Source organism: Euphorbia lathyris, chromosome 7 (assembly GCF_963576675.1).
Source record: "Euphorbia lathyris chromosome 7, ddEupLath1.1, whole genome shotgun sequence".
NCBI classification, from domain to species: domain Eukaryota; kingdom Viridiplantae; phylum Streptophyta; class Magnoliopsida; order Malpighiales; family Euphorbiaceae; genus Euphorbia; species Euphorbia lathyris.
The window spans coordinates 80,856,918-80,929,006 of NC_088916.1; the positions used below are offsets into that span (position 1 = coordinate 80,856,918).

Here is a 72,089-nt window from a genome sequence, read left to right on the forward strand (position 1 = left end):
CATACAGGTGCTGGGTATTTCACCCTTATGATCCTTGGGCTTACAGAACCCCTTGATCTTCTTAGCCGTGTCTTTTGGCACTTTCTCCTTTGTTGTTCTGAACTCAATTCCTTCGTCTGGTAAATCTAGTAAGGTGGCTAGATAAGCAGGGGTTACGATGATTTTCTGACCTTTAACTGTGCTCTCCAAATAATCAGAGTCATCTTCATCAACATGTAGATTTGTATAGAATTCCCGTACTAACCTAGGATAGGTTGTTCCTGAGAGAGAGAAGAGACCAGTCCACTTGTTCTTCTCGATCCAGTCACAAAATGGTTTCTCCGAGGTGACGAATCCTGGAGAGAACCATCTGCATTTCAGAACCTCCAGATTGTTGACCTTTTTGTGTACTTTGATCATCTTCCTTACAATTTGCGTTGAAGGACCTGCGGAGTCACCCTGAGTGGGTTTGTTTGAGGTTTGAGTTTTAGGGGTTTTGTCTTTGTCGGAAGCCATTTTTGAAGGTTTTGAGGTTTTGGGGAGAGAAGAGTTTGATTTCAGAAAATCGTAGGCGTAAAGAGGAATGAGTGGGGATCCTTCCACTTTTTATACTAGATTTTTGGCGGCCCTATTCAATTAACTAGTCGTTTTTGCCTAGGGACGTTCAACCGACAAGGATTCTGTTATTTATGACATCTTCGGTGCATGGGATATGTCATTAAAGTGCGTCTTTCCAAGGTGCCAGTAGTTACACGTGTAGGCATTTATTTTACGCGAGTGGGTTTCTACGGGATTTCGCTAGAATTCGAAACATCCGCGATGTTGAGTGCCTGGCTTTCATGAATTTCCTATCTCTAAATAACTCAACATACATCAATCACTCAGTATGTTTATCAACTCAACATAGGGTGATTACTCAATATGTTTATCTACTCAACATAGGATGTTTACTCACCATTTGTATCTACTCGGTATAACCATTCAATGTTTATGTCAATTCAGCATGAGGTTATTTTTCTATTTTTAAGCTTAATAAAGAGTAGATATTTATTGTTAATTTACTCAGCATGGCATTTGCGCATTCATTCAAATTTCCACTCAATATGGCAATCAATCAACATTCAATTATACAGAATTATTTAGAGTGGATTTGACATACCAATGGCTTCCCTTAGTATATTGAATTGTTCTCGTGCCAAGGGCTTAGTGAAGATATCTGCAAGCTAATCATTTGTTGGCACATAGGTCAGCTTGATCTCATCTTTTAGTACATGGTCTCTGATGAAGTGATGCCTTATGCTAACATGTTTCATCCTGCTGTGTTGGACTGGATTCTTAAATAGATCAACGACACTTTTGCTGTCACATTTGATCTCTATTGTCTTTGTTTTGACTCCATAATCCTCAAGCTGTTGCTTTATCCATAGGACTTATGCAACACAGCTTCCAGCAGCCACGTACTCAGCTTCAGTTGTAGACAGAGCTACGGATGATTGCTTCTTGCTGAACCAATATACTAGACAGCTTCCGAGGAAATGACATCCTCCCGAAGTACTCTTTCGTTCTAGCTTATCTCGTCCATAGTCAGCATCAGTATATCCAATGAGTGTGAAGTCATTTGAAGTTGGATACCATAGACCTGCATCAATTGAGCTTTGCAAGTATCGAAAAATTATTTTTACAGCAGTTAGATGAGATTCCCTGGGGTCAGCTTGATATCTAGCACAATAGCATACTGAGTACTGAATATCAGGTCGACTAGCAGTGAGATAGAGTAAAGAACCTATCATACCTCGATAGAGTTTACTATCAACTGACTTACTCTTCTCATCCTTGCATAGGACAGTATCAGTACCCATGGGGGTTGATATTGGTTTGCAATCTACCATGCTGAATTTCTTTAACATTTCTTTGGTGTACTTAAACTGACTTATAAAGATGTCATTCTTACCTTGCTTGATTTGAAGTCCAAGGAAGAAGTTGAGTTCACCCATCATGGACATCTCAAACTCAGTTTGCATCTGTTGGCTAAATTCTTTGCACAAAGATTCGTCAGTAGCACCAGATATTATATCATCTACATATATCTGTGCAAGTAGGGTATGCTTACCCTTTTTCTTAATAAACAAGGTTGTGTCAGCTTTTCCCCTGACATAGTTCCTGGTCAGCAGGAAATTGGTCAACCTCTCATACCAAGCTCTTGGAGCTTGTTTTAGGCCGTACAAGGCCTTTTTGAGTTTATAAACGTGGTTTGGAAACTTTGAATCTTCAAACCTAGGAGGTTGATTAACATATACCTATTCGTTTATAAGGCCATTAAGAAATGCACTTTTTACATCCATTTGGTACAGTTTAAAATTCATGAAACTAGCATAGGCACACAATATACGTATAGCTTCTAGCCTAGCAACAGGTGCGAATGTTTCTCCATAGTCTATACCTTCTTGCTGACTATAGCCTTGGGCTACGAGTCGAGCTTTGTTTCTAATCACATTTCCATGCTCATCTAGTTTATTTCTAAAGACCCACTTGGTTCCTATGGGCTTTTGATTCCTAGGTCTAGGTACTAGATCCCATACCTCATTTCTGGTGAATTGGTCAAGTTCTTCTTGCATGGCATTTATCCAATATTCATCTTGCTCAGCATCAGCAAAATTCTTTGGCTCAAGCATTAAGACGAAGGCAACATTGCTAAGGTATTTTCTAAGCTGATCTCTGGTCATCAACTTGTTGTTGGCAGCATCAAGAATGGCCTGTTCTGTATGTCCTCTTGGGATCTTTATTTCCTTGGGCAATGTTGAGTTGTTTGGAAGAGGTGTTTCTACGATCTCTACAGGAACAGATTGGTCAGCAAATGATATTTCAATTTCTTACTTACCTGAGGTCAGCTTCTGTATAGATGACACAGAGGCTTCTGGTTGATCAGCGGAAGCTGAGCTTGGTTCATCTTCTTCAAGCTGAGCTGACTTACCTGTAGGGTCAGTTTCATCGAACTCAATATGTACAGACTCTTCTACAACCTGAGTTCTTTTATTAAATACTCTATATGCTTTACTGTTTGTTGAGTGCCCTAAAAAGATCGCTTCGTCAGCTTTAGCATCAAATTTAGCGAGGTTGTCTTTTGTATTGAGTATAAAGCATTTACACCCAAAGGCACGAAAGTGTCCAATATTGGGCTTTCGTCCTTTCCAAAGCTCATATGGAGTTTTCTTAAGTATAGGTCTAACTAGAGCCTTATTCAGTATATAACATGTCGTGTGAACAGCTTCACCCCAGAAGTACTTTGGAAGCCTATTTTCACTCAACATTGTCCTAGCTATTTCGACGATGGTTCTATTTTTCCTTTCAACAACCCCATTTTGTTGAGGTGTTCTAGGAGTAGAGAAATTGTGGTCAATACCACTGGTTTCACAAAATTCATCAAACTGTTGGTTTTTTAATTCTCCACCATTGTCGCTTCTAATGTGAGCTACTCTTAGATCTTTGTCATTTTCCAGTTTTTTAATCAATGTGGTAAACATCTCAAAGGTTTCATCCTTGCTACTCAGCAAGATGATCCAAGTGTACCGAGAGAAATCATCTACAATAACCAAGGAAAATTTCTTACCTCCCAAGCTGAGTGGCTAGATAGGTCCGAAAAGATCCAAGTGTAGTAATTCCAATGGTCTTTTGGTTGAGACGATATTTTTGCTATGAAATGACTTTTTAGTTTGTTTGCCTTGCTGACAAGCTTTACATAGTTGATCTTTTTCAAACTATAATTTGGGTAATCCCTCAACTAATTGCTTTCTAGCTAATTTGGCAAGAAGGTCCATGCTGACATGTCCAAGTCTTCTATGCCATAGCCAGGAGTTGTCCTCTTTAGACACCAAGCATATGTTTTTAGAAAACTGTTTTTCTAAGTTTAACATGTATACATTTTCTACACGAGGGGCAGTTAAAATCAATTCATTTGTATTTCCCTCGAGTATTTGACACTTAGTATCATCAAATACAACCTTTCTGCCGCTCTTGCAAAGCTGAGCTACACTCAGCAGATTGTATTTGAGACCTTTAACTAAGGAGACAGACTCAATGGTTGGGTTACCTCTGATAGTACCTGAGCTGACTATCTTACCCTTCTTGTTGTCTCCAAAGCTTACACTACCACCTCGTTTAAGCTCTAGTGTGATGAACTGAGTTTCATCACCTGTCATATGCCTTGAGCATGCGCTGTCTATATACCATAGTTTTGACTTCTCCACGCATGTCAAGCTGACCTGCAGTTTAAACTATTCATTTTTAGGTACCCAATTCCTTTTGGGTCCTTTCTTGTTAGTATAAACAGGTGCAAAATCATATTTTAACTTGTGACGGCATACTTTTATGGTGTGACCTGGCTTACCACAGAAATCACAAAAAGATACCCTTTGTGGGTTGAACTGAGTATGGTCAGCATTATTGTGTTGGGCATGCCAACATACTTTTGTGGAATGCCCTTTTCTTCCACAGAAGTCACATTGGACAATCCGCTTGTTATGCCAACACACATCCTTTGTGTGCCCCCTTTTTCCACAACACTCACATTGAGTGAATTGCTTATGCTGACTAGTATTTGCGTACTCAGCATGGGGTTTATTTCTATTTGAGCCCTTCCCTTGACTCTGTAACGTTGTGATATCCTTTCTAAGTTTCTTTGACTCAGATTGAATCTCCGTGACAAACTTATGTAAGATTTGCATGTTGGTATGCAAGTCAGAGTTGTCCTGGAGAAGATATCGGAGGTCACTCAGCTTGACCTCTTCAATCTCATCACAGCGCCTGCTGAGTGATTTAATCTTTTTGTTACACTTCTTAGTTAGTGTATATAAGTCACTCAGGGCATTTACCATTTCATTTCTAAGCAAAAGTAAAGATGTTACCTCATTGTTGTGATCCTCCTGGTCAGTTTCATCAGAAAGGTCAGCTTGCTCAGATTGGGATTGGTCAGCTCCATCATCTGCCATGAAACATATGTTGGCTGTTTCATTTTGCTCAGCTTCAGATGATGTTGACTCATCACTGTCACTCCATGTGGCTACCATAGCCTTTTTGCTTCCCGTCTTTTCTTTCTTGAGGTTGGAACAGCTTGATTTGATGTGCCCAGTTTGATGACACTCAAAACATGTGACAGACTTTGAGCTGTCCTTTTTGTACTTATCACTTGACTCAGCTTTGTATTTGTCCTTTCTTCTAAATAACCTTTTGCCGTTTTTATCATTTCTCCTGAACAGCTTCTTCATCTTTCTGGTGAACATGGCCAGTTCCTCATCATCAGTTGACTCCGCTTCAGTTGAGTCAGCTTTCATGACAAGTGATTTTTGTTTCTTATCTTCTGATTTTTCTTTCTCTTTGGCTTCAAAGTTTTTCATAGAGATTTCATGGGTCAGCGGGGATCCGATCAGCTCATCATATTTATAGGTAGTCAAGTCTTGGGCTTCTTCTACAGCTGTTTTCTTTGCTTGCCAGCTCTTGGGCAGACTTCTCAGAATTTTCTTCACCTGTTCTTCTTCAGTGAAGTTCTTTCCAAGCCTTTTTAGCTCATTTATAATGTTTGTGAATCTTGCATTCATTTCTAAGATGTCTTCATTCTCATTCATCTCAAACAGCTCGTAGAGTCTCATATGTTGATTGACTTTAGACTCCTTAACTTTGCTTGTGCCTTCATAGGTTACTTCAAGCTTCTTCCAAATCTCCTGTGCTGACTCACAACCTGAAATCTTATTGTATTCTGCAGCATCTAACGCACAGTGAAGCATATTTATAGCCGAAGAATTATTTTGTAATTTTTTAAGGTCATCCTCTGTCCATTCAGCCTCACTTTTAACAATTTTCTCATTGTTAACAGTTTTGTATGGCACATGTGGACCTTGAACAATTGCAAGCCATGCACTCATGTTTGTGGCTTGTATAAAGTTCTTCATCCTATTCTTCCAGAATGTATAGTTTGACCCAAAGAATAGGGGAGGTCTGGTGATTGATAATCCCTCTGGGAGTATCTGTGTTGTTTGGTTTCCTGGAAGAAACCGAGTGCTATTCTCACCCATTTTTAGGGATCAGCTCAAGATTGTTAAATCTTTGAGTAGTGAGCTTAGGCTCTGATACCACTTGTTGGTCCCTGGTAATTAGTTCCAAGGGGGGGTTAGGAACTAATATAACTTTTTCGCATTTTAATTAAGCTGACTGGAAGTTATTTTGAGAGTTTATTAACTCAGCTTTTGGTCAGCTTGGTGAGATATGTTTCAAGACAGCTTTAGTTAGATGTTGACTAAAGTTGTTTTCTTGTGAGTTGAGAATTGACACTCTTGGAGGTCAGCTTCTAACTCAGCACCACTTACTTACTCAAGGTCAGCTTAGGCAATTTATATGCTGAGTAAATATAGCAAACAACACATGCAATATAAGAGAGAGTTCAGAGATTACTCAGTATCACTTATCCTGGTTCGGCCTCTCTGCCTACGTCCAGTCCCCAGAGTCCTCCGGGCTTTTTGAATCCAATACTGAGCTCTTTAACGGTAGAGCACAAACCAATTACAAGGCAGTTGAATATGCAAGAGTACCTTCCTCTATTCGTCTACTCAACTCCTACTAAGTGCTACAACCCAGCACCTAGATTTCTCTATCACTGAATGCTTACAACCAAGCACTCAGCTTCATACTCTCAATATTCCTATTGATCACAAACTTGTTCTTTTTATTCTAAAGAACACTTTAGATGATTATACAACAATCAATCTAGCATTTACACAGAGAATGAAAAGTTGGTGTAAGATCTTTTTGTATTTGAGTGCTTTCAAGATTTTCTCTCCTTGTATTTTTCTCTTGATGCTTTAGTGATGATCCAAGGTTCTTCATTGTCCTTTTATAGAAGGAAATTGTAGATTTGGATCGTTTGAATTGTTGTTACCGTTAACACCAAAACGGCTCTTTTGGGGAACAATTTCTGGTCAGCTTCAGACTGTTCCGCCATTCCTTTTCTCTGTTTTCTTCAAGCGTCAGGTTTGTCTTCTTGCGTCAGGCTTGTCTTTTTGTGCCAGTTGTCTTTTACCAATAATCCCATGACCCATGTCTCTTGGAATTAGTCTTTTGTGTGTCTTCGAGGTTCCAATTATTGGTGCAGAAGGTTGGCAGACTTTGTCCTTTAGTGAATGGATCCTTCATGCTGTCCTGACTGTCATTCAGCTTTCTTCGTAATCTTCGGATGTTCAACTTCTAGGCTGAGTTCATTCTTGGTCAGCTCCATTCTGTGTAAACGCTTCTGAGGAAGTCTTCAATTTTAGTCAACTTTGTTTTGCTTCTGAGTCCTACTCCACTCAGCTTACATTCTGTCATGCTGAGTTCCGTTCTACTCAGCTTTGCTTGTGCTGACTTTTGTCCTGTCTTTACTTTATATATATTTTTGCACTCAATATTGAACAAACAAATTAATACAATTAAATCAAAACATTTAAATTTAATTGCCTCTTAATCATTGATGATTTTGTCAAATCAAAATCTTGTGGAAAGGTGTTTCAACAGATTGCACCTAAGCAATCAAACGGAGGGACTACTTTGAGGGTCAATGATATATTTTCAAACAAAGTTGAATTGCAAGATTCACTTGGAAAATATGCAATTGAAAATTCGTTTGAATGGAAGGTTTACAAATCAAACAAGTCTTTGTTTGAGGTGAAATGTAAGGATGTGGACAAATGTAAATGGAGGGCTAGAGGGATCGTCATTCCAGGTTCCAATTTGTTCAGGCTTTCAAGAATGGATGGTATGGACATGCACACTTGTGGGAGAGATCAGATATGTCCGCACCATAGGCAAGCGGGGAAACGTGTTGCATTGATACTACTCCGAAATAGGTTTGATTTGGAAAATCGGGTGCATCAACCAAAGGATATTGTTTTTGATTTCGAACGAGATTTTTCTGTTAATCTCTCTTATATGCAAGCTTGGAGAGCAAGACACTGGGCATTGGAAACGCAGAGTGGTTCGCTGGAAGAATCGTTCATGTTGTTACCGGACTACTGTGAGATGTTGAAGAGTACAAATCCGGGAACCGTGACACATATAGAGACAGATGATGATGATCAATTTAAATTTTTCTTTATGGCTATGGGTGCTTCATTGAGAGGTTTTAAACAACATATTCGACCTGTCTTAGCCGTTGATGGAACTTTTCTAAAAGGTAAATATCCCGGCATATTATACATTGCTTGCCATTAATGGGAACAAAATGATCTTTCCTATTGCATTTGGTGTTGGCCCGAAAGAAAGTAATGAATCATGGCTTTGGTTTATGAATAAATTGAAAGACTGTCTGCACGATGTTGAAGATCTAGCCATTATATCAGATCGAAATCAGAGCATTATACATGCAGTTAATTTGGTTTTTCCTAATGCTGTACATGGGGCATGCGCTCGTCACCTGCAACTAAATGTGAAGGCCAAATTTCGTGGAATTCGTAAGATAGATGAGGCGTTTTGGAAATGTGCAAAATCCTATCGGGTATCTGATTTTGAGGAAAACTTTGCGACACTTCGTTCACTACATTCTGGTGCTGCCGACTATTTACTGCAAGCTGGAAAAGAGAAATGGTCACGTGCATTCTTCTGTGGTCGTCGGTATAACATTATCACCACGAATGTTGCAGAATCATTCAACGCATTAATGGTGGAGGCTAGACGTCTACCAATAACAATGTTGGTTGAGTTCATACGCATGACACTACAGAAATGGTTTTACGAGAGGCGTACAGAAGCAGGTTATAAACGTGTCTTTTATTTTATTTTATTTATCATACATAACTATTTATGAGATTAATATGTTTCTGCAGAAGAACGTGTGGGGTATTTGGCCAAGTTGCCGGAAAAAAATATGATAAAGCGTGTAGGGGCAGCAGTACGTTGTTCGTATTTCCCTGTGGATAATGCAGGAACATGTACGTGCAGGAAATGGCAACTAGCAAAATTTCCATGTGAACACGTATGCAAAGTTGCTTCCAAACATAGGATGGACAACGCCTATAGGTGGAATACGTGTGCAAATCCGATAAGTTGATATGGAACACGTTTCCTATTTCCCGCTGCATTTGCCTCTAATTGCTTCAGTCTTTTGCTAATGGCCTAGTCCAAGAACCTATATGTCCCCTCCCAAGCCAACGTCCCCCATGGAAACTCATTAAACAGTCTTGGATAATCTGCAAGATCCAAAACCCAATCCTTTGCATGCCTATCGTTAGCATTGTCCAGTATATTGCCATGCACAAAGTACAACATGGCAATCATCACAGCATCTTGGTTAAATCTGTCAGTCGCATCCTTCTTCTTCCATTCTATACTTTGCAAAACTTCCAAGAAGTTAATTGTTGTTATTGTCTCGTATTGCTTGAAGTACTTATTTCGCAACCTATGTGGCATCTCTAATTCATACATTCTTTCCATGAATTCTCTCATGTTTACCACAAACCTTAAACCACTTATCAGGCCAAACTCCCAATCTCCAAACCTCATATCAACTCCCCTCATCCTGAACCACATCTCCCTGTGTTTACTTTCTTTATGTTTAATCTCCCGCGATAGGACATGATGAACTATTCCAGAAGAGAAACTAGCAATCTTCATATCCAAATATTGACCAAAACATGTTTTCCTATACATTTCTAACTGCTTTTCACTCAAGTACTTCTTTATCATGACCCCAGAATCCACATTAAACCTCACTGTTACTTGAGCATCCGAATTAACCGACTTGGGATATTTGAAAATGGAACTATGTCTGCGCTTTTTGGCTTCCCTGGGATCATGCTGTAACAATTTTAAACATACACATATTAAATTCACTAACAAATCTGACATATTCTATGTATAATTCTTTGTCTCACTTACAAACTTGTCGCATTCGTCTGTGAATGCGCTCAAATGCGACAATGTTTAAGGGTGTAGCTTGTCGCATTTGAGCGCATTTAGGTAATAAATGCGACAGTTTAAGGTAATGGCTCGTCACATTTGAGCGCATTTAGGTAACAAATGCGACAGTGTTCACGTATAATTCCTTGTCGCATTTGAGCGCATTTAGGTAACAAATGCGACCATATTTACATACAGTTAAAATATGATCGCATTCGAGCGCATTTAATCTTCATTAATGGCGGTAACACAGGGAAGAAGATGATGCATGCTTACCTTATCACTACTAGAAAATCACTGATTTCTGACGGAAATTTCCGTCAGAGATCAGTCCACTTTCGTCAGAATGGGTTACTGACGGAAATTCTGACGGAATCGAAAACGTCAATGAAACTGTCGACGCTAATTTTGCTCACGTTTTCGACGGAACGCTGACGGTTTTCCGTCAACCAAATCTGACGGAAAGGCTGACGACAGTCTCCGTAACCAGATCATTCCGTCAGAATACACCTTGCTGACGGAACATTCCGTCGAAATATTCTTCCGTGACAATACCTCTTCCGACGAAAAATCCCGTCAGAAATGCATAAGCACAACAACTTATCACTTCGTCAGAATATTTTTCTTGACGAAATTCCGTCAGGATTTATATTTTTTAATTTTTAAAAAAAGTTTTTAATATTTTTAAAAATATATATATTTTCTATAAACAGTAATATATATAAACTTAAATTGTAATCGGAGATCACTAATATAATATAAAACATAAAAAGATCAAAGTAAGGAACAAACCGAATATCACTAGCAGCACACGAGATTCCAAAAAGACAATGCATTCAATTCAAATATCCCTAAATACATTAACTAAGCAGACACAACACAACTACTATCTAAATCTTATACAAAATCTACAGCAAACTATCAACCTCCCAAAGAAATTAAGAGGGATTCAAGGCAACTTGTTCCTAAACCTCGGTGTCCTCATCATATACAACCTTGCTAATGCCACAATGAGCCTTACAGGCACAACATAGAACCCAGTTGCAGCAAACAAACACATTATCACAAACAAAAATGTAGCTCTTGGATCCCTCCAACTTAACAATGCCTGAAACCGTTCGCGTTGTGTCGACATATTACAATTGAACTCTCCTATAAAACTTCTCGACTATGCAACCTAACTCCACAATGGCAGGGACAACTTTTGCTTCCCTGAGAGATGGATATTTATTAGAAAAGGTTACCTGCAACATAGCATTTGTCACATCTCCAACAAATACGAGAGATCAAAAAAAAAATTCTGATTGCATATCTCCCACAAAGCTTGCCCATTTGAGGCCGAAGCGCTGATTCATGTTTGACATTGGAGAGCCATGCCCGCGTTCTTCCTCAGTGTGAATTTCCATCAATATCATCTGAAACGTACCTAGAGAAGTCCACTAAAATTTTGATTTAATCGAACTCTGATCCTTAGTTAACCTGTGAATGACCAGATGAGGATAAATCTTAGTTCGTTTGACACCCATAGTTTGATTACTTAGCTAGTTTGGATTAGTCAATTTGAAGCTGAAATACCATAGTTTCTTTGCCAATTCTGCATCACAGCCAGAGAACTTGGTTTCGTTACGTTACTGTCCTTAAAATACTCACCAGTGACACCCTTAACCTGTGGATGCAATAAACAATAATGGAAAAGTGAATTAGAGGTGCTTGAAGCAAGTAAGAAAAGAACAAAAAAAAAACGGTGATCCACTGTGAAGAGTGATGAAAAGTAGTTATGACACTAGTTAATGAACTGTCGATTTGGTTGAACTTTAGCCTTTAGATTTAGAAGTTATTATAAATTATAAGGATAAGATACCAAAATAGTCTCAAGGCTTTTGGGGGAGAGCTAAATTAGACCTCACATACAAAACAAAATAATTTCAGTCCTAAGGTTTCAAATGTCGCAATTAAAAGTCTTCACTAACAAAAATTAACACACCAAATGCGTGTCATTAACCCTACGGTATTGTAGAGCATAGAAGCATGAGATGGCGCCTAGGTGGTAGTTGAAGGTTCTTTGAAACAAAGACATAATTAAACAGCAGCTAAATTGCAGACACATTTGAAGGAAAAGTTTGGCCACCTCCGTCATAAGTTCAAGTCGTTAAGCCGCTCCTTCAACAAATAATCCCAAATGATTTATCCCCATAATTTTCTAATGCAGCCAGGATGAGAAACTCTCAGATGCATACAATATAAATCATATAGACCTTACAATAACTGCAACTACAATAAATTTGTACCTGAAATGTTTGGTTGCTGAGCCTTATTTTTCTGAACTTCTCCTCGTTAGGATTTTTAGCAACATTTCCTATGTAAGTCAGAAGAGTCTGAAATGCTCTCTTCACTTTTGCATCCTCATCCTAGTCACACAGAAACCAAGTGAAGCAATTGTAACCGAATCAAGAAATGGAGACAGAGAAAGCATTATATTTTACCTTGTGATTCTTCTTAAGAGATTGCAAACAATCTCTCATTTGCTCTGCCTTTGTGGCTGGCCTAATAGGCAAGGAGCTCTGTGCATAGTTCGCAAAGTATGTCCCATCATTATAAATTTCAAACTACAAACATCATTAATAATATAATATGCATAGTAGTGATAATATAAGCGTGTAAAACAATAGCATAGATTACTATCATAATACTCATCCAAAAGTAAAGTTAATCCTGATTGAAGATGTGCTTTTAGATGTCAAATAACATACTAATCCAAAATTAGATGTCAAATAACATACTGATAATAAAAATTAGATAAAAATTGCTCTTGCCTACAAACATTAGGGGTAAAATTGCAGCATTTTAAACGTTAGGGATATTTTTTCACCTTAACCCAAATAAAAAACATCCACTCCTGCCGAATTTTCCATGAGACCTTCTAAAATCTTTTATTCAAGGAAGAATGTACCAAAATAGCTTATGATTTTTGGGGAAATATCAATTTAGATTCCACATATAAAATAACACTAATATAGACTTAACGTTTAAAAAATGGTACAAATTTAGGTCTCAATAACGGAACGAGACACGTCATTGATATTATTCCGTTAAGTTCTGTCAATTGTACGTGGAGGAGTAATCAGAACTTAACGGAGTAATAGGAATGACGTTTCCAATATATTCTCGAGGTCTAAATTGATACTCTTGTTTAAACGTTAAGCCTATATTGATATTATTTTATACGTGGAGTCTAAATTGATACTTTCCTAAAAACCATAGATCTATTTTGATACATTATCCCTTTATTCAAAACCATAATCGAAAAAATTGCTATATGAAATTCAGCCTCGTAAGCATAAGATGAAAAAATGGGGATCACATATGCTTTAAGAAAGAACCCACAATAATTCATAAAAATAGCACCTCATTCGGCTTTTCTCGATGAGCCGATATTACTAAACCGTTTATACTGAAAATATATATTAAACTTTAAAAACATATGATAGAAAAAAATTGGTATAATTTCCTCAAAGAGCTTCTATTTTTCGTTTTTTTTTAATATTTACAATAATTTTGATAAAACATTAAACATTAGAGAATCGAAATAGTTTTTTAAAATAAAACATTAACATCCAAATATTTAACTATAATAGGTATAATAATACAACAAACATTACTAGGTATTTTTGTTGAATTCAAGTTATAAAAAAAACATAGCAATATATGTAATTAAGATTAAAATTTTAGTTCATAGAAACAATTAATTTCTGATGGAATTTCGTCAGTTCCGTCATAATAACAGACGGAAATTCTTTCCGTCAAAATTTCCGTCGAAGAATCTGACGGAATATGTCTCCGTCACAATATCCGTCTGAAAAAGTGGCGGAAATATTCGCGCCAAAATATTTCTGACGGTTATGCAATTCCGTCGGAGATTCCGTCGCACTGCTGACGTTTATGATTTCCGACGTATTTCTGTCAGAAATTTCTGACGGAAATATTTCCGTCAGAAATCAGAGGTTTTCTAGTAGTGAATTGCATATCAATTTGTTCTAAAAAAGGATATAATGTTTTTTTGTAATTTAATAATAAAATTGGAGATTAATATTTATAAATTCGGTGAATTTTTTGATTTTTTTTTCTAATTCGTACAAAAGACATTATATTTTTAATATTTTTTTCTTATTTTTTTCACATCCCAACACATGTTTATGATTTGTTACTGATAAAATAACGCATGTGTGAAGTGTAGATGACAAGATTCATGACCGAGAAGACAATTTGATGAATTATTTCTCAAATTGACCCAATTTATCAACGTTAGGGGTAAAATTGCTATTGGCTTCCAATATTATGGATAAAATTGCACCATTTTAGACGTTAGGGGTAAAATTGCTCCTGAACCAAAACGTTAGGAGTATTTTTGCACCTTAACCCTTCTTTTTATATCAAAAATCCACAAGGCAAAACATCGTCATTTTGAGGGGAACCAAAACGACATCGTTTTGGACTAAAAAAAATTATTCGGGAGGGGGGAATGCCCCTTTTACCCCCCCCCCCCCCCCCCCCCTTACATCCGCCCCTGCCCGTCATCACTCTTGTATATGTTACAAAATATTATTATTTTTAGATGTAAGGCGTGAGATTTGAATCTCAACCTTTTGTTCTTCAACCATTTAGTAATACAACTAAAATACTTTATTCTTATTGATTAAAGTTCAATTTGTTCAATTTTTAGATAGATGATTTATTAAATTTATACTTTATTAAATTTGCAATATTTTTTTGTTTTATTTATTAATTCTTAAAGGATAAGGATACCCGCGAGTACCTGTAAATTAAATGGGACGAGTATGGGATGCAAAAGGTATACCCGTTAGGATAATGTGACGGGTACGGATAATTAAAAAATAAACGGATAAGGTTTGAGATTGGCACTGCCCGTTGTCATCCCTGCCTTCATCCAAGCTGATCCTAAATTGTGAAAAATTGGTGTGTTTTTTTTTTGATAAAAAAATGATTATTTAATAAGGCACAATATAAATTTGGCTCCCTAAATTACGTCTTCAAAATCAATTAAGACCTTAAACTATCAAAATCATCAATCACCTAAACTAACCAAAAATAATCAATTGAGCCTCATTCTAAACAAAAAAAAATCATCAATTGAGATCTTATCGAAAATTATTCGATTGAACAGTTTCAGACCCTCTTTTCCAAATCCATTTTGAACCAACACTGAGATAATTACAGTCTATATTAAATAGTCACAGTTTCTACTTTTAGGATAGAATAAGGGCTCAATTAATTATTTTTCTTAGTTGAGGAGCCTTATTGATGATTTTGATAGTTCAAGACTTTGAATTTTAGTTTGGGAATCCAAATGGGTATAATCCCTATTTAAAAACTAAATAAACTTTAAAACTTTCATCTATTATTTTATTATGTAATTTTTTTCTTCGTAAATTACACCAATGGCCATTGAACTTTGTTTTTTTCAATGGTATGACCACTGAACTTCAAAGCTTAATATAAAAGTTACTCAACCTTATACATTTTAACATCCTCAACGCCTCAAATGACCGTTGTCGGCTTCAAAAAAAAAAAAAATAAGAGTTAATGATATTCTAAGCAACTTTAATTATTGAAAATTTTCGTTTTAAAGTCATTTAGATGTTGTTTGGTTATGAGAGATGGTGAATCTTTAGAGAGATAAAGTTTCAAAAATAGTGATTTTAGAAAGTACGAAAAAGATGTTCGTGGTTTGCCTTATTTGCAAATAGAGGTCCGTGGTTTAAAAGTTTGCAAATAAAAGTATGTGGTATGTTTTTTTTACAAAGTATTTAAAATTAAACTTTTAAGTAATTGATGATAATTAAGAGTATTTTTTAATTTTTTTCAATTATAATTATATATTGACAAAACACATATCCCAAAATCAAATTATAAGTGTAAAATGAACTTGAATATCAATTTAATTCATAAACTGTCAGATTAGTAAAAAAAACGTAAAATTTCACCATATTATTTATTGTTTCGATTTAGGAAGTTGTTTTTTTAGGGTGTTGTGTTTTACTAATATTTAAGAATATCTTTTTTACGATAAAAATGTATTTGTTGTAATCAGAACTTAACTGTATAATTATAATACTTTGTTTTGTAAATAAAACATGTCATAGACCTTTATTTGTAAACTTTTAAACCGCATGCTTCTGTTTACAAATTACACATCATTTTTTTTCGTACTTTTCCTTAAAAAATATGGCTTCATGTTAAAAGTCATTCTGAAAAACTTTAATTCTTGAATATTTTCATTTTAAGGTCGTTAAAGGTCATTTTGAGGAGTTAGTCAAAGTTTAGCGATCATAAATGTTAATCAGTGTAAAATTGAGTGACTTTTATATTAAATTTTGAAGTTTTTAGCAATACTCTTAAAAAAAAATATAAAGTTCAGTGGCCATAGGTATAATTTATCCTAATATATATTTTCAAAAGGTTAACTTTCTTGTTTGTAAAGAAAGTTTATTTCTACCTATTCTTTTAAGAAGTTTATTTTTATATTTGTTCCTATAATACTAATTAATTAATATATTGTTAATATAGTATTTATAATAATCAAACTCCACATCACAAAATATGAATCACATCATAATTACATTAACCTAATGACGAACTATAATTAGGTTCACAGTATAAATACCTTCTGTAGAATTTTCAAATAGAACTCTGATTTGTAATCACAGAAAAGAAATCTGAGAGATGAGAGTAGACATGTTCATGGACCAGATTTGGATCGGACCTAATCAGGCTTTACACTAAATCACTTTGTCCAAACCCAACCTAATACGCACTATATTTTTATCGGGCTCGGACCATACTGGATCAAGGTAAAAGAACTAATTTCTAAACCCGGTCCAACCCAGCCTGTCTAACTATTAAGATTAGTACCTGATTGTTTTGATAGTATTAAGTTGTATGATAATAAAATATTTTTTCATTTAGCAATGAGCAATTTTTGATATACTACTAGATAGCTTCGTAACACATTTGAGGTTAAATTTATCATACATGTTATTTTAACGTTTTATACTTAGAAAGGTACAGTAAATCCTCTATATAGGAATACTCTATATAGGAATAACCGCTATTTTGTTATAACAAAAACTCGGTCCCAACTTGGGCTAGTTATAAATAGGAATAACCTCTCAAATGTTATTTGTTATACACTTTTCAAGTCTCACATTTAGAAACTATGCCTCTATATAGTAATAATTATATATATATATATATATAATTCAGACTAAATCATAACATATTAAAAAAAAACTATTGAAATTATCTATGAGTTGGAAACAAACTACAACTTGAAATTATAAATATTTAGTATTCTCATTGAAAGTTTACATTTTTCCCATAAAACTCTTCCAATTATCTATATATTGAAAACCCAAACTCCAAATTGAAATTCTAAATATTTAATTTGTTCTATTAATATCTATTGTTATACATTATATATAAACCATGTATGCCTGTGATAAAAATTTAAAATTTTATGTGTTGGGGAATTTTATTATACCAAACTCTATTTAGTAATAACCTCCCAATTGTTATACAAATAGTCTGGTCCCAAATGTATTCCTATATAAAGGTTTTACTGTATCATATTTTAATACTTATATATGCTTTTGTTTCTATCATACTCTCTTCATATATTTATATATTTTCTTTCTTTCATTAAGGTGGTAGTTTGGTAACTAGTTAAATACTAAATTGTTTATTTCTTTTTTATTTGATTTTCATTTTATAAATTTCAACTTTAAGGACTTGATTGGATGGAAGGTTGAGGAGGGTAAATAAAGGAAGGGAAGGGAAGGGGGAGGAAGGGGAAGGAAAGCACTAACCTTACCCTTTGTTTGGATGGATGGTAAGGGTTTATAAAGGTTTGTACATTTCCCTTGTTTGGAACAAAGGGTTTGTAAGGGAATGAAACATTATAAAATGACTAAAATGTACATAGCAACCATGAAGAGAGAAAGCACAACATTAACAGCAAAAATAGAAGAAAGCTGACCTAAATCAACGTTGACGGAGTTCGGCCGGTACGAAGTTCGGCCGGTACGGAGTTCCGCCGGTGAGGAAGAGAAATCGGGAAAGAGGGGAGGAGGAAGTGAGCAGCAGATGCAAATAATAAGAACATATATTATAAATAAAGACTGGTTTGGGTATTAGGTAATTTTAATAAGGGCAATATTGGAAATAAAAGTTTCAACCCTTCTAAACCCCCGATTTGGTGGGTTTGAAAATTGAAAGAAAAGTGAAGAAATCTAACCTTTCCAAACCTTTGCCAAACCCCTCAAATCCCTACCCTTCTAAATTTATTTCCCCCAAACAAAGGTTTCCACAAACCCTTCCCTTACCGACCCTTCCAAACCTCTCAACCAATCAAGCCAAAAAAAAAATCCTATATAACAAATAACAGAAAGTCGGGCCGGGTTGGACTGGGCTTAGGCTTTTGAAGTAAATCTCAAACCCAGTCCATTTTATATGAGAGCTTATACAGGTTTAGACCGGTGGTCTAAACCTGTATAAGCTCTCATATAAAATGGACTGGGTTTGAGATTTACTTCAAAAGCCTAAGCCCAGTCCAACCCGGCCCGACTTAGAGAGTGATAGAGAAAGAGCTAAGAGCTCTTCTTCCTAGAGAACTTATGAAAGAAGTAGTAGTTTACGGTTTGCTAACCGAGGTAAAGAGTTAACGGATCTAAACCAGACAACAGGGAAGAGTTAACGGATCTAAAGCCGAATAGGCAGAGAAGTTTCTTACACAGAAGAAGAAGAAGGCACGGGTAAATAAGGCCTAAAGCGGACTTCTCTCCGCCTATTCGGTATGTCTGCCCAGTCGTAAAAGCTTTTCCTTTTTACTGAGAGTAAAAGGCGAATCTTCCTTCGCTTCTTTAGTCATTTCCGGTCTCGCTTTTTATGGTACCCTTTCCTGGAAAAACAGAATCTTCCTTCCATAAGCTTTGCTAAAGCGACTACTTTACCCGAAAGAAGGGAAGGCCAGGAAAGAAGTCTCAGGTATGGGCACTTGAAAGGGAAGAGCTGATGGTTGACTTTCTTTCTTTCGAGAAGTTTACGGAAAGAGGAAAATATGGTATATGTGTCAATCAAGCTTGATCGACAAGCTTTGATCTTGCTTACTTCGGACTAAGTAAAGAAGATGAAAGAAAGACTGTAGAATAAAGTAAAGAATTCCCAGGCAAGTAAGCCAACAAGCAAATAAGCATGCGTTAAACCCTGGAGTCTTTCGTTCTAGTGCATCAGTTGGGGAAGAATAGAATATATATATAGAAAAAAAGGCTAGTTGGATCAATCCCAGACCTAGGAGTGTAGCATTTTGGCTTGAAAACTGCTTTGACTTACTTCAAAGATAGGGAACTCGCCTGGCCGACATAGAGGAAGAAAGCCTATTGAAGCAAGATCTGACTTTTAATCCTTCGGATCAATATCAACCACCTTTGCCTCTATGAGCACTTCTCCTAAGGATATGGACAGTATTGTTCGGGTGGTGTCTAATTTAAAAATGAAATGAAATTGTCAGACCTCATTCCCCGATACTGCCCATGGATCTCAACCCTACCTTTATATCAAGGTTTGGGGTTTGAGCCAACCTGGAAGGCCCTCCCTACACATAAACTTACTCATGCCGTCCTCATTAAGCGGGTGGGCTAAACATAAGATAAGCATGTCTAAGCCCAACCCATGAAGAGTGGGCTTGGACGGGCTAATAGCCATGAACATGTCTAGATGAGAGGATGAGTTTTCTGTTTCTTAGTTTTGCAGTAACTAACCATCATGGTTAGTTACTGCAAAACTAAGAAACAGAAAACTCGTCCTCTCATCCAGACCTGCTCATAGGCCATATATATAAAATGAAAAGTCAGGATGAAAAATCATATCTTTTGTAATGAAAATGTAAGCTGGCAATATCGTAAAGCATTGAATATACAATATTGTAAGTTGCTACCTAATGCTATTGAAAATATTCTAAGCGGAAGTTCTTCACTTGAAACGTTAGAATTAATTAGCCCATAATATTCTGTTCACATATCAAGTTATTACTTCCAAATCTGTGAAAATTTTGGTGTTAAAAGATTTTAGCATATATAAACTTCAAAATTCTTGTTCAAATCTTGTTAGTATCATATTTATTATGGAACCATATTTTTAATTTTTCAAAATCATAATTTTTGGAGTTTTCTCTCTCTAAACATTAACTTTCGGGATAAGTGCAAAAAAAAATGCATGTGGTTTACACTTTTTACAAACGCGAACCTGTGGTTTTTTTTTTTACAAACAGAGGTGCGCCGTTAGCAAACAGAGGCTAAATTGACTAACGGTGTTAAAATTCAAAGAGAAAAAAGTTAATTTGGTCCTTATATTTATTTATTTTATAAATTAACCCCCCTAATTATCTAATTATCATAAATAAACCCCAAAATCAAAAATAAAAATAAAAAATATCATCTTTTCCATCTCTTTTTCATTTTTTATTTTCCTCCTCCTCCTCCTTCTTCTTCTTCTGCTTATTCTTCTTCTTCCTCTCCTCTCTTCTTCTAATTTTTTTAAATTATTCTCGAAATTTCAGAACGTCTGAAATCCAGACTTTCATCACGTCTGGATTTTCCAGATGCAACGTCTGGAAATTCCAGACGTGATGAACGTCTGGATTTCAGACGTTGTCCAGAATTTTTGGAAATTTCCAAAATTCTGGAAAATTTCCAGAATTTCTGGAATCAAAATTTAAAAAAAAAAGAGAAGAAAAGAAGAAGAAGAGGATGAAGAAGAAGAAGAAGAATAAGAAGAAGAGGAGGAAGAGGAGAGTGGAGAGAGAGAAAGAAGAAGGAAAATGAAAAATGAAAAAGAGATGGAGAAGATGGTATTTTTTATTTTTATTTTTGATTTTGGGGTTTATTTGTGATAATTAGATAATTAAGGGAGTTAATTTATAAAATAAATAAATAAAAGGACCAAATTAATTATTTTCTCTTTAAATTTTAACACTGTTAGTCAATTTAGCATCTGTTTGCTAACGGCGTTTAACACATACCTCTGTTTGTAAAAAAAAGGGTAAATTCCAAAAAAAAAACTTGTGGTTTGATGTTGTTCCAAAAAAACTCTTGTGGTTTGTTATTACAAAAAAAAGACTGTGGTTTGCGTCGTTACCCGAAAAACGGAAATTAGCTTAACACCGTTAAAGTGCTGACGTGGCACAGGGGTAAAACAGGAAATTCGAATTTTTTTTATTTTTTTATTTTTTCCCTCTTCTCTCTCCTCCTTCATCTTCTTCCTTCTCCCTTCTTCTTCTTCCTTCTCTCCTCCTCCTTCTTCCTTCTTCCTTCTCTCCTCCTTCTTCTTCTTCCTTCTCCCTTCTTCTTCCTCCTTCTTCTTCTTCTTTTTTTCTATTCTTTTTTTAAAAAAAAATTCCACCGCTCGAAGAAATCTAGAATTTTCCAGAAATCTGAAAAATTTCTAGATTTCTGGAAATCTGGAAATTTTCCAAATTTCAGGAAATCTGGAAATTTTCCAAATTTCAGGAAATCTGGAAATTTTCCAGATTTCTGGAAATCATTTTTGTACAATTCATATCCAGAATTAGTCTTTGCCACCAAATCCAATCCTCAATCTCCTGAACCACCATCGCCGCCGCCACCGGCCGAGCCCATCCCAGACCCTGACCTTGTTCCGAGTAGCGTCGCCAATCTCATTGATGGTAATTTTACAATCACTCCTTTCTCCTTTATTTTAATTTGAGAATGAGAAATTTGAATCTCACCTCTTCATCTGTTTTTTTACTATTGGGGAAATGATTATGTTCATGGAAGGTTGGAGATTTTGATTCAAAGTTCAAAGCCTTCACTTTTGCAGAATTGAGAACTGCAACATCTAATTTTAGAAGGGATAGGGAGCTAGGTAGGGGAGGTTTTGGTGGTGTCTATAAGGGCTGGATTCCAGAAATCTGGAATTTTCCAGAAATTCTGGAATATTTCCAGAAATTCTGGAAAATTCTGGAATTCTGGAATTTTTCAGAATTCTAGAAAATTTCAGAATTCTGGAAATTAAAAAAAAAAGAAAAAAAGATGAAGAAAAAAAGAAGAAGAGAGAGAGAGGAAGAAGAAGAAAAAAGAAGAAGAAGAAGGAAGAAGAAGAAGGAGGAGGAGAGAAGAGATGATGAAGGAGAAGGAAGAAGAAGAGGGAGGAGAGAGAAGAAGAAGGATGAGAGAGAAAAGAGAAAAAAATAAAAAAAAATAAAAAAAAATTTGATTTTCCCGTTTTACCCTTGTGCCACGTCAGCAAATTAACGGTGTTGAGCCCATTTCCGTTTTTCGGGTAACGGCGCAAACCACAGTCCTTTTTTTTTATAATAACAAACCACAATGGTTTTTTTGGAACAACATCAAACCACAGGGGTTTTTTTTTTGAATTTACCCAAAAAAAACCACAAGTTCGCGTTTGTAAAAAGTGTAAACCACATGCATTTTTTTTTTTTTACTTATCCCTTAACTTTCTCTCTCATAAAAAAAAAACAATACATAAATGACATCATACCTAAAACGTTGAAGAATTAAAGTTGCTTAAAATATTTAACTCTTGACAATTTTCATTTCAAGGTCGTTATCGACCAAATTCTGGTAAGTGAACTCAAATGCAAAATTTTACAAACCACAGGATTTCGTTTGCAAAAAAAAAAAAAAAACCCACAAGTACTGGTCTGTAAATCGGCTAAACCACATATAGTTATTTCTAATTAACCCTAAAATATAAAAATATATTTTGCCATTGTAATCTATTATTTTTTTGGGTAAATTTTTCAAATAAAACCTCTGTGGTTTCACTAATTTTCAGATAAATGACTGTGATTTACTTTTTTTTTTCAAAGTAAGGACTGATGTTTTCAACTTTATCAAAATAAAGACATTTTCGATTGATACTATTAAAATCACCCTTCACGACTTTAAAAATGACATGTTTTAAGAACTATTAATATTCTAAGCAACTTTAATTCTTCAACTTTTTTATTTTGAGATTATTTAGATGATGTTTGGTGAAGGGAGAGAAAGTTAATGTTTAGAGAGAGAGTTTCAAAAAAGATGATTTTCAAAAATCGAAAATGTAGTTCCATAACAAATATGACATTGAACAACTTTAATTCTTGAAAATTTTCATTTTCAGGTCGTTAAATATGGTTTTAATAACATTAATTCAAGTGTGAAACCTCAATCCTCGTTTTGACAAAAAGTAAACCACAGTCCTTTATCTGAAAATTAGTGAAACCACATGGGTTTTATTTGAAATTTACCCTTATTTTTTTACATGTTTCTGAAAAAATAATTTTGATAAATATTTTTTGAAAACATTAAATTGAAAAAATAGGATAAAAGCCAAATTTAACCATAACATTTCAAGCGAAGTGCAGATTTAGCTTTAATGTATAAAATAGTTCAAATTTAATCGTAACATTTCCAAGTATGATCAAATTTAGCCATATATTATTAAAATTTTGAAAAAACAGTGTTGACTGTTATTTAACTATCACATTGAGCTTTTGAACAAGTTTGGGACAAATTGAAGTAATTCTATACATTTTTAGTTATTTTTTTGTAACTATAATAATAACACGGTAAATATTTTAGACAGTTTGACAAAAAAAAAAAACTTATGATTAACTTATATGTAGCAGATTTCGCTTTTAGCATTTTAATAGAATTTTTGTAATTTTGTTAGTAATACACTAGACATTTTAAACATAATTGATATTTGAAAGGCCTAAAGTGACAGTTAAACTAGTTTTTTCTAATTTTCAATAATATAGAGATAAAATTCATCTTGCTTAGAAACATTAAAGTTGAATTTGTACTATTTCATATGTTAAGAGTAAATCTGCATGTTTTAAAAACGTTAGATTTAAATTATATCTTTATCCGAAAATAGTTTCTCAAAAGGGTTAAGGTGTAAAAATACCTCTAACATTTTGGGTCAGAAGCAATTTTACCCCTAGTGTTGATAGTTTGGGTCAATTTGAGAAATAATTCATCAAACTGTCTGCTCGGTCATGAATATTGTCATCTACATTTCACACGTACGTCATTTTATCAGTAACAAATCACAAACATATGTTGGGATGTGAAAAAATAAAAAAAATATAGTGTCTTTTGTACGAATTAGACAAAAAAAAATTCAAAAAATTCACCGAATTTATAAATATTAATCTCCAATTCTATTATTAAATTACAAAAAACATGAAATCTTTTTTTTAGAACGAATTGATATGCTATTGTGCAAAATAAGGAATAAGAATATCTGTGAAATTGATCAAAATTATCAACGTTAGGGCTAAAATTGCTATTAGCTACAAACATTAGGATAAAATTACACAATTTTAAACGTTAGGGGTAAAATTGTTAGGCAAAAAGCATCATTAGGCCCCTGATCTTTCATTTTTTGGTTAATTAAGCCCTTGATCTTTTATTTAGATACATTAAGCCCATGATCATTTATTTTTTGTCTCATTAAGCCATTTATGATAAAAAAAAATTAATTTTGAACATAAAATTCGGTTAACAGACTGTTATTCATTGTACCTGCATTCGAAATTTGTATTTTTTCACTGTTTGAATGCAGTTTTAGATGTGTAATGTGACTGTAAAAAAACTGTAAAAATCCTAATTCAAACTGTAAAAAATATATTTTTTAATAATTTCAAATACAGATGAAGTTAATAACGTATTTTTAACAGAATTAAATGTTTAAAACTTACTAATTTGGTCATAAATGGCTTAGTGAAACGAAAAATAAATGATCAGTGGTTTAATGTATCCAAATAAAAGATGAAGGGTTTAATGAATCAAAAAATGAAAGATCATGACCTAATGATGCTTTTTGCCAAATTGTTATTGACCCAAAACGTTAGGTTTTTTTTTTCACCTACCCTTCTCAAAATACATCATCTTAGTCATTATTGGGCTCCAAAAGGGCTAATAATTGGGCTTGGAATGAAAAAGGGTTGAACTTGAACCGAAACACGCTCCTAGGGGTATTATTGGGAAACGTGAAAGTTCCAAGTTTGAATTTCAAATTAGGGTTTCCGTTGAGTAACGGGCGGGAATTCCCCCAAATAGAAACCCCCAATATACATTCGAATCCTAATCACTTTCAATTCATTCAACTGTTGAGAAGAGAGCAAGCGGAAATGGAGAAATCAGCATCAACAATGTCAGTAATGGAGGCTTTTGAAAAACTAGAGAAGGTTGGGGAAGGAACATACGGGAAGGTTTACAGAGCCAGAGAGAGGGCAACCGGTATGGTCGTAGCTCTCAAGAAGACTCGTCTTCATGAAGACGATGAAGGAGTCCCTCCGACCACTCTCCGTGAGATCTCTATCTTGCGTATGCTTTCTAGGGATCCTCATATCGTCAGGTATGGACATTTCTTTCAATTTCATCCTTGATTTGTTACCGCTCTTCAGTGATTCTGGTTTGAAATTAATCAATTGTTTTTCCCGATTTTGATTTCTACGGGATTCGATAATTCTGTCTCATCTATGGCAATTATAGATCTTGTTTCAATTACCAGTTATCTGTTTTGTCTCAATGAAATTGAACTTTTTGGTAATGCAATTGGGAGTGAGTTAAGTTAAGCATTTGCCAATTGATTTCTTCCAGTGTTAATTTTGTTGTTTCTTAATCCGTAGATTGATGGATGTTAAACAAGGCCAGAACAAAGAAGGAAAGACAGTACTGTACCTGGTTTTTGAGTACATGGACACTGATCTGAAGAAATTTATCCGATCTTTCAAACAAACTGGAGAGTTTATTCCTGTTAACATTGTTAAGGTGAATAATCCTTCTTCCTGTGATTCATAAGCAATGATTTTGTTTTTTGATCATTCACAGATTGTATGCATGAATCATTATGCAGACTTTGATGTTCCAACTGTGCAAGGGGGTTGCTTTTTGCCATGGTCATGGCATCTTACACAGGTTCTTTTTCTAATAAAATTTATCATCATCTCACCAAATATTTTACTTTTAACAGAATCAAAAAAAAATTCTCTGTTAATCCTTTTTTTCTTCGGCTGTTTCTACTCAGGGACCTTAAGCCTCACAACCTGTTGATGGACAGAAAGACGATGATGCTTAAGATTGCTGATCTTGGATTAGCTCGAGCATTTACTCTTCCTATAAAGAAGTATACTCATGAGGTAATATATGCTTGTGGTATAGGTGCTTTTCACTTTTGTAAATGTTTTCTAGGCGTTTATTTCATTGCAGAATAATTGGAATTCATTTATGTTTCAGATATTGACCTTGTGGTATAGGGCTCCTGAAGTCCTTTTGGGGGCTACCCATTACTCAACTGCGGTGGATATGTGGTCTGTCGGTTGTATCTTTGGTACAGACTTTCTTCCTTCAATTGACCAATATAGTTGCTAACTGGCTATGTATATGGAAATAGAAATTGATTTTTGTTACAAAAAAAAAACAATATTTGTCAAAAATATAGAAAACGGAAACTTGGTAACATGTAAATAATAAAAATAGGGGTGAAGTACTAAAATGACTTAAGGTTATTGGAGAAGTGTGAATTTGACCCCTACTTACAAAGTACTATCAATTTAATCCTAATATTTATATAATGATGCCAATAAAAACTTAGCCTTTCTGAGGTAATTAGACGAGGCTATAATTAACCATTTCGTAAAAGTTGGAGTTAAATGAGGTTTATTTGATATGTTAGAGTCAAATTGACACTTCCGTTGTTTTGATACCTTGTTTCATAAAAACAAAAACGTATATAGATCTATGAATTTTTAGAATTATAAGAATGCATGCTTAGTTCTTTTATATACGTTTAAAAAAATACAAAATACATACAAGTCACATAATTAAAAAATAAGTGAGGATTTTTTATTTTGAAAGCCTGTGGAATTTAATAATAAACAATATGATTAGTGCTAATTCACTTCTATAAACACATTATATCCTATGAATCAAGTTTCCAATTTATTTAAACTAGAGAAACATGACCTCTTTCATACAAGTTTCAAAGAGTTTCGCTTTATATAGAAACTTGAAACACTTTAAAATTAAAGTTTCCATGAAACATAGCTAACTGGTATCTTTATTATCCAACTTGTAGCTGAACTAGTTACAAAGCAAGCTCTATTCCCTGGGGATTCTGAATTGCAACAGCTTCTGCATATTTTCAGGTCCTTTCTGCAATATTTATAAAATGGAATAACTTTATGGCTTGAAACTTGGCCATTTGTTTATTTGTGTCTTTTTTCATACTTGAATGCAGGTTGCTAGGTACCCCAAATGAGGAAATGTGGCCAGGAGTTAGTAAACTGCTCAACTGGCATGAATATCCCCAATGGAGCCGCAAGGGTCTGTTAACAGTAGTTCCGAATTTGGAAGAAGCCGGATTGGACCTATTAGCGGTAAGTTCTTGTCCGACGAACCCGAGTTCATATTCTTATTGGTTTGGTCACTTTGTAATAACATATACTTGTTTTAAATGTCCTGCAGCAAATGTTACAATATGATCCTTCAAAGCGCATATCTGCCAAAAAGGCTATGGAGCATCCTTACTTTGAGCATCTGAACAAGGCGGTACACATGATCAACGTTATGCCAGCGTAATTAGTAGCCCGAATTCTGTATCGAAATGTATTTGCTTCCCTCAAGCATCTGTGGCTATGTATCCACTGTTTTTTTTTTTTTTTTTTTCTCAGGATTAGTTTAAGTTTGCAACAGAAATTCAAACATGACTTGTTGCTAATTCCGGATCTCGTTTTATCGATATTATTGTTATGACAACGCAACGATTTCTTGTCCGAAACGAATGAATTGATTTGTTGTATGTGTGTTACAAAAGTAGTGTGTGATTGAAAAAAGTTATAGCAGAAACTAAGCTACTAGCCACATGAAGAATGTAGACCAAAGTGTAAGCGAAACTGAAGCCAATGCATAGGCCCAGAGCATGATTACAGAACACTCTGTCTCACCGGCTCCAAACAATTGTGTTATGACTCCTGTCAAACATATAATGTGCGGGTTAAGTCAGCAAATGACGTAATTGCGTTGGTTTTTTTGATTGATATGGCACGTATAATACCTATATTCATAGCAGGTGGAACTGCAAACTGAAGCAGTAGAATGAATTGATACAAGGGATCATCTGGAATAAAGCCTAAATATAATGCTGCTTTGACAATTACAATGCCGATCAGCGGAAGGGCGATATAACGAGTAAGTACGATACCAAATAGCATCGATTTGTGCATTCCGGAACCTTGCAAACCTGAAAGATAATTCAACCAATGTGAACTTTCACCTTTGAACCACAATTAGTATATGCAATAAGGCAGTGGACTTGGCACACCTTTCAGCAGGTTTGCGCCTAATATCAATGTGAGAGTCGGGATGGCTCCGTCTCTGCAATGAAAGATACGAATTAGCTTAAACATTATCGTCAAGTTTCACGAAACATGACAGATCATACATACCCCAACAAGGACGCGGTATCTTGAATTAGATGAAGAGGACCATCTCCAATCATTGCATTCCGAATGAACGGAGTGAGTCCAATTACGAAACCAACAATCTGCGAAATAGATAGAATTCGCATTAGAATATCCGTTTTACAACTATGCGAAATAGACCACAAGCAACTCATTATAGTTCATACCGCTCCAATGGTTGAAGGTGCAAATATTAACTTCCAATTAATATGTCCAAGCTTTGACATAAACGTCTGTTTATTGCTCGAATCTACTATCTGTAACGACACATGAAACATGAAACATCGATCAATCAACGCGAATGTTAGTTGGCTTGAGCAAAAGGTTAAGAGTGAACAACCTCCTCGGGTTTGGCATCTTTAATGCCAAGCCTCGGACTTTGAGAATGCAGCAATGATTTGGTGAAATTTCCCTCTTCAGCGGCGGAGACTTCTCTTGCAGCAGGTTCATCGTCGTTACTGTCAGTAGCCGATGACCGCACGATATTGTACACGTAAGTCCATAGATAAATTGCCCCTACCTAAAAAAAAAACAAACAATATATGAACATTAAGGCAAAATATATGATTGAATTACTACAACTTGATACATGAAAAAAAATTAAGTACCGCCATTGAGAGCGAAATATAAGCCAATCCGTACGATTGGCAAGCATCAGGAGCTCCGAACGGACTTCCTTTTTCTTTACAAACAGCCGGGATCATTATAAGAAACATGTTCCCCATATTTCCTGCAGCGAAACGTGTAAAACTCTCGAAATTCAATCAGCAGCGGAGTGGTGGAAAACTGAAACTGCGAAGGGTACTACTACTTACCAGCAGCGCAACAACCGACAATGAGGCCACGTAAACGGGTGGGAGGTCTCGTGAGGTGGACGAGTATCCAGCCGAGTGCTGAACCAATGATGAATGTGATGAGGATATTCACTGGCATGAACCACCTATCCTACCACAGTTTCCATACATCAGAACATTGATTTGGTAAACTATATAACATTGAACATATACCGAAATCGACTCACATCTTTACAATGCTCTCGTAAGTGACGGTTTCAGCGAGTTTCGAGGCAATAAGAGCCGGATTGAACACGTAAAACACAACCTGATATCAAAATTCAGAAATGGTTTAGCTATCCAGGATTGAAAAACATAACATAATATCTATGTTGCACGGAAACTCTTCTTCACTAGCGTTTCCGCATTTTGTGTCTGTTTATGTTACTGTTTCCTAGCTAGTTTTTGGGTTGGGTTTGAGTTTACTCTTTTCAACATGAACACGAAAATGACACGATACGAACACGACTCGAACACGAAATTGCCAGGTCTAACACAACTTAACATCTATGTTGCACAGAAACTCTTTCTTCACTAGCGTTTCCGCGTTTTGTGTCTGTTTACGTTACTGTTTCCTAGCTATATTTTTTTCAGAATCCTGGTTTCCGTTTCCGTTTCTGCTTCCGTGCAACATAGCTTAACATTATAAATCGAATCGAATTAAAAGGAAACATTACATTATTTACATGCCTCCGAGCATCGTCCTTCAAGATATCGACACGATCAAGCGCGAGAAAAGTCCCGAGTGCAGTTATCAGCAACACTTTCAAGACTGGAATTGTTGCAGCAATCAAGAGATCCAAAAGCCCCATTTTGTTGTTTTATCAAATAAGAAAATGATCTTCACCTCCTGAAACCTCGAAAACCGCGAAAACTGCGAAAACCGAGTTTAAACTGTTACATCAGTTGATCAGAAGAACAAAATTATGTCAAAATCATATCTTTTTTACATGAATATAGTGTTGATCTTTGTGAAGTTGAATTGAAGAGATCTGTCTGAGATTTAGGTGCCATATTTGAGACCAAATTTTGCCACATCAGCAGCAAAGCAACCAATAAAAACATATGGATGTGAATGTGATTTATTTTCTATTTTTAGAAGAAATGTGATCCTTTTTTTTAGTTAGTCAATTTAAGCTTTTTCTTTGTTAATATCATCACATCTAATTAAAATTTCAAGAGCTAAACCAATTTGAATTAAAAGATTAAGCTATGCTTTTAATGTTAGCCGAAGCAAGACAGGCCAACGGGGCCAAAGAAACCTTGATCTGGCGAGAAAAAGACCCGCTGAAACCTTAGGATAGTAAAAAATAAGCTTAATGTAACTTCGGTTTGACCTAGATCCGCCCAGCAGCACCAAAACGTCCCAAGTGTTGACTCGTTACTATGTTGCACGGAAACTCATCTTCGCTAGTGCGCCCATGCCTCCCGAACCTGGGCTAAGGCCCTTTCGTTGCAAAGAGAGACGGAAAGAAGGATATGAATTTCTTCCATGCCATGCTATTTGATGCAAACCCTTCGGTTAGACTGAAGTTACAATAATACTTTTAATTAAATCAGGTTTCAAAATTAATTTTTTGTGGCGGAAAAGTTCAACTTCTCTCTCTAACGTTTTGCGCAGCTTCTTCTCCCGCCAAAAATCACAGCGGCCAAAAACCGCTTCTAATTAATGCTTTTTATTCTCGAAAAAAAAGCTAATTTATATTCGAGAATCGGAATTTGTTATTGAGTGTCTGAAGTTCCTGCCAAGTCTTCTTTTTGTATCAGGCTCGTTCTTCTATTAGGAGTTTGGCTTCGGGGGAAGTCCTCCATGATATGGAGTCTCTGACCTAGCCGTATGGGGTTTCCCTTGATGGGAAGCGTTCCATGGAAGTCTTCGGCAGATCTGAAGGCCCGTTTTTTGACATGGGTGTCGTGGTGTCTGATCTAAGCGTCCTTCTAATGTCACATGTCTTGACTCATTTCTTATGATATCACATGTCCCCCCCTTCTCTTCTGAACTCTCTCAGGATTCAATAGAATGGAAACGAAGAAAGGCCGTCAGTTTCGGTCTTGTTCCTTCGTATGGATTCCAACTTATTTATTAGCACGTGTCATATGGGCTTTCTCGAAAATTGTTTTTTGTTCGTCTGGCACGCGTTATCCAGGCGACATGCATTTTCAGGCCTCTTTCTTCACGTCTGTCTGGCTTCCAAAATGACGACAACGTTTAATGATTATCCACATTAATTACGCCGATTTATGTCTTTTTTCTTCCTTGCCTCTTCCTCTTCCTCTATTATAAAGGTGCTTTTGTCTGCACATAGTTTTGTTTCTGCTATTTTTGCGATCTTCAATCTGCATGTTTCCAGTAAGTTTCCTTTTCCAGCTTCTTCCTTTTTAGTTTTCTATTTTCTTGTAATGAGTTGTAAGAAGCCACGAGTTGAAGAGGTGTCTGATTCTGCAGATATAAAAAAAGGTTATTGTTCCTAAATCCAGAAATTTCAAACAAAGTTCGAACACATATGACCATTCTCTGGTAAATTTCAATAATGGTGTACAACCTTTTGCCTATTTCATACTCTAGTGTACAACTATGAAGCACAGAAACTTCAACATGCCCGCGTATCACGTATCCCATACGTTTCGGATCCGGAAACTTCTAGGATACGTTTCGGGGCCGTATCCGTAATATTCAAAAGTTGAATATCCGTATCTGTCTGGGACACCCGTTCCCAAACAAAAAACGAATGCATTTCATTTCAGAAAAAACAGAGGTAAACAGTGCAATTATGGTCGATCCTTATTTAAAGGGAAAACGAGCAGGAATATCCAACGTGGATCTTTATGTGCAAAAATAAATCTTAGGTAAACCAAAACACAGTGAGGAAAACTTTAGATGAACCAGAGTTAGAATCCCTATTTGTTGGTGAAGATATAAATAAACATTGAAGAAATAGATTTTTAGTATTCAGGAGGAAAGCTTTCATTGTTTTATCTTTTTTTCTCTGAACGTTTTTTTGACATCATTTATATTTCATGTATCTAATAATTATAGTTAGATAAGAGTTTTATAATTTCTTTTATATGTATTTATTTAGTTATATTCAAATATTCAAATATAAAAATATATTTTTAATATTTATAAATATACCCTAAAATTTTTAATATCTACACGTTTCCCCACGTTTCTGTGTCCTATGTTTTATAGAAAAGACGTTTCCTGTGTCGGATACCGTATCCGTATCCGAGTAACATAGGTGTACAACCTTCAATTTGTTTCACTAATATGTACGAACTTATAGATAACCTCCCACTTTAGTATACAGCCAGTAAAAATGACCGGTCAACGCAAAATCAATGCGCCACGTCAGCAGAGTTAAAAAGTCAAAATTTAACCAATTACTTTTATACCCCTTCTTCCTCCTTCCACTTCTTCTTTCCCTTTCCCTTTCTCCCTCTAACTTTTCTCTCCCTTATTTCTCTTCATTTAAATTTTTCTCTTATCTTATTAGATCCAACAATATTGTTGATTGGAATAGATTGTTGGATGCCCCCATTTAATTTTATTTATATCATTCATTTAATCTTTCTCTATCATTCCAAATCTAGCTGATCGTGAAGAAATTACTGTTGTATCTCCAACAATCTCCGATTCTCACATCTCATCCCCTACCTCTTTCACCTTCTCTCGTCGCGGCTTCGGTGGTGGTGGTGGCGTTAACGGTGGCAGAAACTCTCCTTAAACGATTTGATTATAGGACTTTGCGCACATTGAATTCGATTTTGAACTCCACGGATTTCTGCAATTAACTTTCCTATTGTTACATGAAGAAGATCCATGGTTGATGCCTGATGATATAAACAACACTATGAACATGATTAAAGAAGGGAACTTTGACAAGGTGGAGAAAGATTTCACAAAATCCGAATTAGCGAATTGTTGTTAAGCTTCTCATTTGCAGCTTTTGATAAAATCACAGAAGTAAAATCAGAGGGGGAAGATATCTTGAAGGAACAAGAGCATGTGAAAATGGAGATATACTCTATAAATTAATACTCGATAAATTAATAAATTCTTTAAAATAATAATTTCTTCTAGTCCCGGCCAGTTCAAAAAATGTTCAATACCCTTTATAAATACATTGTATTATTACCTCTATAAATTAATAATTTCTCAAATACATATACGAAATATATATATATATACTTAGGATAATTTAGCAAAATATGAATCTATAATATTTTGTTTTTTCTTGAAATTTAAATCTAGTTAAATTTCATCTCTAAATATTCTCAGTGGATTCAAAAGTTCAGGTGTATCCTTGTCAAATTGTAACAAAAAATTGTAAAAAGTGGATGATGCTATAATTGCTTCCTTTCTTGTGATTGGTTTCAAAGGTACCGAATTATCATCAGTTTCATCCTCAATTGAATTTTGCATAACGCTCAACACAATTTCTTCTAAACTTTGAACTTGCGAGCATTCATTGTTTTTACCTGGATAATCCAATATTTGATTGACATCCATTGGATTGCGGTAACCAAGCAGACCAATCATTCCTTCGAGTTCATAAATGTCTTCAGTGGTTGCTTCCTCTAAATTCGTTGTGACAGATTCATGAGAAGCCTATTTTTGGTATGGTTTGAAACAACACTCCATATAAATTGTGGGTTACTAAATCCAGCCACTAATTTATACTTCTAGCCTCGTGAATAGACCGAACTACCTTTTGCACTAAATTTGAAAAAAACCCAAAACCTCTCAAGAACACTATACGATTTTTGCTCAAATCCGGACAAATTAGTGAACCGAATCATGGATGGTGACAGAAACCGTAAAGGAAAAGCTAAAGTGGTAAGATTTACCGTTTTATTTCATTGATTTTTACATCGAAATGAAATCTGTGGGGTTTTTTTTGTTTTCGCCAGAATCGCAGTCAGGCGTATGAGAATCACGCCCGACCTGCGGTTCGGGCGTATGAGCATCACGCCCGACCAGTGGTGCGAGCGTGATAGCCACATGCCCGCACCACTGGTCGGGCGTGATACGCATACGCCCGAACCGCAGGTCGGGCGTGATTCTCATACGCCCGCACCACTGGTTGGGCGTGATGTTCATACGCCCGACCAGTGGTCTGGGCGTGATTCCCTTACGCCCACGGTTTTTTTTTTATAAAAATTTACATTATTTAAAATTTTAGTAATTTAGTGTAATTTTATAATTTTCGTTTAATTTTAGTATAAATTTAGTATAGTATTAGCATAGTTTTTACAATTTTATTAATTTAGGGTAATTTTATAAATTTAGTATAATTTTAGTATAAATTTAGTATAATTTTAGCATAATTTTATAACTTTAGTATAATTTATTATAATTTTATAATTATAGTATAATAACAATTATTTACAATTTTATTAATTTAGTAGTATTTTAGCATAATTTTATAAATTTAGTATAATTTACATGATTTACAATTGGCCTAAACCATATGCAGCCCCCTGAAATTATCAATTTTGGTCATTTTGCCCCCTGAACTTACGAGACAACCTATTCCCCCCCCCCCCCCCAACTATTTAAAAATGGTATTAGTAACCCCCTATTTTCAAAATAACGGAATCAAAATGAAATTCCAACATTAGTAAAAGTATTCATAGAAGTATTGGAACCAGCATGGATATATATAACCTTATTTGCAGCTTGTTTTAGCAGTGCATAACCATATATGCAATTTTTACAAGAGAACTTGTGTACTGTCTATACTAACCTCATTTGCAGTTTATTTTAGTAGTGCGCAACCCTTTTTATTATAACCTTGGTGCTTGCAATGAGAAATGTCATAATTTTTTCCGTTATAATAAAAACAGGGGGTTGCTAATACCACTTTTAAATAGTTGAAGGGGCAAATGGGTCGTCCCATAAGTTCAGGGGGCAAAATGACTAAAAGTGACAAGTTCAGGGGGCTGCGTATGGTTTAGGCCTTTACAATTTTATTAATTTAGTGTAATTTTTTTTTGTAGACGGAGCGGCCTACTAGGGGTGGGAAATCCATCTCGTCATCTGCTCGTCGGCTAGATATGGACGGCGATGATGATACACCACGCCATACGAGATTGCGTGGTATTGATACAGGAGATCACTTGATCCCAGCTGACCATGCCCGTGCACTGAGATGGGAGGTCGAGGTACCAGGCAAGACGACCGCCCGACTAGATACCATACACGAGCAGCTGAACCGTATGACGGCAGCAGAGGTATTTTATAAAATTTTAGAATTAATTTAAGTATTATTTATAGTATATTATTATTTTTTATTGAGTATTATTTTTTTTCAGGTGACGTGGTTGCCTTATGGTCCTGTCCCCGATGATGATCGGCTTCGAGTGTCCTACGCCGGTTGGATACGGTGTAGAGACATCGTCGAGCCGTATATGCCCGATCGAGCGCTGCGACAGGTCGGATATACTCAGCCTATCCCAGCTGAGCGTATTAGACCTGATAAAGCAGTACGACCATGGAGATCTATAGCGTATAAGCTCACGCATTCCTTAGTCACAATTGAGGATACCTGGCGGAGATTTCCATCGGCTCGGGGCATTGATTGGAGGAGATGCCGACCAGTTGGATACGATCCCACTTCCTGTGATCCTGCTTATATGGACTGGTATATGCGATATTCGCATCCTCATCTCCTTCATGCACCACACGCTGTACCGGTACAGCATGCTCGCGCCAACAGCGAATTTGTAAGTTTATTATTATTTAATATTATTATTTAGTATTAGTTTATATGTGTTTAATTTTTAATATTTATTTATTAATTTTTTTTTTGCAGTGGGTTAGCTGGTTGTGGCGTGTCACCCAACTATCGGCTACCCACCGATCTGACGAGGATGCTCCACGCATTAAGAGGGAGATGGATGAGTTTATGGATGCGTGGCGTCGGGCGAGCTGAATTATTGTTGTAGAACTTCATACATTTTAACACTTTTGATATTATATTTACTCTTTTACGTTTATAAATGTTTATGTTTATTAATGTTTATTTTAATTTTTATGTTTTTAAATTTTATTTGTTAAAGGGTAATACGAGTTAAAATGTCATAATTTTATTTGTAAACGGATAATTCGAGTTACCACAATTATGAACCCTTTTTTTGTGATTTATTCATGCGGGCGTGAGGTAATCACGCCTCACCACATGGTGAGGCGTGAGGCTATCACGTCCTCACCTATGGTGAGGCGTGATAGCTTCATGCCTCACCGTGTGGTGAGGCGTGATTACCTCATGCTTCACCACATGGTGAGACGTGATTACCTCATGCCTCACCACAAGGTGAGGCGTGATTACCTCACACCCGTGTGCCGAGAGAGGTTTTTTCCTCCAATTTCCCACTTCAAAGCTTGAAATGGTACTTTCGTCCTTTCACGGGGCTAGAGGTGGGAAATTGGGGCTGGGTTTAACAACACTCTATAAATTTAGGGTAAATAATTATAAGGTCCTTATGTTTTTACTTAACACACTAGTAAGTCCATCATATTATTATAAGGTCCTTAAGTTTTATCGTAATCAATTCTTTAGTCCTTCCATCTGTTTTTGTAAATGAAAGTCCAAAATTGCCCTTAATTATATACATAAAAAAAATTAATCTTTTAGTTTCAAATTTAATCTAATTAATTTTAATGAAGTTTTTGAACTACATATACGCCGAAATTAATATACTTGAAAAAAATATATTATTAATTTTCTTAAATTGTAATTATTTTTTTGATATAATATCTTTAAACTAACATTAAATATTATTATAATTTTTTTATAATGTTTTAAAATTCATATATTTTTTTCTTCATTCGTAAAATTTATTAAAATTGTAAAAACTTTTTATAATGATAGTCTTGCTCCTATTTTAATAATTTTTGAAATATTATTTATTTATTTTTTTAGTCAATAGATTTTATTTTATTAAATTAAAGTTCTATAATTGTATAAAAATTAATAAATCAATTACTTTATATTGGAGTTTATATTGGAGAGATTGCGATTATGTAGGAAAAAAGAGAAAAAAAATATAAAATAGAAAAAATAGATGTTTTATTATTTTATTTTATTTTGATGAAAATACCTACATCTTCATTAAAACATAAAGTAAAGGGTAATTTTGGTATTTTAAAATTTATTTAGTATAGTTTGACCATTGACACAAACATAAGGACTAAGGAGTTAACAAAAACAAAAACTGAGGGACTATATAATTATTTCTAAAAACATAGGGACTAAGTAGTGTATTAGGTGAAAACACAAGCACCTTATAATTATTTACCCATAAATTTATATAGTAATTCATTTTTTTTTGGTAGAAACAGGAAAGAAAAACAAACAAACAAAGAAAACTAACCTGGGATCAGCCTAGGAAGGCTAACCCCAATCCTATCCTCTAAAAGAAGAGACGAAAGAAAGATGGGAGGATCAGAAAGGGTAGAAACACCTAACATCCCCTCATGCCCAGCTGCCGCCAAGCGATCCGCAACCCGGTTCTGTTCCCTGTAAATGTGGCTGAACTTTAAGAACTCAAAGGAAGGATGAAGCCTTAAAATAGCTTTGATAAGATTTTGGCTGTTAAGACAAATAGTCTGGTTATCAGAAATCCTGTTGATTGCCTCCATGTTATCATACTCCACAGATAACCTCTTAACACCCAGGTTAATGGCAAGCTTGATACCCGAGAGAATACCCCAAAGTTCTACCGAAAAGGAAGAACCCATCCCCAGGTTCTGGGTAAACCCAGACAGCCAGGCGCCACCCGCATCACGAAGAACTCCTCCGCCAGCAATCTTGCCATTGCTAAGGCAGGAGCCATCCGTATTCAGCTTCACCACCCCTTCTCTTGGCCTGCTCCATCCAACGAGGTGGACCTCTCTTTTCTGGGTAGACATGGCAAGGGGATCCCCTTTTGAAGCTCTCAGTAATAATAGAGAGTTTTTTCGAGAAGAAATCAAGTAAGTCAGGAATAAAGACAGTTTTATCAGCAAAAATCTCCTCGTTCCTCCACTTCCAAATTTGGTGACAGATGATAGCAAAGAAAATGTCACCATGCTCCATGTTAGCCATTAATTTCCCACTAACACCATCAGAGAACCAGTCATACTCAGAGTGGGCCATGAAGGAAGGAAGAATGTGGTGAGGGAGAATTTTCTTCCACACCTCTTTACTCTTAGAGCAATCCCTCAGAGCATGGCACAAAGTTTCATCATGGCCTCTGCATCTACTGCAAGCTCCTAAATCCGCCAAGTGCCGTCTGTGCCTATCCGAATTAGTAAGCAACCTGTCCTTGACTCCCAGCCACAGGAAACTCCTAATACGGTAAGGGACTTTAAGGGCTCAAATGGATTTCCAAGTATCCGAGAGAGGATCGGCCCTGTTAGGGGTAAAAGCTTCAAAGGCTGACTTGCAAGAATAAGCGCCATTGTTAGTCAGGGCCCAGCAATGCCTATCCTTGTCTTCTTCATGATTACTAATCTTAACTCCCCTAATTCTAAGGAGAGTCTCCAGGCTAAAGAAGGTATCAAACTTTGACCAGATCCAGTCCCCCTCAGAGTCCACCACATCGGCAATTCTCCAGTTACGGATGTTACTAGGCGGGGGGGGGGGGGGGAGCTACACACCTCTAATAGCGGTCTGTCACCAATCCAGGTATCATACCAGAAACTGATGGACTTACCATTACCCACCTCCAGGCCAACCCCCGAGCAGAACTCTGCAAACACAGCGCTAAGCCCTTTCTAGAGGAAGGAACAACTGACAACTCTCTCCTTAGGGCCACCAAAGATTTTGTCTTTCCGATACTTACCACAGAGAAGACGAACCCAAAGAGAGGATGGGCATTGCCACATTCTCCAGAGAAGCATCATTAAAAGGACTTTGTTGTTGTCCTTAGCTTGTCTAATACCAAGACCCCCCCTGCTTTTCGGCTGGCAGACCTCCTTCCAAGGGACCAGGTGAATCTTTTTCCCTTCTCCAGACTCTCCCCAAAGGAAACGCCGATTAATTTTGTCAAGCTCGTTGAGGACCGGATCAGGCAGTCTACAGGCTTGCATGATATGATTAGGAGCCGCGCAATTGACAGACTGGATTAAAGTTAGACGGCCTGCTAGGGAAAGAGAATTAGCTTTCCAACTAGCACACAAACCATTAGTTTTGTCCAAAGTTTCTTTAAAAGAGGCTTTGGAGACTCTGTCGCTGTGGAGAGGGACCCCAAGATACTTACCCAAAGAGTGAGTAAGGGGAATGCCGGAAAGATCACTCAGCCTTCTACAAATGCCTTTGTCCATGTTCTTAGAGCAAAGCATCCAAGATTTTTGGATATTAATCTTCTGGCCAGAAGCAGCACAGAAACAATTAAGGATATCCATCACCACACTAATTTGCTCCTCATTCCCTTCCACGAAGAGCATCACATCATCAGCGAAGAACAAATGGGTAATAGGAGGGCAATATTTGTTGATGGACACAGGGTGGAGAATCCCCTTGCTCACAGCCTCTTGGATCAGGTGCGACAATCTTTCCATAGCAATAACAAAAAGGAAGGGGCTCATAGGATCTTCTTGACGGATTCCCCTGGAAGGAGAGAACTCATCAGACATATCTCCATTGATCATTACCTGGAAAACAGGAGAGGAAATGCAATCCTCAATCAATTTCCTCCAGCTCTCCGGGATACCAGCTCTCTTCAAACTATCCAGAAGAAAACTCCACTTTAATCGGTCATAAGCTTTCTCCAGATCCAGCTTGAGAGCCACGATCCCTTTCCTACCTTTCTTCATCTTCATGGAATGGACCACCTCTTGGGCAATAACCACATTGTCCATCATTTGCCTGCCAGGAACAAAACTCCCTTGATTCTGGCTTATAATCTTCGGAAGGATACGTCGGATTCTATTAGCCACAATCTTAGTGATAGCTTTATATAACACACTGCAAAGACTGATCGGCCTCATCTGAAGAAAGGAGGAAGGTTTTTCAACTTTTGGGATCAGAACCAGGAGGGTTTTATTAACCAGCCTAATATCGTTGGAACCACCAAAAACACCTATAACAAAACTGTAAATGCCCTCCTTCACAGTATCCCAGTGTTTATGGTAGAAACTAGCAAGAATACCATCGATCCCCGGAGCCTTAGTAGCTCCAATACTGGAGAAAGCCAGATCAATTTCTTTCTGGTCAATAGGATGGAAAGCTTCCTTAATAGCATCCTCCCCCAACCTAGGAAAGGATATCCCAGAGTGGGCACTATTCAGGTCCACCTCTTCCTCTTTAAAAAGGTCTTTATAGAAATCAAGGGCAAGGCGACGAATATCTTCATCCTCAAAGGCCCAATCACCATTGGAGTCTTTGATAGCATCGATCCGATTCCTCTGCCTCCTAATAATCATCGAAAGGTGGAAAAACCTGGTATTCCGGTCCCCGTCCTTAATCCAAGCCTTCCTAGATTTCTGGAACCAAATAAGCTCTTCCTGTCTAAGCACTGCTTCCAACTCGTTTTGGAGAGATCTAAGATGACAATTCAGACTGTGATCGAAGCGGATCTCCAAACAACGTTGAATGCCTTCAATTCTTCTTAAAAGTTTATTTTTCCTTCTGATAATGTGGCCAAAGATGTTTTTATTCCATCCCACCACATTCCTCCTGAACCCCTCAGCGTCAAGGAGAACATTAGAGTGAGGTTGCCAATTGTTTTTAACAAAATTTTTAAACTCGGGATGTGAATTCCAATCAACAAGATACCTAAAAGGTCTATTCCCTTTAAGCCGATTACATTTAACCAGCTTAACGAGGATAGGGCAATGGTCAGAATGACGGAAATGGAGATTAAGCACGTTCACCTCGGGAAATCTATAAATCGTAGCAACATTTGCGTAAACTTTGTCCAAACGAACAAACACGCTATTCCTTTTCCAGGTAAACTTGTGACCAGCGGCTCCCAGGTCCGACAGCCCGCATAAATCCATACTCTGCTTGTGATTAAGGCACCGGTTCACATAATGATTACCCCCCCCCCCCCTCTCTGATCACTCATAAGGGCAATGTCATTAAAGTCCCCAGCCACCAACCAAGCATCCACCATGCTAGTACTAATAGAGTACAAGATCTCCCACAGCCTTCTCCGGTTAGTCAAAACAGGATCGACATAAACAAAGGTGACAAAGAAAGGTTTATTACCAGGGTAACACACATTACTATGAATGAATTGATTGTCCATACTAATAATGTCAATATTAACTTGACCTGGCTTCCAAAAAAGCCAAATCCCCCCCGCCCGACCAGTAGCCTCCGATCTGACACAACTCCAATTCTTAAACTTCCTAACCACCTCATCTGCTTTGGAACCACTAACCTTGGTCTCCAGAAGAGCAAAACAAGAAGGATTAAATTGCTTAATAAGATCATTAACATGGATGCGGGTCGCCTTGCTCGCCGCACCTCTAACATTCCAAACAAAAAAGTCCATCAGAAAGGAAGACTATGGACACAAGCCCACACCCTAGATCAGGTATTTATTCAGGGCTCCGGAGAGCCTAGAAGAGGTGCCAGAAGGCCCCCTTTTATCCCAAGAATCCAAAACACTATGGTTCTTTTTAGGGTTAGCTTTGGGTTTCTTCATATTCAACTTATTGACTCCCATAGACTTTCCAATTGGAACATCAACAAGAGGATTCAAATTACTAACCTCATTAGTCATCACTTTTCCTGTTGAGCCAAAGGTCTGGGAACTCCCTTTTGCACCAGCTTTAGAGACAAAAAGAGGATTAATAGATTCACTTAGGATGGAGGCTGGCTCGGCCGATTCAAGGGCTGGCATGCTTAACTCCATATGCTCATTAGAAGGATCCGAGTCCTGTCCCTCCTCAATAGTCAGGACACTGAACCTTGACTCCGAACCGGATGCTGAATCCACACCAGCATCACCACCCCTCTTGATGTCAGGGGGCCTAACCTTGATCTCAGGAGCAATATGGAGAGAGGTCATCTCCTTACTGATATCTGGAGAATGATTCCTAGCAGCATTAGCTCGTGGCTTCCTTCTGACCAACCTTTTGGCAAGCATCCATGGGCCAAAATTCCTTCCTTCACCTTGACTCTCCTCAGCTCTACCTATGATACATTGAATATTTTTAACATAAATACAAGGGAAAAGTACAAAAATAAACCTTGTGGTTACACCTGTTTTCGAACAACACCCATGTGGTTTAAAAGTTTGTAAAATGGTACCTTGAGGTTTATTTCGTTAGCAAACACATGCCAAATTGACTAACGGTGTTAAAAGTCAAAAGAAAAAGAGTTAATTTAGTCCTTATATTTATTTATTTTATAAATTAACCATCTTTATTATCTAATTATCACAAACAATCCTCAAAATAAAAAATAAAAATCAAATAAACCATCTTCTCCATCTCTATTTAATTTTTAATTTTTCTTATTTTTTCTCTCTCCTCTTCGTTAATTTCTCTCTGAAATCTATTGAATTAAACAAAAATAAGCAACAATCAATGAAGAAGAAAAGCATATCAAATTAAAGAATTACAAATCAGATCTTCACAAAGTTAAATTCACCATGATTTTGTGGTTGTTGTTGTAATCCCGATCTTAGAGGAGGAAACTGTGTTATTGATGCCGATTCACGACCATGGTTCCGGCGACCATGGCTGGATCCTTTATTATCTGACAAATCGGAAGGTGAGAGATCGGTGTCGGATCCGTATGATATCGGAGATTGAAGCACACTTTCGGTATCGTTTTGGCTAGATCGGAACTTATGGCCTTGGAGCAAATGCAGCGGCGATGTTCCTCGTCTTGGTGTAGTTTCGACGCTCATGAATCCTGGAGTAGGAGAAGCTGCTCCTGCTTTCCTTGATGACTTGTTCATGTACTTCGCTGCTTTCCATCATTTTCTTAGACCTTTTAATGTTTGTTCTTTGAAGATCCACTTCTTCATGTGCGATCCCAGTTTTTCCATTTTTTAATTCAATTGATTTTGATAGATCACAAAAAAGACGATGAAGAAGTGGTTTCTACAGAGGTCAATGAAGAAAATGTTGGATCCACAGTGTTTTCTTCTCCGGACAACAATGGTCGTTGCCAAGCTGTGCGTCATGCTCGCGGTGGCAGTGGACGAACCGGATCTCGGAGTTCTCCTGTCTAGCAGTTCGATCACTTTCTAATTTTAATGTTGCTGTGATACAAATACGAATTATCAATTTTAATGCTTCTGTTGTTATGAATCTTCATTATCAATTAATAGGAAGAATTGTTGTTATGAATCTTTATTATCATTGTTTAATGTGAAAAAATTATTGGAACTGTGATTTTAGAGAGAGAAAATTGATTTTAGAGAGAGAAAAATTAACAAAGATTAGAGAAAAGAGAGAGAAAGAAAAACAAATTAAAAAGAGATGAAGATGGTGTAATTGATTTTTATTTTTTATTTTGGAGTTTGTTTGTGATAATTAGATAATAAGGGGGGTTAATTTATAAAATTATTAAATTTAAGGATCAAATTAACTATTTTCCCTTTGACTTTTAACACCGTTAGTCAATTTGGTCTGTGTTTGCTAATGGAATGAACCTCAATGTACCATTTTGCAAACTTTTAAACCACATAGGTGTTGTTCGAAAACAGGTGTAACCACAAGGTTTACTTTTATACTTTTCCCTAAATACAATGGACTTCCAAGTTCAATTAACTTATATAATGCACATTTAATTTTATATGTTCATTGATTTTAAACAAAAACTTTATTTAAATTAGTAATTTAAAATTTATTTTTAAAAAAATTTAAAATCACTCTATAAATTAATAATTATTAATTTATCGATTAATTAATAACTTTCTAAATTAATAAAATTTTATGGTCCCAACATTATTAATTTATAGAGGTTTTACTGTACCTAAATTAGCTTTTTAGAGGGCGTTCAGGATACCTCTTGTTTGATAATTAATGATATTGTAAAAAAAATGGATTTTAAATAAGAGAAAAATTATTTGATAATCAACAATATTGTTAGATCTAATTAGATAAGAGAAAAATTTAATGAAGAGAAATAAGGGAGAGAGAAGTTAGAGAGAGAAAGAGAAAGGAAAAGGGGAATGAGGAAGAAGGGGTATAAAAACAATTGGTCAAAATTTTAACTTTTTGACCGGTCAAACTGTTGACATGGCGCATTGATCGGATATTTTTATCGACTGTACACCAAAGTGGGAAGTCACTAATAAGTTCGTACATATTTGTGAAATAAATTGAAGGTTGTACATCAAAGTGTCAAATTGGACAAAGGTTGTACACTATTGATGAAATTTACCCGACCTTTCTCTGATAGCGCTAGTTTCTAATTATCCAGAGTTTGAGCACTTGGGTTTCGAAGTACCTAACTCTAACTCTGACCAAGTAATAACCAAGGCCCCCTAAGGATACCTAGGTTTTTACAATCTATTTCTAGAAAATGAGGTATGCCTTCCCTTTTCCTCAGACATTATTAATGTGCTGAGCGAATTTGATATTTGTCCTGCCCAACTCTCCCTGAATGGTTGGATAGATTTGCTTGGGTTAGTTAAAGTATGTGAGGATCTGGATATCAAGCTGATCAGGCCCTTGTTTCCAGATATATGGACCGCTTCTATGAGGCCGAGTGATGATTCCTTGTGGATATCTAAATTAACTTCGAATAAAAAATCTTTTGTGTGGGATAAGACCTCCAACAACAAAAAATTCAAACCTCATTGGTTATGGATCTTTCTTCTGGAGGACGAAGAGGGGAAGCCTTTAAAGGGGTGTCAATATTCAGATAGGTTTCCTTTTAGGAATTTGGGGCAATGGAAGTATGTTATGTGGCTAAAGGCTAGCCGACTTTAGCTTGAAAGGGTGAAGGACGATCGCCCTTTGTATCTGGAGCGAGGTGCATATTTAGTATTCGATGAGATTAAGGGAAGGATGATCGCCCTTTATGGAGGACGATCATCTTATATAAGAGGCGATCAGACTTCATTTGCAGAGAAGAATGGAAAAGAAAAAGCATTGACATCATCACACAAATAAAGAAAACGTCTATTAAATAACAGAAGTAAAATAGTTCAAAGGATGGGCGTCAAATGGCCCAATCAAACATAAATACAAATGGACCCAAAAGACCACAAATGTAAGTTATCCCGAAGGACCATAATACACTGCGCCTCATAGGGCTTAAAGCAAATGCAAAAAAAAAAAACAAATACATGGTAGCCAACAAATGGCTACATCACATCATCATATCAGGCAAGAGGGTCAGGGGGAGTCGCCATCTTCCTCATGGGTTCTCTCTTCAGCGTTTGAGCTCTCTTCATCAGCATTCATGGTAATGATATGCGTACTTCCGAAAGCACGGGACTGTTATAACAGCTATCGAGTCAACTCAGCATTCCTTCGTCGCTCCTCCCTCACAACAGCCTGCAGAATAAAATGACAAAAGAAAGAAAGATGATAAGCATATCATTCATACATATTCATACATGCATACATCTCATTCATTCCATATCTTACATGAACAAGATCTCACTGATATGTCATGATTGTCGAGATGCTATTGGTGCTTCATAGCATTCATGACTTGTAGCATGTCAGCACCTTGGGAAGTAGGGATTTGTAACAAAAAAAAAGGTGAATAAGTGGAAAAAAAACATAAAAAAACAAGTATCCAAGCAGGTAAAGAGTCAATACTCACGTGAGTGGTCCTAGGAGGACACAAGTCCACACGGTAGGATGGCTCTGCCTCGAAATACCGAGTGTAAGACACCCATGCAGTGTTCATGAGGGAGATGTATCATTCAAAGGTGCTAGTTAGTGAACCTAGTGTAGAACCCTCTGGAGCACTAGCCATACATGTAGAAGGACCCCCGGAATTGTGAAACACACTGCGGCCTCCACTAGATTGGCATATGATTGGCCTTATCTTCCTCTTCTTCCCTTAGGGACACACAAAAAATAATGCACTCAAATGTTCATCAAAAAGGTAAAATATATTATATATATAATTAATGAAGATACCACTCACCGTATCTTCGGCGACAGAAGGACCGACAATAGAAGCATCTGGAACGGGGAGCGTAATCCTCGGTCAAATAAGGAGAAGGGTCTTACGGAAAGTATGATAAACACCCTCCACACTAGAGATTGTTGGTCCCTAGTAATTAGTTCCAAGGGGGGATATGAACTAATGTAACTTTTTCGCTTTTAATTATGCTGACTTAATGTTATTTTAAGAGTTTGATAACTCAGCGTGTTGGTCAGCACGGCCGATTGATTAGTCAGACAGTTTTAGTTCTATGCTGACTAAGACTGCTTGACTTGAGAGTTGGGAATTGACACTTGAAAGGTCAGCTTCCAACTCAGAACTCAGATTTACTCAGTTTCAATTTTAACAATTTATAAGCTGAGTAAATTTCACAAGCAACACATGCATATATATATATATATATTGAGAGAGAGAGTTTAGAAGTTACTCAGCACGACTTATCCTGGTTCGGCCTCTCTGCCTACGTCCAGTCCCCAGTTCCTCCTGAGATTTTCAATCCAATACTGAGCTCTTTCAAGGTAGATCACAAACCCTTTACAAGGCAGTGAGTATGCAAGAGTACGTCCTCTATTTGTCTACTCAGCTCCTACTAAGTACTACAACCCAGCACTTAGATTTTTCTACCACTGAATACTTACAACCAAGTACTCAGCTCAACACTCTCAATATTTCTATTGATCACAGACTTGTTATTTTTCAACTAAAGAACACCTTAGATGATTACAAAACAATCAATCTAGCATTTACACAAAGAATACAAACGTTGGTGTAAGATCTTTTTGTATTTGAGTGCTTTTAAGATTTTCTCTCTTGTATTTTTCTTTTGATACTTCAGCAATGATCCAAGGCTCTTGATTGTCCTTTTATAGATGGAAATCTGCAGATGGATCATTTGAATTGTTTTAGCCGTTAACACCAAAACGGCTCTTTTAGGGAACATCTTCTGGACAGCTTCAGACTGTTCCGCCATTCCCTTCCTCTGTTTTCTTCAGGCGTCGGGTTTTGTCTTCTTGCATCAGACTTGTCTTTTTGTGCCAGTTGTCTTTTACCAATAATCCATTGAACCATGTTTCTTGGAATTAGTCTTCTGTGTATTTTCGAGGCTTCAATTATTGGTGCAGAAGATTGGCAGACTTTGTCCTGTAGTGAACGAATCTTTCATGATGTCCTGACTGTCACTCAGCTTAACTCGTTATCTTCGAATGTTCAACTTCCATGCTGAGTTCCTTCTTAGTCAGCTCCGTTCTGTTTATACGATTCTAAAGGAGTCTTCTAATTTAGTCAGCTTCGTTCTAGCAACTTAGAAGAAGACTTCTGAGACTGAGTTCTACTCTACTCAGCTTCTATTCTTTCATGCTGAGTTCCATTCCACTCAGCTTGGCTTATGCTGACTTTTGTCCTGTCTAACTTTATATATATATTTTTGCACTCAATATTGAACAAACACATTAGTACAATTAAATCAAAGCATTTAAATTTAATTGCCTCTTAATCATGGATGATTTTGTCAAATCAAAATCTTGTGGAAAGGTGTTTCAACAAACTCCCCCATTTTGATGTTGGCAAAATACATAATTATGGAACTCAGTTATAAGTTACCCCATGATTGATATATTTTTAAAATAACTCCCCCGTAAGGGTTGCACATATTGTCTTAACTTAATTCTAAACCTTCCAAGATTTAATTGAATTAACCTTAAGGCATTTGTGTATACTGACTTAGTTTAATGTTAGATTGTTCAAGATCTGAGCTAATTTGATTTAAGTCAGTTTTCAAAAATATTAGAAGTATGTTGCTACTCAGTTTATTACATAAGTATTTTAGTGTCAATGTATACTGAGTATGTTTTACTTCTTAATTTGTTTGTTCAATTTTATCGACCAGATTGAGAAAATGGTACTTGGCATAGATTAAGCAAAAAAAAAAACATATGAAGAAAGATTCTATGCTAAGTTCTAGACATTGCCTAAGCTATATCTAGTTCTTCTTCTTTTCCTTCATATTGACTTGAGCTTGAGGGTCATCTCGAGCTACTCCTTTGCCTTTATCTTTACTTCCTGAGGCATTACCTGCAAGCTGAGTTCCTTCTTGGCTTGTCTCCCCCGTTTTGCCATCATCAGGTTTATAAAGGAAGGTTTCGTTTCGAGCTGCAGTGGAGAGAAAATGTGAGTAACGCTGGAGCCGCTTTGTGCTTTCACCCAAGCCATCAATTACAGGGACACTGTCATCTTGGACATGCCGAGGAACCCGGAGAGAGCTGCTAATCATGCTGAGTAGGCATTCATGTGATTTGCTAAGCCAGGTGAGCGAGCTGGTTATCTGAGCAAAAGATTGGTGGTACATCTTCAGCATGGCAGAGTCAAAAAACATGCACTGGGCATTGTTGATGCACATTGCTTTCATAATTGCTTGGGAAAAGCTCAAGAGTTGACCATTGGAGACTGGATTAACATCCATCTGTGCTTTGTTGACGTTGAGTAGACTTACTGCTTCGCTCAGTTGGTCAATTGTACACTGAGAGGAGGAGGAGACTAACTCACGCGTATAAGTCAGCTCATCATTGAACTTGGTAAAGCATTCTTGGAGTTCAGCAGATGTGGCATACTTAGTATTGCCAGGTGCGCTTGATTTGGACAGTTCTGCAGTTAACTTAGCAAAATAGCCTTGAAGTTCAGTGGAAGTTGCATACCCTGGATTAACTTCCGACGGTTGTTGGATTTTTCCTTCAAGCGAGTTCAGATGGTTTACCATTGTGAGTACCAATTCAGTCAGCTTTGCTATTTGGTCTTGGCTTGGTTGCTGAGTTTGAATGGTGGTTATAATACTTACCAGATCCTTGAGTCCTCTTAGTTTATTGAGAAGCTGATAGATGCCAGATAGGTGGGAGGACTCAGCATGAGACGATCTAGTAGCATCAGCTTGAGAAGGGTGCAAATTTTGAAGCAAGGACTGAGCAGAGGCAATGATTCGTCGTCCTGACTCAGTAGCATTCAAGTAGGTGAATTTAGCAGTATTTGTCTCAGAGGCTGGAATTGAGCTTGATGGTGGAGGAGTTTGTTGTTTGCCAGATTGATCACCTTGATTGGTGACTGGACTTTGATGCAGATTAGCTTCAGGAGCTGAGTTGTCAACATGCTGAGTTGGAGGTGGAGTTTGGTTAGTCATGTTGACCTGCTCAGCTTGAGTGGGTGAAGTTAAAGCAGGATTTGTTCCATCTTGAGCAGTTGGATTTGGATCTTCAAGGGTTTTGGCTTGTTCCTCATCCTGAGTAACAGAGGCTTGTTTTTCCTTTGAAGGAGACTCAGGGTCGTTTGCAAAGTATGTGAACTGTAGCTCAGACAGGCCAGTAAATTGTTCTTGAAGAGGAGAGTCTGCAAGGGGATCAATAACTGGAGTTTTATGGGCTTTCTTCTTAAGCCGCTTGAACCTTTGTTCCTTGGGAGGAGAAGGGTCAGCATGAATGTTCTCCTCATCAGTATCAACTGTCTCTTCTACCATAGTTGGATTCTCATGTTGCTCAATATGATCCTCAACAGCAACATTTTCTTCTTCCTCAACTCTTTGCTCAGCATCACCCTGATGTTGCTCAACATCTGTAGGTTGTTCCTGCACGGTATTGACTTCTTTCTCAACATGAGTTTCTTGCTCAGCATCCTTGACCGGCTCAGCATGAGCTTGGTCTAGGTCAGTTCCATGACCTTTTGGAGGTACAATCCAATCCAAGGGATTTGCTTCAACTGTCTTTGAGGTATGACCCTTCTTCCTTTTCATCAAGGGAGATTCCGGAGTTCCCTCTTCTTCATCCCCAGGCTCTTCTGGCCTCTTTCTTTTCTCTGCCGACTCAGCTTTCTCCTTAGCCTGGTCAGCTTTAACTTTTTCTTGAGACACTAGTCTCACTTTCTTTGGGACAGCATTGATGTCTTTGGAGCATGTTTCAATGGCCTTTCTCTTCTTCTTCTTCTTCTTTTCCTTAGGTGACTCAGCAGGAGCCTCCACTTCTTTCTCAGGCTCATTTTCAGGCTCAACTTCTTGCTCAGCTTCATCATTTTCCTCAGCATCTTCAACTTCTTCATATCCTTTCAATGGTTGATTGTATAATAATCCAACCAGCAGAGCTGCAGTGATTTTGCTTCCCAAACTGTCTGTTTCATTCAACGTCTCAATCTGCTTATCCTCCAGAATTTTTGTGATTAGGGAGCCCAATCGAAGTTTCTTACCTCCTCGTTGAAGAGCTCCAACTAGAAAGACTGGAAGGTTGAGAGGACTGTAGGTCAGCATATGCCATATGAAGCACTGCTCAAAGTTGGAAGCGGATGAGGCTGAGTTGAGTTTGGGGAATATGAAGTTGGTCAGTATGTAGTGTGCCATCTTCTGGTCTTGCCCCATACAGGTGCTGGGTATTTCACCTTTATGATTCTTGGGTTTACAGAACCCCTTGATCTTGTCAAGCTTTTCCTTTGGTACCTTCTCTTTTGTTGTCCTAAATTCTATTCCTTCGTCTGGTAAATTTAGCAAAGTAGCTAGATAGGCAGGGGTTATGGTGATTTTCTGACCTTTGACTGTAGTCTCCAAATAGTCAGCATCCTCTTCATCAACAAACATGTTGGAATAAAATTCTCTGACCAGTCTAGGGTATGTTTTTTCGGCGAGTGAGAAGAGACCGGTCCATTTGTTCTTCTCGATCCAGTCACAGAACGGTTTCTCAGAAGTGACGAATCCTGGAGAGAACCATCTGCATTTCAGAACCTCCAAGTTGTTGACCTTCTTATGGACCTTGATCATGTTCCTTTCTACTAGTTTAGATGAACCGGTGGGGTCAGCTTGAGTGGGTTTGCCAGATGTTTGGCCAAGCTGAGTGGTGACGTTAGGGATTTCGTTTTTACTGGAAGCCATTGTTACAGATGAAGGTTTTAAGGGTTAGGGAGAGAGAAGAATTCGATTTCAGAAGATTTTAAGCGTAAAGAGTGATGAGTGGGGATCCTTCCACTACTTATAGAGTTTTGAGTTATTAATGAACTAGCCGTTTTCATCTTGGGACTTTAATCGACAAAGATTCTGCCATTTATGACAGGTTCGGTGCATGGGTATTCATTATTACTTGCGTTTTTCTAGGTATGATTTGTTACACGTGTCATTGTTTATCGGTGCAAGTGGGCTTTTACTCAGTTTGCCAGAATATGAGTCGTTTATGATACTGAGTATTTAATTCTACGTAGATGGATTTTCTATCTCTTAGTAACTCAACATACGTTAATCACGCAGCATGTACATCTACTCAGCATAAGATGATTACTCAATATGTTTATCTACTCAGCACAGAATATTTTACTCAACATTTGTATCTACTCAGCATAGACTATTAAGCTCAATGTGCAGTAGTTACTAGATTGATATCAGTCAGCATGGTAATCACTCAACATTTATTCAAATATTTAGAATTATTGAAGAGGATTAGACATACCGATTGCTTCCCTTAGTATGTTAAATTGCTCACGAGCCAAAGGCTTGGTGAAGATATCTGCAAGCTGTTCATTTGTTGGCACATAGGTTAGCTTGATCTCACCCTTTAGTACGTGATCTCTGATGAAGTGATGCCTTATGCTGACATGCTTCATCCTGCTGTGTTGGATAGGATTCTTGGATAGATCAATGGCACTCTTGTTGTCACATTTGATCTCTATTGTCTCAGTTCTTACTCCATAATCCTCAAGCGGTTGCTTTATCCATAGGACTTGAGCTACACAGCTTCCAGTAGCAACGTACTCAGCTTCAGTTGTAGACAGAGCAACTGATGACTGCTTCTTGCTGAACCAAGATACTAGATAGCTTCCAAGGAAATGGCATCCTCCTGAAGTACTCTTACGTTCTAGCTTATCCCGTCCATAGTCAGCATCAGTGTATCCTATGAGTGTGAAGTCATTTGAGGCTGGATACCACAAACCTGCATCAACTGAGCTCTGCAAATATCTAAAAATTCTTTTTACAGCAATTAAGTGAGATTCCCTTGGGTCAGCTTGATATCTTGCACAATAACATACTGAGTACTGTATATCAGGTCTACTAGCAGTGAGATAAAGTAAGGAGTCTATCATACCTCGATAAAGTTTACTATCTATTGACTTACTTTTCTCATCTTTGCATAGGACAGTATCAGTACCCATAGGGGTTGCTATGGGCTTACAATCTTCCATATCAAATTTCTTTAACATCTCCTTGGTGTACTTGGACTGACTAATGAAGATGTCGTTCTTACCTTGCTTGATCTGAAGTCCAAGGAAGAAGCTGAGTTCTCCCATCATAGACATTTCGAACTCAGTCTGCATCTGTTTGCTAAACTCTTGACACAAGGATTCGTCAGTAGCACCAAATATTATGTCATCTACATAGATTTGTGCAAGTAGGGTATGTTTACCCTTTTTCTTAATGAACAAGGTTGTGTCAGCTTTTCCTCTGACATAATTCCTGGTCAGCAGGAAGTTGGTCAACCTTTCATACCAAGCTCTTGGAGCTTGCTTCAGGCCATATAAGGCCTTCTTGAGTTTATAAACGTGGTTTGGAAATTTTGGATCTTCAAAACCGGGAGGTTGATTAACATATACCTCTTCGTTTATAAAACCATTAAGAAATGCACTTTTAACATCCATTTGATACAATTTAAAGTTCATGAAACTAGCATATGCACACAATATACGTATAGCTTCTAACCTAGCAACTGGTGCAAAGGTTTCACCATAATCAATGCCCTCTTGCTGACTATAGCCTTGGGCTACAAGTCGAGCTTTGTTCCTGATTACATTTCCATGCTCATCTAGTTTGTTTCTAAAAACCCACTTAGTTCCTATGGATTTTTGATTCCTAGGTTTAGGTACTAAATCCCATACCTCATTTCTCGTGAATTGGTCAAGCTCTTCTTACATAGCATTGATCCAATACTCATCATGCTCAGCATCAGCAAAGTTCTTTGGTTCATGAACTGATACGAAAGCAACGTTGCTAAGGAATTTCCTAAGCTGGTCTCTAGTCATTACTTTGTTGTTGGCATCATCAAGGATGGACTTTTCTGAATGTCCTCTTGGAATTTTTATCTCCTTGGGTAATGTTGAGTTGTTTGGAACAGGTGTTTCTACAATCTCTGCAGGGACAGATTGGTCAGCAAAGGTAATTTCAGTTTCGATTTTACCTTTGGTCAGCTCTTGTGCTGATGACTCAGCACCTCCACTTTGGTCAGTATGAGCTGAGTTCGGCTCGTCCTCCATGGGTTGGGTTGTCTTACCTGCAAGGTCAGTTTCATCGAAATCTACATGGACTGACTCTTCTACAACTTGGGTTCTTTTATTATAAATTCTATATGCTTTGCTGTTTGTTGAGTACCCTAAAAAGATTGCTTCGTCAGCTTTGGCATCAAACTTTGCCAAATTATCCTTAGTGTTGAGTATAAAACATTTACACCCAAAGGCACGAAAGTATCCAATATTGGGCTTTCGTCCTTTCCAAAGTTCATAAGGAGTTTTCTTTAATATAGGTCTTACCAAGGCCCTATTCAATATGTAACATGCTGTATTGACAGCTTCTCCCCAAAAATACTTTGGAAGCCTATTTTCACTCAGCATTGTCCTAGCAATTTCTACTATTGTCCTATTCTTCCTTTCAACAACTCCATTCTGTTGAGGAGTTCTAGGGGCAGAGAAATTGTGGTCAATACCATTAGTTTCACAGAATTCATCAAACATTTGGTTTTTGAATTCTCCACCATTATCACTTCTAATGTGAGCTACTCTTAGGTCTTTGTCATTTTCAAGCTTTTTGACTAAAGAAGTAAACATCTCAAATGTTTCATCTTTGCTACTCAGCAAGATGACCCAAGTATACCTAGAGAAATCATCTACAATAACTAAGGAAAATTTCTTACCTCCCATGCTGAGTGGCTGAATAGGTCCGAAAAGATCCAAATGTAGTATTTCCAATGGTCTTTTGGTTGAGACAACCTTTTTGCTATGAAAAGATTTTTTGGTTTGTTTACCTTGCTGACAAGCATTACAAAGTTGATCTTTTTCATACTTTAATTTGGGTAATCCCTCAACTAATTTCTTTCTAGCTAGTTTGGCAAGGAGGTCCATGCTGACATGCCCAAGTCTCATATGCCATAGCCAGGAGTTGTCCTCTTTAGATACTAAGCATATATTATTTGAAAATTGTTTTTCTAGACTCAACATATAAACATTTTCTACACGAGGGGCTGTTAAAATCAAATCGTTTGTTTTTCCCTCGAGTATTTGACATTGAGTATCATCAAATACAACCTTTCTTCAACTCTTGCAAAGCTGAGCTACACTTAGAAGATTATATTTAAGACCCTTAACTAAGGAGACTGACTCAATTCTGGGGTTACCTCCGATAGTTCCTGAGCCAACTATCTTGCCCTTATTGTTGTCTCCAAAGCTTACACTACCTCATCGTTTAAGCTCTAGTGTGATGAACTGAGTTTCATCACATGCCATGTGTCTTGAGCATGCGCTGTCTATATACCAAAGTTTTGATTTTTCCACGCATGTCAAGCTGACCTGCATTTTAAACTATTCGTTTTTAGGTACCCAATTCTTTTTGGGTCCTTTCTTGTTAGTGTAAACAGGTGCAAAATCATACTTTAATTTGTGACGACATACTTTTATGGTGTGGCCTGGCTTACCACAGAAGTCACAAAATTTTACCCTTTGAGGGTTATACTGAGTACGGTCAGCATTGTTGTGCTGAGCATGCCAGCATATCTTTGTGGAATGTCCTTTTCTTCCGCAGAAGTCACATTGGACAACTCGCTTGTTATGCCAACATACTTCTTTTGTATGCCCCCTTTTTCCACAACATTCACATTGAGTGAATTGCTTATGCTGGCTAGTATTTGTGTACTCAGCATGGGGTTTATTTCCATTTGAGCCTTTTATTTGGCTCTGTAAGGTTGTAACATCCTTTCTAAGTTTCTTTGACTCAGATTGGACCTCCGTGACAAACTTATGCATTATTTGAATATTGTTATGTAAATCTGCATTGTCTTGGAGAAGATATCGGAGGTCACTCAGTTTGACCTCTTCAATCTCGTCACACCGCCTGCTGAGTGATTTGATTTTCTTGTTACACTTTTTAGTTAGTGTGTATAAATCACTCAAGGCATTTACCATTTCGTTTCTAAGCAAAAGTAGGGATGTTACCTCATTGTTGTGATCCTCCTGGTCAGTTTCATCAGAGAGGTCAGCTTGCTCAGATTGAGATTGGTCAGCTCCATCATCCGCCATGAAGCATATATTGGCAGTTTCATTTTGCTCAATTTCGGATGATGTTGATTCGTCACTGTCACTCCACGTTGCTACCATTGCCTTCTTGTTTCCCTTCTTATCTTTCTTAAGGTTGGGACAACTTGACTTGATGTGCCCAGTTTGATGGCACTCAAAACATGTGACAGACTTGGAGCTGTCCTTCTTGTATTTGTCACTCGACTCAGCTTTGTATTTGTCACTTCTTCTGAATGACCTTTTGCCGTTTCTATCATTTCTTCTGAACATCTTCTTCATCTTTCTAGTGAACATAGCCATTTCCTCATCATCAGTTGACTCAGCTTCAGTCGAGTCAGCTTTCATGACAAGTGACTTTTGTTCCTTATCTTCAGACTTTTCTTTCTCTTTAGCTTCAAAGTTTTTTATAGAGATTTCATGGGTCAGCAGAGATCCGATCAGCTCATCATATTTGTAGGTAGTCAAGTCTTGAGCTTCTTCTACAGCTGTTTTCTTTGCTTGCCAGCTCTTAGGCAGACTTCTCAGGATTTTCTTCACCTGTTCCTCTTCAGTGAAGTTCTTTCCAAGCCTTTTGAGCTCGTTTATAATGTTTGTGAACCTTGCGTTCATTTCTGAGATGTCTTCATTCTCATTCATCTCAAACAGCTCGTAGAGTCTCATATGCTGATTGACTTTAGACTCCTTAACTTTGCTTGTGCCTTCATAGGTTACTTCAAGCTTCTTCCAGATCTCCTGTGCTGACTCACAACCTGAAATCTTATTGTATTCTGCAGCATCTAAAGCACAGTGAAGCATATTTATAGCCGAAGCATTATTTTGTAATTTTCTGAGGTCATCCTCTGTCCACTCAGCTTCACTTTTAACAATTTTCTCATTGTTAACAGTTTTGTATGGCACATGTGGACCTTGAACAATTGTAAGCCATGCACTCATGTTTGTGGCTTGAATAAAGTTCTTCATCCTATTCTTCCAGAATGTATAATTTGACCCAAAGAATAGGGGAGGTCTAGTGATTGATAATCCCTCAGGGAGTATCTATGTTGTTTGGTTTCCTGGAAGGAAACGAGTGCTATTCTCACCCATTTTTCGGGATCAGCTCAAGATTGTTAGATCTTTGAGTAGTGAGCTTAGGCTCTGATACCACTTATTGGTCCCTAGTAATTAGTTCCAAGCGGGGATAGGAACTAATGTAACTTTTTCGCTTTTAATTATGCTGACTTAATGTTATTTTAAGAGTTTGATAACTCAACGTGTTAGTCAGCACGTCCGATTGATTAGTCAGACAGTTTTAGTTCTATGCTGACTAAGACTACTTGACTTGAGAGTTGGGAATTGACACTTGAAAGGTCAGCTTCCAACTCAGCACTCAGATTTACTCAGTTTCAGTTTTAAAAATTTATAAGCTGAGTAAATTTCACAAGCAACACATGCATATATATATATATATATATGTATATATATATATATATATATATATATATATATATATATATATATTGAGAGAAAGAGTTTAGAAGTTACTCAGCACGACTTATCCTGGTTCGGCCTCTCTGCCTACGTCCAGTCCCCAGTTCCTCCTAGGATTTTCAATCCAATCCTGAGCTCTTTCAAGGTAGAGCACAAACCCTTTACAAGGCAGTGAGTATGCAAGAGTACGTCCTCTATTCGTCTACTCAGCTCCTACTAAGTACTACAACCCAGCACTTAGATTTTTCTACCACTGAATACTTACAACCAAGTACTCAGCTCAACACTCTCAATATTTCTATTGATCACAGACTTGTTCTTTTTCAACTAAAGAACACCTTAGATGATTACAAAACAATCAATCTAGCATTTACACAGAGAATACAAACGTTGGTGTAAGATCTTTTTGTATTTGAGTGCTTTTAAGATTTTCTCTCTTGTATTTTTCTTTTGATACTTCAGCAATGATCCAAGGCTCTTGATTGTCCTTTTATAGATGGAAATCTGTAGATGGATCATTTGAATTGTTTTAGCCGTTAACACCAAAATGGCTCTTTTAGGGAACATCTTCTGGACAGCTTCAGACTGTTCCGCCATTCCCTTCCTCTGTTTTCTTTAGGCGTCAGGTTTTGTCTTCTTGCATCAGACTTGTCTTTTTGTGCCAGTTGTCTTTTACCAATAATCCATTGACCCATGTTTCTTGGAATTAGTCTTCTGTGTATTTTCGAGGCTTCAATTATTGGTGCAGAATATTGGCAGACTTTGTCCTTTAGTGAACGGATCTTTCATGCTGTCCTGACTGTCATTCAACTTCACTCGTTATCTTCAAATGTTCAACTTCCATGCTGAGTTCTTTCTTAGTCAGCTCCGTTCTGTTTATACGATTCTGAAGGAGTCTTGTAATTTAGTCAGCTTCGTTCTGGCAACTTAGAAGAAGACTTCTGAGACTGAGTTCTACTCCACTCAGCTTCTATTCTTTCATGCTGAGTTCCATTCCACTCAGCTTGGCTTATGCTGACTTTTGTCCTGTCTAACTTTATATATATATTTTTGCACTCAATATTGAACAAACACATTAGTACAATTAAATCAAAGCATTTAAATTTAATTGCCTCTTAATCATGGATGATTTTGTCAAATCAAAATCTTGTGGAAAGGTGTTTCAACAGAGATCTCCACACCAACTCGACAGAGCCCGAGGTCAATCCCCTTCACAAGTCTAGGGATCTAGAGCATGTCTCTAGGAGGCGGCAGCGGCACGAGTTGTGCAATAAGGCCCTTGGTCCAATCTCGGACCCTCTCTCCCAAATACCAGACCCATGAGTAATGACACTCCGTCAAAAACCTCTTGTACATCCAAGATTTGGCACCGATTATCGTCGGGGCCCACTCCTCCTTTTGCCCCACGGGTCAATGCAGATCTTATACAAAACGAACAAGAAAGACATAAAAGTGCATGTATATAGTGAATAATGAATATGGGTATGTATATTTATGTCATCCTAGGTCTGCTGGCAAAGTGCCTCCCTCCAGCCTGTTGTGTGGGGATATGCCAGATTAGACCAGCTGTTGTACCACCACTTTAGACGCAGGAACTCCTTCACCTGATCCAACAAATTGGGAAGAGGAAGGAGACGATTCTTGAAGGCCTAGATCTATGGAAATGAGGAACCAATCAATAAAATAGCAAAGTAGAAAGGAACAAAAATATACATGACAAAGGAGAGAAAGTGGTTGAGAAGCACACGTACCTGGACAACGATGTTGAGCTCCTTCAACAGCTTATGCTTCCTAATGCATAGGTCCAAGTCGTGCATCAGATAGGCAAGGCCAGCAGACCCCCAATTGTAGGAAGGGACCTTTTCCAAATCCGCAAAAGCGGGAAGCAAAGGCAAGCATGCCTCACTATCGCCTATGGCAATGACCGTCACAGATAAGGCAATCAGTATCACGATTTAAGCACACTACTCCACATGCTTCAGATTGGTAGGGTTGATCACATGCTCCGCCCACCACTCTTTTAGAGCCTTAATCTATATCCAACCAAATAGGAACGAGTATCGAATCATCTCAGTGATCAATGTAGACTCTAGAGTGTCGTGAGTGAGCCCCAAATCTAGAGGCAAGGCCCGTGAGGGAAGCAAAGTTGATACTAGTGATCGAAATCTCCCACACGCTCAAATGGAAAGTGTGGGTGGTATCCATCCAACGCTCCACTAGTGTAGTTAGGGAGGGGTGGCTAGTTTTGGGAGTCTTATGGGGGATGATCTTCATGAAGCGGTCGAAGCCAGTCTCCCGAACCCGGTTCTTCACGCTCATATGAAGCTGATCCCATCACTTCTGAAGGTTCTCCACGCATCTAGTAGGCTTGTTATCCTCACCCGATTGAAAAGAAGGAAGAATACACATGGTAAAAAAAAGTATGAAAGAAATGGGACGATACAAGAAGAGATATCAAAGGTACATATTCAAGTCATTCTTATTGCTAAAAATCTATATAGTTGCTTTCATAACTTTTTAGGGGTAGCCTAGACATCTAAGTGACAAACAGAACATACAAAAATCAAAACAAAAACCAAAGGGGCTCCTAGAGCTGAAGGATAGTCGCCCTTCATGAAAGACGATCACCTCTCAAAAAGGACGATCATCATCCATGCAAAAACATCAATCCAAACCCAGGAAAGGCCGATCAACCTTCGATCGTGATGAATAGAGGCTGACCATCCATTGCAAATTGGGAATCCCAAATTCATTCCCCGAAATACCCAACCTCGAATCCATACAAAGATCAATAAAAAAACACAGGAAAAGAAAAATGCATATTTCCATCAAAAAATGCTACAAAAAAAAGAATCGAGAGAAATGTGTGAAAAGAAAAAAGGAGTGGGAAAGACCAACTGGAGCAGGGACGATATGGGAGCTCATGTCAAATCAAACATGTACGGTATCCCCATACTTCAAGCCCTTCACCATAACCCGTATGTGTTGAAATACCTTTCCACATGATTTTGATTTGACGAAATTATTTAAGTTAATCCATGATTAAGGGACAATTAAATTTAAGTGCTTTGATTTAATTGTACTAATGTGTTTGTTCAATGATGAGTATAAATATAAATACAAATAGGAATAAAAAGTAAGACAGGACGAAGTCAGCATAAGATCACAGCACAAGCTGAGTAGTGTGGAACTCAACGTGAGAGAAGATAAGTCATCTTCAGAACAGAAGCTTAAAGATCAAGAAGCTGAGTGGAACGAAACTCAGTATCAAAAGTAGAAAAGTCTTCTTGAGAACTATGTCTTGCAGAACGAAGCTGACCATGGAAGCTGAGTAAAAGAGAACTCAGTATATGTATTAGAAAACAATCACAAACAAAGACAAGCTGAGCGATCTTCAGGACAACATGAATGATCCGTTTGCTAAAAGACAAGCTCCGACAACTGTCTGCACCAATAATAGAAACCTTGGAATTACGCAAAAGCCAATTCCAAGGTGCATGGGTCAACTGTTCTGTTGCTAAAAGACAAATTGGCACAAAAGGACGAAACCTGCAAGAAGAAGACAAACTTGATGCCTGCGGAATTCAGACGACAAGATTGGCCTGCAAAACTGAAGCTGACCAGAACTTGTCTCAAAAAGGAGCCGTTTGGATCAACGGACAAATCCAAAGATTCAAATCATTTCTGCTTCAGACCTCAACTATATAAGGACATGATCATTCTTGGATCATAAGCCGATCACAACAAGAACAAAAGAGCATATATACAAAGCACAAAAAAGCCAAAAGAGATCTTACACCAAATTTCTATTCTTGTGTAAAAGCTAGATTGATTTTCTGTAATCATCTAAAGTGTTCTTCATTCGAAAAGAACAATTTGTATCAATTGTAAAATTGAGAGTGTTGTGCTGAGTACTCGGTGTTGAGTGCTTAGTGGTAGAGAAATCTAGGTGTTTGGTTATAGCACTTAGTAGGAGTTGAGTAGACGAATAGAGGAAGGTACTCTTGCATATTCAACTGCCTTGTAACCGGTTTATGCTCTACCTTTAAAGAGCTCAGTATTGGATTTAGAAAGCCCGGAGGGATTCTGGGGACTGGACGTAGGCGGAGAGGCCGAACCAGGATAAGTCGTGCTGAGTAATCTCTAACTCTCTCTCAATATATATATCTGTATGTGTTGCTTGCTATATTTACTCAGCATATAAATTGTTTAAACTAACATTGAGTAAATAAGAGTGATGAGTTGGAAGCTGACCACAAAAGTGTCAATGCCCAACTCATACGTAAAATAGCTCTAGTCAACATCTGACTAAAGCTGTCTTACATTATAATCGGTTGTGCTGACCAAAGCTGAGTTAACTAAACTCAAGAAAATATATTAAGTCAGCTTAATTAAAATGAAAAAGTTATATTAGTTCCTAACCCCCCGCCCCCCTTGGAACTAATCACATGGGACCAACAAGTGGTATCAGAGCCAAATAGCTCACTATTCAAAGATTTAACAATCTTGAGCTGATCCCGATAAATGGCTGAGAACAGCACTCGTTTCCTTCCAGGGAACCAAACAACACAGATACTCCCAGAGGGATTATCAATTAGTCGGCCTCTCCTATTCTTTTGATCCAATTATACATTCTGGAAGAATAGGATGAAGAACTTTATTCAAGCCACAAATATGAGTGCATGGCTTGCAATAGTTCAAGGCCCATATGTGCCTTATAAAACTGTTGACAATGAGAAAGTTGTTAAGAGTGAAATTGAGTGGTCAGAAGATGACCTTAAAAAATTACAAAACAATGCTTCGGCTATCAATATGCTTCACTATGCGTTAGATGCTGCAGAATACAATAAGATTTCAGGTTGCGAGTCAGCACAGGAGATTTGGAAAAAGCTTGAAGTAACCTACGAAGGTACAAGTAAGGTCAAGGAATCAAAGGTGAACCAACATATGAGATTATACGAGCTGTTCGAGATGAACGATAATGAGGACATCTCAGAAATGAACGCCAGATTCACCAACATCATAAATGAGCTAAAGAGGCTCGGCAAGAACTTCACTGAAGAAGAGCAGGTGAAGAAAATTTTGAGAAGCTTACTTAAGAGCTGGCAAGCTAAGAAAACTGTCATAGAGGAAGCTCAAGACTTGACCACATATAAGTACGACGAGCTGATCGGATCTCTGCTGACTCATGAGATCTCTATGAAAAATTCTGAAGCAAAAGAAAAGTCAGATGACAAGAAACAAAAATCACTTGTCATGAAAGCTGACTCAACTGAAGCTGACTCATCAGATGATGAGGGAATGGCCATGTTCACAAGGAAGATGAAGAAGCTGTTCAGAGAGAATGAAAAGAACAGCAAGAGGCCATTTAGAAGAGGTGATAGGTACAAAGCTGAGTCCAGTGACAAATACAAAAAGGACAGCTCCAAGCCTATCACGTGCTTCGAGTGCCATCAAACTGGGCACATTAAGTCAAGCTGCCCTAATCTGAGGAAAGAAAAGAAGGGAAGCAAAAAGGCAATGGTGGCCACATGGAGCGATAGTGATGAGTCAACCTCATCTGAAGCTGATGCAAATGAAACAGCAAATATATGCTTCATGGCCGATGACGCTGCTGACCACACTCGATCTGAGCAAGCTGAGCTCTCTGAAGAATCTGAACAGGAGGAATACTCAAATGAGGTAACTGTTGAAACACCTTTCCACAAGATTTTGATTTGACAAAATCATCCATGATTAAGAGACAATTAAATTTAAATGCTTTGATTTAATTGTAGTAATGTGTTTGTTCAATATTGAGTGCAAAAATATATATATAAAGTTAGACAGGACAAAAAGTCAGCATAAGCCAAGCTGAGTGGAACGGAACTCAGCATGAAAGAATAGAAGCTGAGTGGAGTAGAACTCAGTATCAGAAGTCTCCTTCAAAATTGCCAGAACGAAGCTGACTAAATTAGAAGACTCCTTCAGAATTGTATAAACAGAACGGAGCTGACTAAGAAGGAACTCAGCATGGAAGTTAAACATTCAAAGATAACGAATGGAGCTGAGTGACAGTCAGGATAGCATGAAGGATTCGTTCACTAAAGGACAAAGTCTGCCAATCTTCTGCACCAATAATTGAAGCCTCAAAAATACACAGAAGACTAATTCCAAGAAACATGGGTCAATGGATTATTGGTAAAAGACAACTGCCATAAAAAGACAAGTCTGTAGGAAGAAGACAAGGCTGACACCTGAAGAAAACAGATGATAGGATTGGCCTGCAAAACTGAAGCTGACCAGAAGCTGTCTACTAAAAGAGCCGTTTTGGAATCAACGGACACACCAAATTCAAACGGTCTAATCTCTAGAATTCATCTATAAAATGGACAAGGATTTCACTTGGACATAAGCCGAATTACAAAGAAGAAAAATCCAAGAGAGAAATCTTCAAAGCACTCAAATACAAAGATCTTACACCAAATCTTCTATTCTTTGTGTAAATGCTAGAGTGATTCTGTGTAATCTTCTAAAGTGTTCTTTACTGAAAAGAGAACAAGTGTTTATCAATTGTAATATTGAGAGTGTATGCTGGGTGCTTGGTTGTAAGCATTCAGTGGTAGAAAAATCTAAGTGCTGGGTTGTAGTACTTAGTAGGAGCTGAGTAGACGAATAGAGGACGTACTCTTGCATACTCACTGCCTTGTAAAGGGTTTGTGCTCTACCTTAAAAGAGCTCAGTATTGGATTGAAAATCCCAGGAGGAACTGGGGACTGGACGTAGGCAGAGAGACCGAACCAGGATAAGTCGTGCTGAGTAACTTTTAAACTCTTTCTCTCAATATATATATATATATATGTGCAAGTGTTGCTTGTGATATTTACTCAGCATATAAATTGTTAAAAACTGAAACTGAGTAAATCTGAGTGCTGAGTTAGAAGCTGACCTCTCAAGGGTCAATTCCCAACTCTCAGGTCAAGCAGTCTTAGTCAGCATAGAACTAAAACTGTCTGACTAATCAATCGGCCGTGCTGACCAACACGCTGAGTTAACAAACTCTTAAAATAACATTAAGTCAGCATAATTAAAAGCGAAAAAGTTACATTAGTTCCTATCCCCCCCTTTGGAACTAATTACTAGGGACCAACAAGTGGTATCAGAGTCTAAGCTCACTACTCAAAGATCTAACAATCTTGAGCTGATCCCGAAAAGTGGGTGAGAATAGCACTCGTTTCCTTCCCGGGAACCAAACAACACAGATACTCCCTGAGGGACTATCAATAACTAGGCCTCCCATATTCTTTGGATCCAATTATACATTCTGGAAGAATAGGATGAAGAATTTTATTCAAGCCACTAACATGAGTGCATGGCTTGCAATTGTTCAAGGTCCACATGTGCCAAACAAAACTGTTAACAATGAGAAAATTGTTAAAAGTGAAGCTGAGTGGACAGAGGATGACCTCAGAAAATTACAAAATAATGCTTCGGCTATCAATATGCTTCACTGTGCTCTAGATGCTGCAGAATACAATAAGATTTCAGGTTGTGAGTCAGCACAGGAGATCTGGAAGAAGCTGGAAGTGACTTATGAAGGCACCAGCAAGGTTAATGAATCCAAAGTGAACCAACACATGCGATTGTATGAGCTGTTCGAGATGACTGACAATGAGGACATCTCAGCAATGAATGCTAGGTTCACCAACATAATAAATGAGCTTAAAAGACTCGGTAAGAATCTCACTGAAGAAGAACAAGTGAAGAAGATCTTACGAAGTCTTCCCAAAAGCTGGCAAGCTAAGAAGACAGTTGTAGAGGAAGCTCAGGACCTGACCACATACAAATATGATGAGCTGATCGGTTCCTTGCTGACCCATGAAATCTCCATGAAAAATTTTGAAGCTAAAGATAAAGAAAAGTCAGAAGACAAGAAACAAAAGTCACTTGTCATGAAAGCTGACTCGACTGAAGCTGAGTCAACTGATGATGAGGAAATGGCTATGTTCACTAGAGAGATGAAGAAGCTGTTCAGAAGAAATGACAGAAACGGCAAAAGGTCATTCAGAAGAAGTGACAAATACAAAGCTGAGTCAAGTGACAAATACAAGAAGGACAGCTCCAAGTCTGTCACATGTTTTGAGTGCCATCAAACTGGGCACATCAAGTCAAGTTGTCCCAACCTTAAGAAGGAGAAGAAGGGAAGCAAAAAGGCTATGGTAGCTACATGGAGCGATAGTAATGAGTCAACCTCATCTGAACCTGATGCAAATGAAACAGCCAACATATGCTTCATGGCTGACGATGCTGACCATTCTCAATCTGAGCATAATGACCTCTCTGATGAAACGGACCATGAGGTACACACTAATGAGGTAACACCTTTACTTTTGTTTAGAAATGAGATGGTAAATGCCCTGAGTGATTTATATAAGCTAACTAAAAAATGCAATAACAAAATAAAATCACTCAGCAGGCGATGTGACGAGATTGAAGAGGTCAAGCTGAGTGACCTCCGATATCTCCTCCAGGACAACTCAGATTTACATACCAACATGCAAATCTTGCATAAGTTTGTCACGGAGATTCAATCTGAGTCAAAGAAACTTAGAAAGGATGTCACAACCTTACAGAGTCAAGTGAATGGCTCAAGTAGAAATAAACCCCATGCTGAGTACGCAAGTACTAGTCAACATAAGCAATTCACTCAATGTGAGTGTTGTGGAAAAGGGGGCACACAAAAGATGTGTGTTGGCATAACAAGCGGGTTGTCCAATGTGACTTTTGTGGAAGAAAAGGGCATTCCACAAAAGTATGCTGGCATGCTCAACACAACAATGCTGACTATACTCAGTACAACCCTCAAAGAGTACCTTTTTGTGACTTCTGTGGTAAGCCTGGCCACACTATAAAAGTATGTCGTCACAAGTTGAAATATGACTTTGCACCTATTTACACTAACAAGAAAGGACCCAAAAAGAATTGGGTACCTAAAAACGAATAGTTTAAAATGCAGGTCAGCTTGACATGAGTGGAGAAATCAAAAATTTGGTACATAGACAGCGCATGCTCAAGACACATGACAGGTGATGAAACTCAGTTCATCACACTAGAGCTTAAACGAGGAGGCAGTGTAAGCTTTGGAGACAACAAGAAGGGTAAGATAGTTGGCTCAGGAACTATCGGAGGTAACCCTAAAATTGAGTGTAAGCTTTGGAGACAACTCCTGGCTATGGCATAGGAGATTTGGGCATGTCAGCATGGACCTCCTAGCCAAATTAGCTAGAAAGCAACTAGTTGAAGGATTACCCAAACTAAAATATGAAAAAGATCAACTATGTAATGCTTGTCAGCAAGGTAAACAAACCAAAAAGTCATTTCATAGCAAAAATGTTGTCTCAACCAAAAGACCATTAGAATTACTACATTTGGATCTTTTCGGACCTATCCAGCCACTCAGCATGGGAGGTAAGAAATTTTCCTTAGTTATTGTAGATGATTTCTCTAGGTATACTTGGGTCATCTTGCTGAGTAGCAAAGATGAAACATTTGAGATGTTTACTACATTAGTTAAAAAGCTTGAAAATGACAAAGACCTAAGAGTAGCTCACATTAGAAGTGATAATGGTGGAGAATTCAAAAACCAAATGTTTGATGAATTCTGTGAAACCAATGGTATTGACCACAATTTCTCTGCCCCTAGAACTCCTCAACAGAATGGAGTTGTTGAAAGGAAGAATAGGACAATAGTAGAAATTGCTAGGACAATGGTGAGTGAAAATAGGCTTCCAAAGTATTTTTGGGGAGAAGCCGTCAATACAGCATGTTATATATTGAATAGGGCCTTGGTAAGACCTATATTAAAGAAAACTCCTTATGAACTTTGGAAAGGACGAAAGCCCAATATTGGATACTTTCGTGCCTTTGGGTGTAAATGTTTTATACTCAACACTAAGGATAATCTGGCAAAGTTTGATGCCAAAGCTGACGAAGCGATCTTTCTGGGGTACTCAACAAACAGTAAAGCATATAGAATTTATAATAAAAGGACTCAGGTAGTAGAAGAGTCAGTCCATGTAGATTTCGATGAAACTTACCCTGCAGGAAAAACAACTCAACACACAGAGGAAGAACCCAACTCAGCTTCTGCTGACCAGAATGGACATGCTCAGTCATCAGCACAAGAGCTGACCAAAGGTAAAAACGAAACAGAAATTACCTTTGCTGACCAATCTGTTCCTGCAGAGATTGTAGAAACACCTGCTCCAAATGACTCAACGGTGCCTAAGGAAATAAAAATTCCAAGAGGACATTCAGAAAAGTCCATTCTTGATGCTGCTGACAACAAGCTGATGATAAGAGATCAGCTTAGGAAGTTCCTCGGCAACGTTGCCTTTGTATCAGTACATGAACCGAAGAACTTTGCTGATGCTGAGCATGATGAATATTGGATCAATGTTATGCAAGAAGAGCTTGACCAATTCACAAGAAATGAGGTATGGGATTTAGTACCTAAGCCTAGAAATCAAAAGTCCATAGGGACTAAATGGGTTTTTAGAAACAAACTAGATGAGCATGGAAATGTTGTTAGGAACAAAGCTCGACTTCTAGCCCAAGGCTATAGTCAGCAAGAGGGCATTGATTATGGTGAAACTTTTGCACCAGTTGCTAGATTAGAAGCTATACGTATATTGTGTGCATATGCCGGTTTCATGAACTTCAAATTGTATCAAATGGATGTTAAAAGTGCATTTCTTAATGGCTTTATAAACGAAGAGGTATATGTTAATCAACCTCCTGGTTTTGAAGACCCAAAATTCCCAAACCACGTTTATAAACTCAAGAAGGCCCTATATGGCCTGAAACAAGCTCCAAGAGCCTGGTATGAGAGGTTGACCAACTTCCTGCTGACCAGGAACTATGTCAGAGGAAAAGCTGACACAACCTTGTTCATTAAGAAAAAGGGCAAACATACCCTACTTGCACAAATCTATGTAGATGACATAATATTTGGTGCTACTGACGAATCCTTATGTCAAGAGTTTAGCAAACAGATGCAGACTGAGTTCGAAATGTCCATGATAGGGGAACTCAGCTTCTTCCTTGGACTTCAGATCAAGCAAGGTAAGAACGGCATCTTCATTAGTCACTCCAAGTACACCAAGGAGATGTTAAAGAAGTTTGATATGGGAGACTGTAAGCCCATATCAACCCCTATGGGTACTGATACTGTCCTATGCAAAGATGAGAAAAGTAAGTCAATAGATAGTAAACTTTATCGAGGTATGATAGGCTCCTTACTTTATCTCACTGCTAGTAGACCTGATATACAGTACTCAGTATGTTATTGTGCAAGATATCAAGCTGGCCCAAGGGAATCTCACTTAATTGCTGTAAAAAGAATTTTTAGATATTTGCAGAGCTCAGTTGATGCAGGTTTATGGTATCTAACTTCAAATGACTTCACACTCATAGGATACACTGATGCTGACTATGGACGGGATAAGCTAGAACGTAAGAGTACTTCAGGAGGATGTCATTTCCTTGGAAGCTGTCTAGTATCCTGGTTCAGCAAGAAGCAGTCATCAGTTGCTCTGTCTACAACTGAAGCTGAGTACGTTGCTGCTGGAAGCTGTGTAGCTCAAGTCCTATGGATAAAGAAACAGCTTGAGGATTATGGAGTAAGAACTGAGACAATAGAGATCAAATGTGACAACAAGAGTGCCATTGATCTATCCAAGAATCCTATCCAACACAGCAGGATGAAGCATGTCAGCATAAGGCATCACTACATCAGAGATCACGTACTAAAGGGTGAGATCAAGCTGACCTATGTGCCAACAAATGAACAGCTTGCAGATATCTTCACCAAGCCTTTGGCTCGTGAGCAATTTAACATACTAAGGGAAGCTATCGGTATGTCTAATCCTCTTCAATAATTCTAAATATTTGAATAAATGTTGAGTGATTGTCATGCTGACTGATATCAATCTAGTAACTACTGCACATTGAGCTTAATAGTCTATGCTGAGTAGATACAAATGTTGAGTAAATATTCTATGCTGAGTAGATAAACATATTGAGTAATCACCTTATACTGAGTAGATGTACATGCTGAGTGATTAACGTATGTTGAGTTACTAAGAGATAGAAAATCCATCTACGTAGAATTAAATACTCAGTATCATAAACGATTCATATTCTGGCAAACTGAGTAAAAGCCCACTTGTACCAATGAATAATGACACGTGTAACAAATCATACCTAGAAAAACGCAAGTAATAATGAATACCTATGCGCCGAACCTGTCATAAATGGTAGAATCTTTGTCGATTAAAGTCCCAAGAAGAAAACGGCTAGTTCATTAATTAGGAATGATTCAAGACTCTATAAGTAGTGGAAGGATCCCCACTCATTACTCTTTACGCTTAAAATCTTCTGAAATCGAATCCTTCTCTCTCCCTAAACCTTAAAACCTTCATCTGTAACAATGGCCTCCGGCAAAAACGAAATCCCTAACTTCACCACTCAGCTTGGCCAAACCTCTGGCAAACCCACTCAAGTTGACCCCGCCGGTTCATCAAAGCCAGTAGAAAGGAACATGATCAAGGTCCATAAGAAGGTCAACAACTTAAAATGCAGATGGTTCTCTCCAGGATTCATCACTTCTGAGAAACCGTTCTGTGACTGGATCGAGAAGAACAAATGGACCGGTCTCTTCTCACTCACCGGAAAAACATACCCTAGGCTGGTCAGAGAGTTCTATTCCAACATGTTTGTTGATGAAGAAGATGATGACTATTTGGAGACCACGGTCAAAGGACAGAAAATCACCATAACCCCTGCCTATCTAGCTACTCTGCTAAACTTACCAGACGAAGGAATGGAGTTTAGGACAACAAAAGAAAAGGTACCAAAGGAAAAGCTTGACCAGATCAAGGGGTTTTGCAAACCCAAGAATCATAAAGGTGAAATACCCAGCACGTGTATGGGGCAAAACCAGAAGATGGCACACTACATATTGACCAACTTCATCTTCCCCAAACTCAACTCAGCCTCATCTGCCTCCAACTTTGAGCAGTGCTTCATATGGCACATGCTGACCTACACCCCTCTCAATCTTCCGGTATTTCTGGTTGGTGCGCTCCAGCGAGCAGGTAAGAAACTTCGGTTAGGTTCTCTAATCACTAAGATCCTCGAGGATAAACAGATCGAGACCATAAATGAAACTGATACCTTGGGAAGTGAGATCACATCAGCTCTGCTGGTTGGATTATTATACAATCAACCATTGAAAGGATATGAAGAAATTGAAAATATTGAGGAAAATGATGAAGAAGAACAGGAAGATGTGCCTGAGCATGAGCCTGAGAAAGAAGTGGAGGCTCCTGCTGAGTCCCCTAAGGACAAGAAGAAGAGAAAAGCGCTGGCAACATGTGCAAAAGATATTGACGCAGTGCCCAGAAAGAAGCGGGCTATGAACAGAGCTAAGAATGTTGATACTGACCAACCTCAAGGTACACCTAGGTCGGCAGAAAAAAGAAAGAGGCCAGAAGAGCCTGAGGATGAAAAAGAGGAAACTCTGGAATCCCCTTTGATGAAAAAGAAGAAGGTTCATACCTTAAAGACAGTTGAAGCTAATCCCTTGGATTGGGTTGTACCTCCAAAAGGTCATGGAATTGACCTAGACCAAACTCATGCTGAGCCGATCAAGGATGCTGAGCAAGAAACTCCTGTTGAGGAAGAAGTCAATATTGAGCAGGAACAACCTACTGATGTTGTGCAACATCAGGATGATGCTGAACGGAGAATTGAGGAAGAAGAAAATGTTGCTGTTGAGGATCACGTTGAGCAACATGAGAATCCAACTGTGGAAGAAGAGACAGTTGATACTGATGAGGAGGTTATTCATGCTGACCTATCTCCTCTTAAAGAAACAAGGTTCAAGCGACTCAAGAAGAAGGCACAAAAGCAAATTGATCTTCTGGATGATTCCCCTCCTCAATATATTGATGCTGAACTCTCCAAAATTCAGTTCAAATATTTCTCCCATGATGCTGAGCCTGAGTCGCCTCCAACGGATCTTATGCAAAACCAAGCCTCTGTTACTCATATTGAGGAACAAGCCAAGACTCCAGAGAATCCAAAAACTGGTGAGCAAGAGCTCGAAGTCGCAGCTACTCAACAAGGCGAGCAAGCTATTAAACATCCAAATCCACCTCCTCAGGTACATCCTTCTGTAAGTCCATCTCTCCAAACTCAGTTTCCACAGAGTCTTGAGAACTCAGCTCCTGGTACTGAGATCCCTAAAGGACCCACTCCTGACCACTCAACTCAAGCTGACAAGCAGCCAACTCCACCACCATCAAGCTCAATTCCAGCCTCTGAGACAAATGCTGCTCAATTCACATACTTGAATGCTACTGAGTCAGGACGACGAATCATTGCCTCTGCTCAGTCCTTGCTTCAAGATTTGAACCCTCCTCAAGCTGATGCTACTAGATCTTCTCATGCTGAGTCCTCCCAACTGTCTGGTATCACTCAGCTTCTCAATGAACTGAGAGGACTCAAGGATCTTGTAAGTGTTATGACCACCGTTCAAACTCAGCAACCCAGGCAAGACCAAATAGCAAAGCTGACTGAATTGGTACTCACAATGGTGAACCATCTGAACTCGCTTGAAGGCAAAATCCAACAACTGTCGGAAGTTAATCCAGGGTATGCAACTTCCACTAAGCTTCAATGCTATTTTGCTAAGTTAACTGCAGAACTGACCAAATCAAGCGCAACTGGCAATCCTAAGTATGGTATCTCTGCTGAGTTACAAGCCTGCTTTGCCAAGCTAACTGCTGAACTGACCAGTACGCGTGAATTAGTATCTTCTACCTCTCAGTGCACCATTGACCAACTGAGTGAAGCGGTAAGTCTCCTTAACGTCAACAAGGCTCAGATGGATGTTGACCCAGTCTCCAATGGTCAGCTCTT

At 37.7% G+C, this 72,089-nt stretch overlaps 2 protein-coding genes across 2 annotated transcripts; one reads left to right on the forward strand and one right to left on the reverse strand.

Annotated features, from left to right (window-relative positions):
- Window positions 1-25,022: 25,022 nt before the first annotated feature.
- Window positions 25,023-27,802, forward strand: LOC136200973 (cyclin-dependent kinase B2-2-like). Its single transcript, XM_065991487.1, has 8 exons — window positions 25,023-25,353; window positions 25,628-25,769; window positions 25,855-25,916; window positions 26,026-26,137; window positions 26,235-26,328; window positions 27,076-27,145; window positions 27,238-27,376; window positions 27,465-27,802. Exons 1-8 carry the CDS (start codon window positions 25,127-25,129, stop codon window positions 27,576-27,578), a joined length of 960 nt encoding a protein of 319 aa, XP_065847559.1. The 5' UTR covers window positions 25,023-25,126; the 3' UTR covers window positions 27,579-27,802.
- A 39-nt stretch (window positions 27,803-27,841) lies between these two features.
- On the reverse strand, window positions 27,842-43,015 carry LOC136200972 (protein PIN-LIKES 1-like). Its single transcript, XM_065991486.1, has 12 exons — window positions 42,882-43,015; window positions 41,998-42,422; window positions 29,970-31,732; window positions 29,481-29,560; window positions 29,275-29,399; window positions 29,068-29,189; window positions 28,800-28,979; window positions 28,627-28,716; window positions 28,445-28,542; window positions 28,321-28,373; window positions 28,054-28,239; window positions 27,842-27,970 (listed from the first exon to the last, which is right to left on the reverse strand). Exons 3-12 carry the CDS (start codon window positions 30,102-30,104, stop codon window positions 27,846-27,848), a joined length of 1,194 nt encoding a protein of 397 aa, XP_065847558.1. The 5' UTR covers window positions 30,105-31,732; window positions 41,998-42,422; window positions 42,882-43,015; the 3' UTR covers window positions 27,842-27,845.
- Window positions 43,016-72,089: the final 29,074 nt, after the last annotated feature.

Bases quoted from the DNA above. Each gene is read 5' to 3' on its own strand.
- LOC136200973 (XM_065991487.1), top strand. From the start codon at position 25,127: ATGGAGAAATCAGCATCAACAATGTCAGTAATGGAGGCTTTTGAAAAA. The intron at 25,917-26,025 runs GTTCTTTTTCTA...GTTTCTACTCAG, and splicing joins GGTCATGGCATCTTACACAG to GGACCTTAAGCCTCACAACC. The intron at 27,146-27,237 runs GTCCTTTCTGCA...ACTTGAATGCAG, and splicing joins CAGCTTCTGCATATTTTCAG to GTTGCTAGGTACCCCAAATG.
- LOC136200972 (XM_065991486.1), bottom strand. From the start codon at position 30,104: ATGGGGCTTTTGGATCTCTTGATTGCTGCAACAATTCCAGTCTTGAAA. The intron at 29,400-29,480 runs GTGAGTCGATTT...GTGGTAGGATAG, and splicing joins TACGAGAGCATTGTAAAGAT to GTGGTTCATGCCAGTGAATA. The intron at 28,717-28,799 runs GTTGTTCACTCT...GTGTCGTTACAG, and splicing joins AAGATGCCAAACCCGAGGAG to ATAGTAGATTCGAGCAATAA.